This window comes from Larus michahellis, chromosome 8 (assembly GCF_964199755.1).
Source record: "Larus michahellis chromosome 8, bLarMic1.1, whole genome shotgun sequence".
In the NCBI taxonomy this organism is placed as follows: domain Eukaryota; kingdom Metazoa; phylum Chordata; class Aves; order Charadriiformes; family Laridae; genus Larus; species Larus michahellis.
This window is the reverse complement of record NC_133903.1, coordinates 36,786,127-36,851,165: the sequence shown is the minus strand read 5'-3', so window position 1 is coordinate 36,851,165 and position 65,039 is coordinate 36,786,127. Positions and strand designations below refer to the sequence as shown.

At 46.0% G+C, this 65,039-nt stretch overlaps 1 long non-coding RNA gene across 1 annotated transcript; it reads right to left on the bottom strand.

Moving 5' to 3' along the window:
- Nucleotides 1-4,524: 4,524 nt before the first annotated feature.
- Nucleotides 4,525-34,478, bottom strand: LOC141747043 (uncharacterized). Its single transcript, XR_012588577.1, has 3 exons — nucleotides 34,130-34,478; nucleotides 31,436-31,550; nucleotides 4,525-31,299 (listed from the first exon to the last, which is right to left on the bottom strand). It is a non-coding gene; the product is annotated as an uncharacterized LOC141747043 (long non-coding RNA).
- Nucleotides 34,479-65,039: the final 30,561 nt, after the last annotated feature.

Here is a 65,039-nt window from a genome sequence, read left to right as displayed (position 1 = left end):
AGGAATTTAAAGTTGAAGCAAGAACAAGCCGATAGTGCAGTAAGGCAGCGCTGGCACGAACTGTTGACTGGATTTATACTGATGCCTCTATCTTCTTTCCAGTGCTTTGTCAAGAACATGACATGCTAACTTTTTTTTGTTTCTATTATTATTTTATTTTTTTAAATGAACTGGCAAAGTGACAGCATAGCTGCATGCAAGTTCTGGGGTACTGCTGTTCTGTTGGCTGACACAGCAGCACGGAGAGGTGCTCTGGTGCTCAGTTGTCACCTCCTGCAGCTGCCTTCAACATAGTCAATCAAAACGGTTCCTCAGCTACAGATCCTGGGCCCGCTTTTCAGGCTGGGTGCTGATGAGCAGCCGTTTCCATCTCTGGACTCGGTGATTAGTTTTATTCAGCTAAGAGACAAGTTGTTGGACATTTCTCACTGTTTTCTGTGAAAAATGTGGGCATGTTTTCTTGGGCTATCAAATGGGACATATGGGAGCTGGATTCCATCTTTCATTAGGCCTTGGAAATTGTGTCCTCCTGAGGCAATTAATTAGCATGATGTTCTTGGCTGCTAATGTTTGCTTTCAGTGGCAACAGACTTGGCAACATAAATTTTGCAAGGATGGTCTAATGGTTTAGGGTGTTAGCCAAGGCCTCCACACAGCCTTCTTCAACCCCTCAGCTTTTACAGAGCTCCCTTACGTACACAGACAGGTCCTGTGGCTTCTGTCCACGTCTCAGCTCTGCCTTTGAAAAATAAATATAATAGTATGTTGCTGCTTCACGGGACAGATGCATTACAGATTGCACCACAACAGAGGCCAGGCGGCACCACTGCAGTCCTCTGCCTCCCTATCTCCATGATGGAGGATCTATTCTACAAAGCTTTTCTTTGATCCTTCCACAGTTTAAGGCAAAATCGTTTGCATTAGAAATTTGTCAATTGAACACGTTTCTATTTGTTTGCTTTCAGTTTGCCCACTGTAGATGTCTGCAGGCTGTACACACCTTTATCTGTAGAAAGGACATCTGTAGGAAAAGGCGTATTTCCCTATTTAAGTCAGCCATTTGATGTAGGCTCATATTTAAGGTGTTTGCCCCTCAGTTGGTGTTTTCCGCGTGTGATCATTTCCAAACTATATCCTTCTTAAACCAGCATGATGTACAGCAAAACCACATGCTTTTAACCTCTGAACGCAATCCAGAGATATAATCTAGACTGTTTGCTTTGCTTTTATTACCTCAATTATATTTATAATGTTATATAATTATAAAAATTCATGGCTGAAAAATAGTATTAGTTACAATTACGAAAAATGTCATGCTTCACTCGAAGGGAGACACCAGCAAAATATAAAATGTCTAGCCAGTACAGTTATATAGTGAATAACACATCCGCCATGGGGAAGAACACATGTTTTTCTTTGGTATCCACTAAACACTAACATAGGGCTAAATTTTCAAGGGGAGGGAAGAGAGGGAACCTAATTCAGTGCACCAAAATGCTAGTGCCGTTTTATAGACGCATTGGTTAGTACAATTGCAAATAAGTAGTTGTGCATTTAGGAGCTCACTTAAGCGGTCCTTAATGTATGTGATTTGAACTCACAAAAGGCATATTACAAAGCTGTTTGAAACAGATGTGCTCCTACCCTCCATTTAAAACAAAATTAGTCCGTGGTGTTAATTTAGGTAACCTTTGCAGTCACTAATATACAATCACACACTTTTTAAATGTGTATGAAAGGAATTAGTCAGAAGAAGAAAATGAAAATACCACTAAACAGTAGCTCTGGTGTTTGATGCTCCTTCCAGATAGCTCATTCTCATTTAAATGGAATGAGAAAATGCAAAACGTTAAATGTGGGATTGTCTATTTTCACTTGACGTAGCTAGGACTTAAACACTCTGGGACTGAGGTTTGTTTTCATACGCACCAGACAAATCTCCATTAATCAAAAACAACAAAAATGCAAGCAGGAGAGCTGAATAATTGAAGGTGGACTTATCCTATACACCCAGTGTATTCGTGCCTTGCTTTTTTATACTTTGTGCTACTACCCTTTATTAGCCCAAGCTATCTTAATGCACTGCTTCTTCAGCCTCCCTTCTTCCTCCCATCAGTTCAGGCAGAGCGATCCATTCCCACACACCCGGCATTCAACCTCCAGCTCTCTGACTTTCAAACCGTGTCTTTTACAGACCACCAGGAAGGATTTTGCAGAACACTAGCTGAAAGACACGTATTGTGCAACTAATAAGGAAGGTTTAAATACCATTAAAATTCTGACTTGTACTTTAAAATGCCGTGAAATTCAGAGTTAAGGCTCTGCCTTGCATCCCCGGCTTCACAATTGCACCTAAGTACTGCCGACGGTGCAGTAAGATCACAGGCTGCCTGCAGCAGCTGAAACACGCAGGCACTTTGGACCGCAACAGCTTTTTGCTCAGGCTCCTGATGGCTTTCTTGGGAGCCTGGTCATCATTTAGTCTAGCGAGGAAGGCACCGAGTAAGAAGTTTAAGCTCTGAATTACTCTGGTGGTTTTACTTCAGCCTCTCACGTACTGCTGTCTTTGAAGGCGTAGCAGTTCCATGCTCAACTATTTAGTTCAGGCCTCAAAATTACACTTGCCCTTAAATTGTTGTCAGATGATGAAGGAAAAAGTAAAATTATAAAATGTTCACTTTTTAAGCCATCTCTTTTAAAAATTGGGGAGAAAACATACCTAATATTTCGGACGGTTCCTTTGAATCACTGACATGAAACGATTTGGTGAGCAGGTATCATATTTATATGATGGGACCAAGGATTTTCAGTTGATGCATGGCTGGTGTGATGGAATCTTAAAAGCTGCTGTATGGGTGGTAGTATAGGTTTGAAAATTAATATCCAAAAAAAGCTGCATACGAAAAATCCTCATGATTAAAAATTGAAGAGCATTGATCTGCATTATTGACTGACAGTTGTAAACCTTTCATTTTACAGGAGACCTGCTTCCTAATTCATACACAAAAATCTTCAAAACCATTGGCTCTTTTCTTTACAGGCTTTATAAATATGGGATACATATTGTTTAGATGTTGCCTATGGGGCTAGACTAAGCAATACCAGCGGAAGAAAAAAAGGCCAGATATTACAGTGGAATTGGTTACAGAGCCAACAGCCAGCCAGGAGGGAGCTGCTCTCATGGTGAATGTCCATGCATGATGTAAACCTCTTTTTTGCTGATGGTGGTTTAGTAACTTCCATTGCAGGTGGGTATTACATTTTTAATTGATCCCTAGGAGCACAATCTCAATCCTTCACTGATATGTGTCCATTTCACAAGGTTATTGGCTTTTGACACATCTCATTAGATGTTACGACGAGACAGATTTTTTTTTTTTTTGCACAGATTGATGTCTATTGATATTACATTAGTTCATCAAGGTTACAAATGACACTGCATTGCACTACATTTCACATTTGCTGTATCATGACAAGAGGTTTATAATACTCACTCTGGGGCACGTAAAGTGCCTGCTACCCATCCCTTGGATAAATAATTTAAGAAATTGTTGGGAAATCATACCTAATTAGTAAGATCTGCACTCAACAAGTGCCCTTTGATTTAAATTGTATTTGTATTTTGATAGGTATTGATTTTATGAGTAGGAGAGATGAATAATATATTTTGCATTTCTCCACTGTTCACAGCAATAATCTGACAGAAATAACGGAGGAGCGCTCCTGCGATGGAAACTGCTTCTTTGGGGACTTGCCTACCTTTCCCTAGAAAACCCATGGGGCAGTTAAAGGCACTCCTAAACTGCGTGGAGTGGCCTCATCCCTTTTTCTTCCATTGATTTGCTGCATCATCCTGGACAAATCACTCAGCCTCTCAGTCTCTCCTTTTCCATCTGCAAAATGGAAACGGAATGGTTCTTCATCAGTCCGCAAATGGCCTTGAGACATAGGGAGAAAAGGAATAGCTACATCCAAGTGGGTATTATTCAAGTCCTGCCTGGCATTACCACATGGAGCACGGGGCAAAGAAGGGAGCCAGCAAGTGAGTCTTTCTGCAGGCACAGCAGCGTCGTGTTACACATCTAAGGACCCACGGTGACACCATATACCTCTGAGAGCAGAAGGCAGAGGTGGACATCACGCAGCATACTCGAACCCAGACGGGCTGCCTTCTGTCCCTGCTGCCGGCATTAACGTTCTGGTTATTTTAGCTACTCACTTTCCTGTGTGAGTTGATAAAACAAGATTCATTTGTTTTTCCTCTATTGGATGCTAATCCCTTAGAGCGAGAGAGTGAACAAGGTGTAGGTTGTACCTAGCACACAATCCAGGCTGGTATCTTCCCAAAGCAATAGCCACTCGGCATGCACGTATGTGAGCCTGCTCGCATGAGTGGACAGGGTTGAGGAACAGAAGCAGGCAAAAACATCTCTGAGATTAAAAACAAATCAGAGTATATATAGGTATTTACAAACACTGGCTTCCAGCACCCCGGCAGCTATAACAAATGCAGACTCTATGAGATAACCATAATTATAGAAAAGCTTTATTATTTTTTTTTTCACCCAGTATGCCAGCTCTGATTAAATAGGAAAACTATAGGCTCAACTGTGCGACACGGTAAACCATGGCATCGAAGCAAGCATCAAAGTGGCCCCTCAGCTGCCGGCAAACAGTACAGTCATAAGAAAAGAGACAATGAAAATACAATAAGTAGAAATAGCAGGTTTTTCCCCATAATATAAACACCATAGACATTCTTTTAATACAAAGACAAGCAGGATCAACAGTGACAGCTTTAAATTTGCCAAGTATCATGGGAGTACTGTAAAACACATCCTCTCCAAACCAAGCCGAAGGAGCAGAACAAGCCAAGATGTTCTCCTCAGAACAAAGACATCCCTTTTCATAGGTCTTGGACAGTTAGCAGGCTTAATTTATTTTTTTATTATTTTTATCATCATCTCTGCCTCACTGTAGCTTCATCAAGATGTGCTGAAATATCTATTGCTGCCTGTTTGCATAGGTGCAGTCTGCTGCACCAAAAATATAATTTCTGTTTTTTTGAAGTGGTTAAGATGCTTTATTTGAATATGCACCTTAAAAAAAAATTCCCAAGTAGACAACTAGGAGCCGGGACCTTGCAACTCTAAAGAGGAGGGATTGCTGTCACATGGAAATGCAGACGATTCGTATGCGTTTGAGTCCTCAGCCTCTCAGGGGGAAGATTTAAATAATGCATGGTGGGTTTCTTTGTGATGCTTTTCCTTTTTTTTTTTTTTGTTAATATTTTACATTCTTTTAGAAGTATTACCTGTGCGTTAAGGGCTATATTCATATAATCATGAGTGACATGCAACTTCTCTGTCTCGCCTTTCTAGTTCCAGGCAGATTTAGAGAAATTGAGGCCTGGCAACACACAGCTGAGGTGCACGGGAGCACACAGCTGAAAGCATAAGAATGGGGCTGCTTGAACATCTTTTTTTTTTTCCCCCCCTTTTCTCATTAAAGTTTCATCTGAAGAATTTTTGTGGAAGCCTCAGCCAGTAAAACAGCACTCGTCACTTTTAGGTTCCCAAGCAGCAGTGCAACAGTGGCACAGGGGAGAACACGTATCAGATAGACGCAGCCTTTCTTCTTATGCCTGCTGTACCCTCCCAGATGCAATAATTCACCCTCTTCTGTATCTTTTCATAAGACACAAGAAATATTAATTATCCTGAAGAATTTTTTAAGAGGATCACTACTGGAGAAGTTCTTATTTCACAAGATATTCTGCTTTCCAAGTAAAATGCAAAGCGATTGTAATGAGTTTCATTTTAAGGCAATGCCAGATACCTCCTGGGTAACCCATCTAGCAAAGTCCGATTCCCAGTGAAGCCAATATGAGAACCATATACACTTTTATGAATCCTGAAATGGTCCATGAATCTCAAATACTATTGCACCCTCTCTTTTATAAATCTTTTATGTGTTTTTCTTCAATAAATACATACATTTTGCTTTTTGAATCTTGGGGCCCCTTTTGAGCTGCACAGCTCTTAGAATCTTGATAGAAAAGTAGCAACATGAAACCGAAAATAAATGCTTTTAACAAATGGGTAAAGTCTATATTTCACCAAGGAAAGTGTGGTTTAAAATAAAACACAGGCTCCTGCAACATCGAAACCCTGCATATTTTCTGCAGAGCATGCCACAGCTATTGACATGCTGTTGGTTTTATATGTCCCAGGATGCATGAATTATTACTGTCATTCAACATTTTATATTCCTAGTTCCATAGCCTATAGCAACACTTACCGTTAGCTGTGGTAGACTATACCAGACCTCTGGCAATGCTTCTTATTGATCGAGCACTGCTCAATGTTTGCCTGCTCAGTAATGCAAAGACATCCTAATTCTCTAAGACAGAAAACCCACAAGTTACTGCATTTGGGATTTCTAGTCCTTTTAAGAGACTCAAAACACAAAAGACAGATTACAGACACTTTCTGCCCCTCCAGGAGACAAACTGAGAGTTGTCTTATGAGCTTCAGGTACTACAAAAGAAAGCGTGTTGCACAATAATGCTAAAGAGGAGAGCTGGCTGGATGCTAACAAACTGTGCTAATATGCAAACTGGTTATGAAAAGGACCCCGGGAATGGAAGAAATGTTCTACTGAGAGTCAATGGACTTGCCATGACAGGTTTATTAACTTCTTAACAAAGGAGCTAGCCAGAGAGAGTAATATAGAGATCCCAGTAGCAGAAAAACTATGTCAAAGGCGTTTATGCTTATGGATTTGAAGGAGGGTGAACTAGCTTAGTGCTTAGCTGGGTGAAATTCCCTGAAGAAAGCGAGAGCATGAGTTTATGTAAATAATAAAATAGATATTGCAAATCACAGGGCAACAGAGAATACCACGACTGTCTGTAAAAAGACCCAGAGCAGCAGCGACTGGTTTCTGAGCTCAGCGCGCGCACACACAAACATGCTTCAACACCCACTCAAGTCAAAGGGAAGGTGACCTACCCTTGGCATGGGACAAATCCTGTCGGGCACCACAGCTTGTCGCAGCAGCACACCAGCCTCAGCCCCTGCTTCGAGGAGCTGTTTTATCACCTGCTGCCTTCCTCCAAACCATGCTCTTGCCCTCCATTTGGTGCTGCTTCCTCTGATTTCTCTCTCCTCCTTCCAGGGAGCAGCCATGGCCCCAGCAGCCTTCAAAGTGGCCACAGCTTGGCTCCCCGGCAGAGTCCCTCAGGTGGAACAGGTCAGCAGGCAACGGGGAGACAAGAATCACAGCGGGGGAGAACCACACTGCAGGGCGGGGGGAGCGCTAGTACAGAAGCTTCAAGCCCTTCAGACAAAACCAGCTTTATTTCACTTTTTTTAAAATAAAAAAAAAACTCCAGGTGATCACTGCAAATAATGCCATTTTCAATGAGTCTCGTTAGCAGCATGTTTACCTTTATTTGTTACACCTTAATTTTGCAGTTATTTTCTTAAAATTTTCTCGTTCCTTTGCACTGGTGCACCTGAACTGGATTCACCTGATGCAAAGACAAGATGGGCAAACCCTCAGCTGGAGTAAAAGAGCCATTGCAGAGCTTCTGGGGGGAGGGGATGACAACCCCTCGCTGCCCTGCAGTGCTGCTCGTGTGGGCGCAGTCTGGGGCAGGAGGGCAGCTGGTTCCCTGAGCGGAGGAACCGTGCTGCTGCCCATCACTGTGCTGGGGACACCTCCTGAAGGCGTGAGAGCCGGCCAGGAGCCAGCTCTCTGCTTCTGACCCACCTGTCCCAGGCGCTTCCCTCGAAGCCGTGACATGAGCCGAGGGAAGGGTCCCACTTAGCTTGGCTAGCCTGAACCACCAGAGAATTTGGGCAAGGCCAGCTCAGCTTCTCCCCTCAGCCTCGTGGCTGCCCTTCCTCGGGGTGCAGCCCCCAGGGAGCATCCTAGTCTTCTGCCCTGGACCCCCAGCCAGGTTGTGCTTCACACTCAGGGCACCAGTGCTCACATATTCTCAGGGCTGGTTGCACAGGGACTGAAATACTTCAGTAACACCTCATCAGAATTTGCTTGGCCGGCTTTGATGTGTTTGTGTGGTGAACATCCTGCCCAGCGTCCAACAGCACCCTGTCCCAGTGGGTTGTTGCTGCCCGTGTGGGGCGAGGGCCTTCCCCTGCCCTGGGGACCTGCTGGACCCAACTCTCAGGGCAATGCAGATCTCGGATCTGACCCCTGCAGGCTGTACCCATGCTGACTGTCCCTTTGCACCTCACTTTTGCTACAGAGACAGTGGCTGCAGCACCCTCCTGGTGCGCTCCGATGGTCTTCGGGAAGGGGCTCTTCCCCCAGCTATCACTTTTTGTCCCACAGTGCTGTGTGCAAGAGCGAGCCTGAAGCATGGCAAAGGGCTTATCTGCTTGCACTGCACCTTTTTCCTCGCTCTCTGCCATTGTCTGTTTCTCCTGCTTCCCTCGCCTGCCCCTCTCATGTTACTCCCACCCGAGGGGCCCCCAGCGTCTTTGTTTCTCAGCTGCATCTCTTGGGAAGCATCATGAGGTCATGAACCATTTCCTCCCAACACTGACTGCATCTGCTGCCTTAGCCCAATGACAGAGTTGCTTGTACGATCCCAACTTGCTGCAACGAAAAGCTGAGCTCCTTCAATTTGTCCGGTGAGTTTTTATTATCACTTGAAATACAGTGGCACAGCCCTGCGTTTGTAACGTCTTCAGAGTCACTTAACGGCACAGCTACCGAGCGCAATTCCAGTTGAGCTCAGCTGAACACAGAAGGTGACTTCTGTCACCAGAGCACTTTATCATCGGGGTAATGCAGGCTGGTAAGGCAGGCAGCGTTTGACTAGCGAAGCCTCTTTCTTTGACATCCTAAGGGGCAATCATGGCTGCACATGAAATAAACCCTTGCCAGCAAATGAAAATACTTTGCTTTGCCAAAACATTATGATGATGGTTTTGTTCCTGTCTTTGGAAGGGATGGGATTTAATCAACAGAACCATTCAGCTCCTCAGCAAGCTTGAAGAGAGCTGGTTAATGACAAACATCTCTGACATTCACATGGTCCCACCAGCCTCCTTGAATGGATAATACCTCTTTGGTTAACTTCTCCCAGGGAGGAGCCAGGTTCCTGCTTAGCCCCTGGAAACAGCAGAAGGTGCAAACTTCAGGCTAATGGCAGCTCCTCTCTGCTTCACGAGGCTCAGCCCATTGACCTCATGTTCATGTGGTCACATCTGGTAAAGCCGCTCTTCTGGAATGTGCAAACCAGCCCCCAGATTCAGGCAACCGGTCATAACAAGAAAGGAAGGGAGTTTCTGCTGCAGGGTCTGCCAGAACAGTCGGAGAGGCTGCTACAGGCACCAGCGGGATTCGGCGTACTCAAAAATGGCACAGATTGTATGGCCAAAAGCAACCTTTGGCTCTTCATGACACAGTGCAATATGTATATAGTTTTATAAATATATATATACACACACACATTCACATACATGTTCAGGTTCACATCATACTTATGTATAGGCACACACGATGGTAGTCCTAAATTTTCAGTAAAGAAAGAACACATCATGTGTGTCTGTGCAAAATGATCTCAACTCCTACAGATAGTTTATCAGCTGAAATGGGGATTTTACAGCCCTCCAAATCCTTACTTTTGAATCTTTCAGTGGTTTATGCAATTTGAGAAGAGTCTAATTTTGACTTATTGACATCAGTGCAGTTACTGAGGGAGAAGGGCTAACTCCCACCATGGTTTCCTCTGGACCCTCATATGAAGAAACAAAACATATTCCATTTCCACAAACACTGGATGTAGTGTTTTTAATAAAATAAAATTCCTTTAAATGAAATATCACTTAATGATTTATTTGTAGTTCTGCTTCTGAAGATTAAAAACACCTGCTGTCTTCCCATGATCAATCATTGATTTTTTTTTTTAAAGCGCTGTTACTTTCACTATAAACATATAAAACCAATCTAAGCTACTAAGACCCTGGATACAGACACATCATAAAAGCCAAACTACTTAATACCCAGCAGGCAAATAAAGATGTGGACAGATCTCAGATGCTGCAGGCATAAGTATTTTGGACAGACTAAAAAATCCCTGGAAACTGGAGACCATAATCAAGCCCTTAACAGATCATTCAGTAAACCAGAGCCTGAACGACCCTGTGGTGGGTCCCAGTTGTGGAATGGAAAGTTGGAAGGGGGTGAAAGGCAGCACACCCCGTTTGCCCAGGGGGCATTTTCCTGGCGCTATAAATGGGTTACAAAGTCAAAAATGGTTTTGTAGGTGCCCCACAAGCATTCACATCTCCTGCTTGCAAGGTGGTGTGCTTCAGCCGACAGATGAAATTGGAGGAGACACATTGCTCCTTTGCCTGCAGCCGGCTGGGCTTTGTTCCTCTCTTTCTGCCCAGCTCCTTCATCCCTCATCCAAGCTCTCAAAGCTTCCTTTTATTCCAGTCTTTAAATCAATTTGTGTTAAACTATTACTGTTGTAGATGCTCTTTCTGTCTTCCTGCTACTCAGTAGGAAGCAGACTCAGTGGTGCCAGCCTAACTAATGAAGGTTTATTTAAGGGTGGCTCAAACCTGTTAAAAACAAGTGACTTGATCCCGCAGTCCTGTGCTCAAGCCTACAACCCCCGCCCCAGATTGATCACCCTGATATCCAACGAAGTGCTGTTGGCAGAGCTGCCAACACCATCGCAGATGCATCTTTACATATATTAGTTGCATTAAATTATTATTATTACTGCACCAAGCTGCCTTCTGGCCGTGTTACGTGTTAAAATTGCAGGAGCTGCTTGGGACTCAGCACTGCACTCCTGACAATTGTGAAACTCTCCCTGTCATCCACACAGTATCACCCCCAGTCAGCCACTGCAGTCAGGCTCACGCAGCAGCTCATAAGCATAACTGTATTTTTAACATCCCAGAAACCATTACTGCGTCATCTCCCTTTATGGCTTTCCCGGAATATTCTTTATATTCCCCTGTTTGTACAAAATGCTGCATCTACGATGTTAACTCTCTCCGCACAGACTCGATGAGTTATTCCTGCTCAGAGAGGAATGCATCGCCTCCCTCTTAAACATAACATATTGATTTTAAAATTGCTTTGATGACTTGGAAAGCAATGCACAAATTGGAATCAGTGCATTTATCAGAGCTGTAGTCTTTGTGCGAGGGCGGCCAATGTTTCCGATTACCAGAGGACAGTGGACTGGTCTCTCCAAAACACAAGGTAACAATTTTACGGAAGATGTGCTCTTGTCCAGCCCAAGTCCAGAATTCATTCTCAACAGGTTGGAAAGGCTGAGGCAAACTCCTTCAAATCTCATCCTAAACCTGGCATTTTACAGATGCTTATTCTCATCAACTGAGGTCTGCTTTCACTGTCAGCAGTGGGGCAAAACTCCCCAGGTCGCTCTTTCACAAGGATGCTATTAGTTTACTCTGTACTGAAGTTCGTTAGGCTTTGGCTTTTTATAATGTAGGAGCAAGCAATTGCATGGGGATATGTATTTTCATCCTTCCCATCTGTAACTGTAAGAGGGCACAATGAGAGCAGAGAGAGTCTATGAACACCTTAAAAAAATAATCTTTGGGCTTTGATAAGAGTGCATTGATTTGAGTCACCTGGTTATCGCTGAATCTTTATATGAAAGCAGTGAACGTATATTTTATTTTAAACACTTAGCTCCTCTAAATCACAATAACTGATTTTTTTTTCTTTTTGTCAGTAACAAGAGACATCAGATAGCTCTCCTTTTAGAAGAAAGAAGGGGCAGGGGGAGGGGGGGGTAGGGGGGATAGACCTACAGCCCAGTATGTGGCCAGATAGGACATTACTTCATCTTTTGTCATGGCTTTTTAAACGATAAACCTGCTGAGATTTAACCGGGAGATGGTGCTTACTCCTGTTCCTTGTAGACCTCGGGTCGGCTGAAGGTGGATGAACATCAGACAGTGCCCGTGACCAGCAGCGGTTCACGGGGCCAGCCCGAACCACGTCCCATCGGGCACCACGGAGCTGTGGTGCAAGCCCTCGTGCCCCGGCCAAGTTAAAAGGGAGCAAAGCTATTGGAGACAGCGCGGGGCGAGGGCAGGGGGAGGAAGGGTTTTTTTCAAAAAACCCCGCAAACCTCCAAATCACGTTGTGCTCCTGCCTAAGGAGTAAACTGAAAGATTGAGAATTAATTGTTGAGTTTACAGTTGTTTATCCATTCTTCATTTTTATATTTCAACTCCTTTTTTCCTCTCCTCCTTTTCTTTCCCTTGTCTCTACTTATTCTTTTTTTTTTTTCCTGTTTTTTCCTATTTCTTCCCTTCCTCTGCTATTTCCAGTCATTCCCTTCCGTGCTTTTCTTCTTCTACCTTTCCCCTTTGCTCAGGTGCCCTGTCCCTCTCCTCTGCTCCCTCCAGGAGAGGAGCAGTGGGCAGTGCTGTGATTTAGCGGCGATTCCTCACCTAGCCTAGGATGAGCAATAAAAAAATAAATTAAAAAAAAGGGATATGACAAGTATTTTGTTTGAAAAACACCACAGGTCCCCCAATTCAAATCCCTTAAAAAAAAAAAAAATCAATGGCAATTTTTAATATGCGTCTGATCACAACTCAAAGGTACCACTCCTTGAGTACAATAATGAGTCAGACATTTCTAGAAATTGTGGGATATAGGAAACATATTTTTGCCAGTTATTCATCGACAATTCTGCAAAATTAATCACAACTATCATTTAGTAAGCTCTGTCGCATAGACTTCATCTTTATTCAGTCCCCACCTCTTTACATACCTATTCAAACACTGAAAATAAAGACATCTATTTACTCAAACACATCTTTGTGAATATTTTTTAAATGCAATAAACTCTCAGTTTTCCACCTTAAGTCACACCAAGGACAAGGCAATAAGAGTTAACAAGAGCTCTCGCAGAAACATTAGATGTGTTCTAACCATCCACGCTACTATCGCATTTTTAATGCCCGATAGTATTTTACACCTCAGGTTTAATGCACACAGAATAGTTGCAAGTACAATGACATTTGGATATCAACATTTAGAAGCATGAAATTACAAGTGTACTGATGGGTTTTTATGTGCTTCCTTATAGCACAGAAGCTGCTGCTCTTTGTCCCCCACATCCTTTGTGTCAGAAGCAGCACAATGCTAATAAATCTCAAATATAGTTGGAGATTCATAGCAAGGGCTGCAACACCCGGGTGGAATCTATAAACGTGTATTATAATTGTTTCTGTGCGAGGCTGGAGTGTGGAGGCACAAGGAAAGGTCTCTTCTCCCTGTTAGCAGGCATCAGAAATGGAAGTAGCTTCATGCCTCTGCCTGGGATGTGATCCCTGATATCCGCAGTTCTGGATGCAGTTGAAGGGAATCGGGTTTCTCCGCTCTCCGGAGCAGGCCTGGGCAGCACTGCTCACAGCTGGCAGAGATGGGGCAGCCCTGCAACACTGCCCGCTAGCTCGCTCAGAGCGCCAAAGATCTTTTTAGGACACTTGCTCTAAGTATTTATGTAAGGTAGCAGCACAGCTTTAAAATCTGGCAGTGCCTAGACTTCACAGTACTCAAATCTGCTACACAATTAAGAGTTTGGGGTTAGATTTCTTTTTAGGCATTTACATAACCTCAGAAAGTGCTTTGCTCGGAGCTGTCAGTCACAGAGTTTCCAGCGTGGTTACTAAAACATTAGGGAGTTTCACACCCAATGTACAGCAATCTGTTTGGATCTAAAAACTAGACCATGCTGTAGTAAACAGGTTTTTTCCTCATCTCGTTTCATGTAATTGGGCAGGAATACTGAGGTGCTGGAGGCTTGAATCCCGCCTGGAAGCACCATGCTGGGCAGGGAGGGTGGTGCATGGGTTACACCAGGGGATCAGGACAGAGAAAGCATGAATTCCTCAGCTCAGACCAATTCCCTCTACCTTTCTCCACCCACTTGGCAATCTGGTGTCCCCAACTTTTCACTGAGCGGGCGAGTTAACCCAGAGAACCGGACTGAACTGCAGGGATTTAATTAACATGACAAACAGCTTTTGTCTTGTCAGGCTTAAATCACTGTAAGGACACAGCCTCTGGAAATAATACTCAGATTTCCAGATCTTTAGAGTAGCTATTTGGAAATCCATCAGTAGAAATGCTGAGAGTTACTAGAGAGAGATCCTCAGTTGCAGTTACTTTAACCGAGACCCTCCTCTTTTATGATTTCTGGGATTTCCTGCTCTCATATTCTAAACGTAATATTACATTTCTGGGAAAAAATACACTGGATTTTTAAATTATGAATATAAATATTTACCACTGAAAACAATTTGCTGGCTTTCTCAGCTCCCTTCCATTAAAACCCTCTATAACCACATTGTGCTTTATGCACATGCAAGAGAAAAATCGCAGGTCAGAAGCACAGGGGCCCTGCTGATGCTATGGAGCTGCATCCCTTCGGCGGGGAAGGGAGGAGCCGCGCTGCTCCCGGGGAGCCCTGCACAACCTCCCGGCAAGCCCAGCTGCTGCCACACCGCTGCAACGGAGGGCATCGCTGCCCACCCAGGGTGGGCCCTGGCAGAAATACCCCCCACCCACCAAGGAGCAGGAGGGCTGGAGCAGTGACCCTCCCCAAGCACCATGCCACGACGGTTGTGTCTCCACGCAGAAAGCCACGCTGAAGCAAAGCAGCACCGGCCCTCAGCACCGTACCCCAAGGTGGGTTTCTCCCACCCTGCTGCTCCGCAAGTGCCATGGCTTCAGCACAGCGTTAGCCTTCAGGCACGTGGTTATATGCTATTTTTCTGGGGGATTAGGTTGTATCTGTTAATTGCAATAATCCACCACCCCCAGCCACTGAAGCTCCCTGAGCTCCCAGACGTCCCAGCCCCAGGAGACCCCACCTCGCTCTGGGGTTATGATGAAAAAAAGCCACATTAGCCTTCTGTAAACTCCTTCAATTCACCGCATGCACCTTGTGTTCAGCAGCACGCAGAGAGAGGTTGTCCTGCCAAGACCTTTTCCTTCTATGGGAGAGAATTTTTTCCCCCCATCTTTTCCCTACAGTTTATACAAATAAAAGGGCATAAAGGGAAAAAAAAGAGGATTGTGACGTTACGATTTCAACGACAGCAAATTTAGCCAAGAAAACATACCCACCCGGTACCACCCTGTTGCACAGACAGGTACTACGCCCGAGCCTGCAGGGAGCTGATAACACATTCCATACTTCCAGCTTAATTCAGCAGCTGACTCCATGCAATGCTGGACTACTGCAGTATGTGTGCACACATGCACCTGCACACACAGGTACACACACTTGCTGTACAACAGCTGTTATTCCTAAAAACAGGCATGTTCAAATTGCGTAATACTAAGGGAGTGTATTTTTGCTTGAAAAAAAAGCAATATTTTATTTTTATATATTTTATATCCTTTACATTTTATATCCTTTATCAATCACGATGTCTAAAATTGGAGCACCCGGGTAGCACACTCACTGATTTCTCACTCAGCTCCTGCGTTTTTATTTCAACAGTATTTTTCAACCCTGACACTGAACAGATGAGCAAGTTGTGATCTGACATGCTAAAAACAAGAGCAATTGCTCACGTGCCCCGCGCAGCAGAGCTGCCGCCCCCGTGGCGACAGCCCGCAGCCCTCGCGCAGGCAAGGCTCCCACCGAGGGCAGAGGGATCGTGTGCCACTAGCGCTGCCGCACTGGGCTTGCTATTTGGTGACAGACTTTGCTGCAGGGACAGCGTTTGGGTTTCTTCATTGTAAAAGAAGAGGAGAAATGGCTTTATTACTGATCTTCCCCAAAAGCTGTCCTTAATATTATTAAGTCAAATGAATCAGCATATGATTTGGTTTTCTGTATAAGGGTACGTTGAACTATCAAAGGATGTAAATTCCAAGGAGAGGCAGGCAATCACTCTTCCCATACCTCAGGTTAGACGGCAGTATTCATATTCTAATACTTGTGCTACACATGTATATTTTAAAGTCCTTGCAGTGCTGGAATCCAGGCTCTAATGGGGCTGGCCCACCCCTCCAAGCTGTACAGCCAACACTCATGTAACACCAGAAGCTTCAGTGGGGTTGCCCTGCATTTACACTGCTTTAAAAAAAAAAAAAAAAAAAAAAAAAACTCTGGTGCCTCGTCCTTGTGCTGCCCCAGCTTTCCCCCGCCTGCGGCGGTAGCGCAGGGAGCAGGCACAGCACAGGCTGCAGCACCCTCCTCTACTTGCTTACCTGCGCACGAAGCAAGGGTGCGAGTGCCAGGAGCAAGGACCTGCCCTGAAAGAGGTACTGAGTTTGTCACCAGGTATAGGAAGTGGAAGAAATTTTTATTTTTATTTTACCCTGCAAGAGCTCTGAACGAAAATATCTGGAGGAAGTGCAATTTAGATCATCTTTTTCATCATCATTTTTTTTCATCTTCTGAATCCTTGCTTTAGTGGCTTGGAAAGAGCTTCACTGAGAGACAGAAGAGGTTTTGTCACGGGGAGCCACTGCCCAGCAAGGGCAGACCCCCTCCTGCCACCCCCGGGCAGCGGGTCCATGCCATCCTCCATCCTGACTTCCCTTGCCTCTGCGTCCAAAGGATCCGCTCCAAAATGACACAGTACTTTATACGGTCATTAATGTCTGCCTGAACCCAAACACCTAAAAAGCACCAGGAACAGCAAACATTGGAGTGTTTAAACATGTTAACAAATAAAACCATTAATGGCGGTGATGTTCAAATTGAAAGGCAAAACTCCAGGTTGGAGGGGGTTGGCAGCATGGTGGCTCTGTGCACATCGCAGCCTCCACCACACCACTCTCTCCTCAGCCAAGTCCAGGATTTATGTGCCCCCTCCCTTGAGTAGGACCCAGCTGAGAGGGGGCTGGCAGCTGCCCGTGCCCCTCCTGCCGTGTGCTGCCTGCGGGGGCCAGCTCAGACCTGCCCCTGGCAGGAGCGATGCTGCAGCCTGGCCATCCCCCTGCCACCAGGGCAAGCCACCGCTGCCCCGGCCTTCACCAACTGCATTAGTTCCAGCGATTAAAGCACTGCTCTATGGGCTTGGATTTTCCTGTCAGGGTCTAAGTGTAACAGAATAACTACAAACCGGATTATACAGCTGAGACCCTCTTTCCCCACCAGGAAAGAAATAATTTTGATCCCTGCCTGTTTTCTAGCAGTCTTTCCCTACAGGTGAGTGACCTTCAGTGCTCCACCACAATTAACTGTGGCCCTTAGCTTTTGGTAGCAATTTGTTTTCAATTACCTCCTTTGGACAAATCTGACGAATTACCGCCATTTTTCCCCCCCCACCTCTTTCTGATGCCAAGCGCGTATCAAAGTGTTCACAGCGCCTCAACTGTTGACCCTGCAAAACGCCAAAGAAAGCATCGGTTACCCCCGGGGGAAGCCTGGGGTAGTGCAAAGCCCGGGTTGCTTTGCCTGGCAGGGATCTGCGAGCACCGACCGGGATTTCTCCCCGATGGGGAGCGCAGGTCTGAGCGCTGCAGGGCCACCCCGGGACTAGCTCCGCTGTGTCCCAGGGAAGCTCACACCTACTGACAAAACCACTCTTCTCCTGCCCAGGGCTGCAGTGCCGGCAGCAGAGCAACAGCAGCTCCTGTCCCACCTGAGCCCTGCGAGATACCACCTGCTCCCAAAGCAGAGGGTGCCTGCAGGGGCTTGGGGATGCGCCGCCCGCCCTCCCGGGAGCCTCTCCTCCGCTCCAAGACTGACACGGAGCGGGAACCAGGCTCAAGCTGAACCGAACAGCAGCTCTTCCAGAGTAGGGAAATGAAGAAAGGAAGCTGCAACACACTGTGGATCCTAATTGCATTTGCTCTGCAGGCTCTGAAATGTCAGTCAAACAAATACGCCATTGCCTTTACTGCTCTGCAGTTGCCGTTTACTATTTTACTGGGAAATTGTCCAGAAAAGGGATACTACCTAGAAGGGAGCATTATGCCGGCACTGGAAACCAGTAATATTTCTGAACAACCCCATGGGCCCACTGTCTATTCCTACACTGCGGAAAGGCAAGAAAAGCCAGAGTGAGCCAATTCGTGTTTGTGGTAGCAATTGCAGCAGCAGTGGGTATGGAGGCAGCCCAGCACCCAGCAGGCACATCTGAACTGGTGCACGCTCTGGAGCTATGACAATATACACCAGAGAAGAGTATGATTCAGTGAGCGGAGGGAAAAAAAAACATCCTGAACTGAGCTTTTTTATGAGTCTGAGTTTCGTAACGCAGCTCACCAGAGCTCATGAGGACTGGGGTAAGCAACATGAAGAGGCAGAGCATGCCCACTCCCCAGCTCTATCAATCTACAGAGCTGGTAATTTCCAGGAGATGAAGATGCCATGAGGCAGACAGGGTTTCCCTGAAGTGGCAAGGCCCCTTTCCCTGGGAACAGCCCCGCTAAAACCATCTTTTTTCTCTGGCAATGCCTCTTGCCCTGTAGAGAGCTCACTTCCTGCTATAGGCAGCTCTTTAATACTTAATTACCTCTCTGCTAGAGACTCAGAGTAAGCGTTTGAGTTATTTAATATGCAGAATCAGTCTGAATCACCCCATTTTACCACTACTTTATTTTTTTCTCCCAGTCAAAAAAACATAATAAAGGGCACACAGCCCATTTCAGCCTGCTGTAAGTCCCCTCTTTCTCTCCACGAGGAAACACAGATTTACGTGGACCAGATCTCATTGACTTCTAAGCAAAGCCCGGTCTGTCTGCCCTTCCATCTCTTCAGGTAGGAGAGCTAGTCCCAGAGGGCAGTTTCAGACATACTTATAGAGTCAAACTCTGTGGGCAGGGGGAGCCGGGGCTGTGCACAGCACAGGTGAGGAGGGAACCATCCATTGGCGAAAGAGGCGGCTGCCACCCCCTGGAAATCAGCTTAGCCAGGAAAACCTGTGCCCTTCACACCAGCACCTGGCTCCTTGCTTCCAGAAGGTTCAGCAACCATTTTATTTCTGACATTTTTTTGGGTTTTCATCACCTTGTCTCTGGTACTGAAAGCACTCGGTGGAACAATGCTCCGTTCAAGCTCTCGTGTCAGGGCACCCTGTCCCTGTCCCTGGAGCAGCAGTAACGAGGCCACACAGTGCCTGGTGAGCAGGGGACAGGGACAGGGATGGGGACACCATCAGCAGTGCTGTGGTAGCTGCCTGGCACAGGGTCAGCTGTTCGGGGCCAGAGCCTGAGCTGCTGCATCTGGGGGAGCTGCGCTCACTCCATCACAGGGATTTACACCACCAGCATTCTGTCCCTATCTTATTCTTTGCATACTTTGTTGGCTCTAGGTATAGTCCCTGCAGACATACAAGTTGGATGAATATTAATTGTTTTCATTTTAAAGAAAACAAATGCCATGCTTTATCACCCCTTTCTCCCTCTCTCTCTCAGATGGGATTTGTTATATTCACGTGGGTTTCGTATTTTCATAAACCACATTGGCTGGAGTAAGCTGTGTTTGAATCATCGTTTAGAGAAGTGAAGATTTAATTTCATGGTGGAATTAAGGTTGACATTTCCTTTTTATTTACACTACACCAAGGGTTAATAAGGCTACTATAACCTTAATCTTTGATAGCTCAACAATAGAATACGCCGGGATTACTGCAAAAGCTGGATTTTAACTCTTTTAATCCCATTATTGTTGATAACCTTATCAACACTGTGCCCCACCATAGAGGTGGAGCAGGGGAATCTCAGACTTTACGATTCCTTTCCATGGAGCACCACTCATAGTTTGAGCAGAAGAGCCAGAGACAGTTGCTTGGTCGATGCCTACAGTGAAGTTCACAATTTGCAGTAGGGCTGCAACGCTGCTTTCAAACTCCTTGTCAGAGATCTTTGCCAAGAAAAACATTGGTCCAGTGGCATATGTTGGCGGAGCAATGCAAGGTTGCTCTAATTCCCTTACTTTGTTTTTCCCTCCTCCCATGCGACAACTACTCCAAGAATCAAACTGCCAGTCTGGCAAGTTGAGATCCAGAAACTTACTGCTAATTACCATGTTTACAATTCCCAACCTGTCTGTTGGTGCCAACAATCAAACTGCATCCTCTTGAGTGCACCAAAAGACACTTGCTGGCAGTAGCTTCCTAAGGTTCTAGGCTGGCTACATTAATTACTGTTAACTTAATTTTTGTGTATTGAGAAGCAGCTTTAATTAGCAATTCCATGGATTAAAATGATCCTTTTATGAATTTCAAGGAATAGCAGCTTGACTTATGGACTACTTACCAACCTATATGTCTTTTATTTGGAAACATGAGTGGTGGTAAATTTATACATGGTCTGACAAATAAAATAGGCAGAGGTTTAACAAAAATCACACCAGGAAATGAAAGGTTATGCCTTCCCTTTGAAATAAAATAAGCAGCTCTAAAAAGGCAGATGGGATATTTTCAATCACTTCTCAGTAAACATTTGACCGGACAGAATAAACCACGTTCCCATGGTACATCACTAAATCAAAGTATTTAATGAATAATAAAAAAAAAGGCACGTATTTTATGAACTCAGTGAAAGAGAGCCCAAACTCAAATAACTGCAGGGCAGAGCCTGAGCAGAGAGGATCCCGTTTGTGCCCTGCAGGTCCTAGCCCGAGACTCCTGAAGGCCACCTGCCTACCCAGGCAAAACCGACTCAATTGCCATCCCCTCTAACAAACCACGTGCTCCAAACCCAGCAGAACCAGCAGAGAGTCCTGTGCCTGAGCAGTGTCACATCTCAGCAGCCAGGCTGGGCTGGGAGGGCTTGGGGACCCACACGGGCACCCCAGGATCCAGCCAGCGCATGGGGCTGTGCATTACATGGGAACGCGGTACCTGCTGAAGGTCTGTGCCCCTGGAGCTGTGCCTGCAGACCCCACAATTACACCCACAGCGATTCATTTCTAACCTGAATTTTCCATGGCAATGGCATTCACAGCCTCCATGATGCCGGCCTTAAAAAGTTGGTCAAGATTTCATGAGAACTGCACTACACCGCCTCGCTGAAGATGGTGGGGTTTTTTTCTGTTCTCTGGCTGGTGTGGAAGTAAAGGACAGAGAGCAGAGCTATCCCGAGCTCTGCCCCCGACGTGGCTGCATCCCTGCCTGTGCTGTGGCTGCAATCAGTCTCCTCTTATAGGGGCAGTTTGGTTTGTCACAATTGTCTGAAAATTGACATTTTAAGAGGAATCCTGAAGTCAGACTGTGGAGCAGGGCCATGCCCATATCTGCTTATGATAACACTGGTCCTATCTGGCTCACAAAATTGACCCTACTTTGAAATGTGTAAGGATAGATTTAGGGGTCTGATTTTAGGCCCCTTTTTCTTAAAACCTGGCCTAACTGTGCAGTAACAGGGCACGGTGAGGCTGCCTTTTCTGCCCTGTAGCAGATTCTCCACCATCTCAGAGAGTCCCAAGACACCAGCTGGTTCCCTGCTCTCCTGGCAGCGTTTCTCAGGCTGCTGGCCACTGCCGGGGCTCCTGCTTTTACACCACGGTCCTACTCTGCAGGGTGGCACTGGGCTACTAAGGAAAAGATAACCTAGGGCAAAATTCAAGTGTACAAAAACTAATGTGGGATAGGGGAAGTGGAGCCAAAGTAGGGAGTAAGCCAAAGAGACAGACATCAAAATCAACAGGCATTTTGACTTACAGGGGAAGAAGGGAAACAAACTGAATCAGCGCTCCCAGAGGAGACAGTCTGGATCTACCCTGGTCCTAAAGCAAGAGTGGAAACAAGCATTTAAGACCAGTTCATTTATACAAGGCGTAATGAATATGCTGAGCAAACTACCAAAGGAGGCAATAAACCTGCATCTCAGAGAACGGTCTAAAAAGATTTAGATGGGCACTTTAGAGGAAAGAGATATTCCAGGCTGTGAAGGCAAGCAGCAGTATACAGGGACGCGGGGATGCATCTCAAGTGGCCCACACTATTGACCTGTTTTCCCTCCCCAACCCAGCCTGCTCAGCTTGATTACTTACATTTTGTATAACTTATAGACATAGTCTAAGAAGAGTCAGCCAATTTCCACTCAATTTATAATTTAGCAAGCAGAGGAGCTTGATTCTTCTAATTTACATAAAACATACATAAAACTGAAAACAAAATTGCTTTAGAGCATATGGGCAAAGTACACAAGAGCCACAGAGGAGAGGAGGAGTAAAAAAGGACATGGAGCAAAAGCACCGCCTGGATTGTGCTTTGCTAAGGGGTTTTGAGTGCCTTATTTATGCTAAATATCTCATAGACAAGCAAGTTTTCGTTGTCACGGGCATGTGTCAGCGCCGCACCTCAGCCTCGCCACTGGACTATCAGCCATACAGACCTACCTAACCAACATCGTAACGCAGACGGGACTTTTTTACCGCACCTTTTTTTCCTAGGGAAAGAAGAAATATTGAAAACCTTCCACAATGATATGGCAAGAAGGCATCAATGTGTATTAAGCTAGTACTGCGCTCCTCCGATTCCCTCTTGGACATCTCCTTTTCTCACGGAGACAGGCAGGGAGCTCTCACCCTGTGGGTGAACCCAGGTCAGTGTGTCGCTTCCCAGGGAGCAGCAATGGGGCTGCGCTTTTACCCCCTGCATTCATTTCTCCTGCAGGCCTCCTCCGTGGCTGCTGCGTCCTGGCAGAGCCATCGAAGGCATTCTGTGAGAGGAGACACCACCTGCCAAGTGCCAAAACCGATATTCCTCCCCGTGGCGTGGTAGGCTCCAAATCCTGCCTCTCTTCTCCGTTTGCCTGAGGAGTCATCCCGGGTACTAACAATAGACTCCATAGAGGCTGGTGGAGCTCAGGCTGCCCCACCAACTTCTGTCTGAATTCAGTCATTTCCAGCGAGCAATATAGAAATATGTGCTGCCTCATTATTGATGTATATTGTGCAAAGGGTTTAGCTGGGGATGAAGCTCGCCTGCTTTCCTTTTATGGACGAAAAGCGGGATCCCAGAGCCTTTATGTGAGAACTCTGCACGTGTCAATCAAACCACACCAGGATGAAGATTTTGTGCTTTTAGGTCCTTCTTAAATGGCAGCCACACAGCCATGGGAAACGTCCATGGGAATGAAATGTGGCTCTGCAGGTGTGCGTATGTGCGCATAGGCACATTTACACACACGCACACCGAAACCAAAGGAAAACGGAATACTAATGGTCTCAGCCTAATTTTTCTATTCCTTTTCAAATCCCAAGACCAGGCTGTAGTCTGGGCTACTCTGACAGAAATCTCATTTGATGCTATTATAAACCACTGATTTACGCTAACGGAAGAGTTAGCCTCTGATTTAAAAAGCAAACCTTAGCGGCTGGCCTGAGGCCCAAGCCTCTCAGCCCTTCGGTCCTGTAGCTGTAGCGCATTGATACTTGCCAGCTAAATTTGATCATGAACTCTAGCGAAGGCAAGATATCGATACTTTAGAAAGCCATTCCTCACACTTCTGAGCAGCAAACGGCCCATCACTAAGAAGGCCAAACCCTTGTCAGCGTGAGCTGAGTTCTATGAAATGAAATACTGACCTTACTGCTAGCTCCAGAGTTAACCTCAGAAGAGAGATTTTATTAGAGAAAGCAGAGCTATTATTCAGAGCCTCTCTACGGGGCACATATTTAAGTTTTGCATCCAAGAAATGTGGAATACTTTAAATCGAGTGGCATTCAGTAAAAATTAAAACATAAAAGCTCCAGCTAAGTGTTTTGAGGGGGGGGTATTTATTTGGTTTGTTTTCCTTGGATTTCGCATCACGCCCGTTCAGCCTCCTTTCCCTTGTTGGAGTTTTGCCTCCCTCTGTACTGGGGAGGCTGGAGCCGAGCGAGCAGCACTGACTCACTGCAGCTCCAGCAAATGAAAATTAAACATGTCTATTTTCATCTCTAACCAAGGGCCTGGACTGGTCCTGCATTCTGCACCGGTAAGAATTTACATACAGAGAAATGACAGGCACCTAAACAAGGAGAGCAAAAGGCAGCGTGGTTGTTTCTCGCTTCCTAGAGCAGGACTTGCAGATCCTGTTTTCACCAAAGGGCTCTATGAATGGCTGAAGGCAAATGGGTTTATGTCATTGCGTGTACAACAGCCACATGATGTCATAACACAACAAAGGTCAATATGACACGCGCAGTCAAAAAGAAAAGGATTGTACTGAAACCTTGCAAGTAAGTATGTTGTTGTCCTGTGCATAACTCAGAGCCCTGACAAACACGCAGGGAAAAAGGTCTCTTTCTTAAAAAAGGAAAAATCATCACCTCTTAAACTGAGGTCTTAGAAAGTTTCCACTGCTCTCCTCTGTAGTTCAAGACACACAGAAAAAAATTAGGAAATTAAATGATGCTGACATTTCTAAAACAAAACGTGCTGAGAAAGAAAAACCCTTCCGTCCCCTCAAGCCTTTTGCGTGTATACACGTATCATAAACAGGAAGGGGGGCAGCCAGGCAGTGGAGGAAAGAAAGTAAGGGAACAAGAAAGCATTTTTCCTTGTAGTAGTCATTTTTAACAGCCAGAGCATCAAGACTATAATAACTGTTGCTCCAGTAAAACAGCAGGCATTGAACTGTATAATTTTGGATTTCAGAAGAATGTTTATGGCAACTTGACAAAGCGGTAATACTGCTCTACATTGTTTTGGAGTAACCAGGTAAGTTATCTCCTGAAGAATGGTTGGTAAAGGATGAGTTTGCAGATGGTCTGAAGCATTAATGCATCAAGCCTCCCTGCTCTTATTATTTCCCACCTAACTTAAAAAAAAAAATAAATCCTTTATAATGCAGTAATTACAGTGATGCCTTTTTATTTGAATTTTCTATCAACGTCTTGTTAGGAGAATGTGAATACTTGCAAAGCTATTCCTATCAGATAATCTAAAAGAAGTCACATGAAATCTACATTATCTATGTAAATGCCTCCGTAAGATGCAGTGAGATGGTTCTTTTTTTGGTAACAGTCTGCACAATCAAATTCTGTACAGTTCTGGTTCAGATTGTCCCTCTTTCTCCAATTAGAGAAGACCAATCCCATGGTGATCCCTTTGTCATTGATTTTCAGTGATTTAAAAGATAGGTTTGACCTGTGAACCTTAATAAACTTTGTGATATTATCCTGACTTAGTAAGTGAACTGATAATATTCCAAACAAGGTTATGAATCAGCAATTCTTAATATTAAAAGTCAGCTATATTTTTCCAACATTTCATGCCTAATATAATAATGTGAAAGGGGTGTACATTACGTACAATTCAGATGAACTGATACAGAACAATACCATGGTGAAAATTGACCTTGAAACAGATAAAAGATTAAGTCTGACCGAATCCGAAATACACTGAAAGAGCAGCTTGGAAAGTTTAAGTAGCCTCTTATGGGCCTACCTATTTCTTTCTGGTGGTATAAAGTATTGGGGAATTATCAGAGCCCTTTCAGCTCCACGGAGCTGTATCGCAGAAGTCAGAGGCAAGAAGACCTCCCCAGGTGGCTCTCCAGCCCTCATAAGGTGACTGCTACCTGCAGTGCCTTGGCCAAGCTGACTTTATAGCTCCCAGGCAAAGGCCTGGAGATTGCTCCGTCACTTCATATCATCCCTGCTGGCTAGAGAGGTATTGGGTTCACTAAAAGGAAACATTTCCCGATAGCCACGCTGCATTTTCTCCCTACATAGCTCCGAGGTCTATTTGCACACACCAGGATATGTTGCTTTCCTGTGGATGGGAGAAATGCTGGCCCCCACTGAAATCAATGGAAAATTCCCACTGGTTTCTGTAGGAGAATGATTTCAAAAGTAGGATACTCATTTAATTTATCTATATGGGTATTATTATGTAATCTTGCATAGGTATGTATATTCACATATATATATATAAAAAAAAATATATATATATAAAAAAATCCACCTCATTTCAGCTATATATTCAGGGCTCTTATTTTTCCCATCAATCAACCCCTCTAGTTTCTGGAACGTTTCACCTAATTTTCTGTTGGCTGCTTTTAACTAGATACCATTTTTCCAGAAAGCAAACTACCAAATCTGTGTGATGTTCCAGCCCCAGTTTCCACAATTCTGGCACATTCTCCTGGCGCCAGGCTGCGACACCTCCTGGCCTGCCGTCCCTGGCGCCTCTCCTCTCATCTGCCCACCGGCCCCGCAAAGCCATGGCACATCTACCCTCTACCATCACCTCCAGGCCTCTTCTCTTTACCTTCCTTAGGGTCCTGTCTGTCCTTCGATGTCAGACTCTTCCCATCACCTCTATGAATTCTGGATTGGGTTTTCACTTTTAGACTTCTTATTTTTGGCCTGTCATTTAAATTTCTTTTGAGTCATTGTTATTATCGAGCCAACATTTATAAATAGCTCTATGCATTGCAGGTATGTGATAATCAAGTCCTTTGATTTTTGAGCAGTTTGGTTACTTAACGATAGCAATAAAAAGCATGCAAGCATCATGGGCGATAGCCCAGGAAACATTTCCACCATTAAAGCTTTCAGGAGGCAGCTGCTGAATCTGGTAAAAATTTATGGTTATTAATAATGGGTTTTATGATTTACCTTCACAACACTAAATGGTGAGGTGTCATAACAGCTAAGGGTAATACCTATGGGGAGTGCTTTTCAGAAAAATAGTAATCTTTTAAAAGGAAGGAAAGAAAAAGCCTTTTGTGTATGTAAAAACACTGTTTATTTTAAAAAAAAGGCATAAAAATCCAGTTGTATACGTTACTTCTAGTGTGATGTAAAAACCCCGACAAAAAGGCTAGTTACAAGGTTACAAGTTACAAAAGGCTTATTCTTACAGCTGCAAAGTATGTGTATAGCTGTGTGGATGTACAGGTATTACTGTTTTCAGTTTTCTTAAGAAAAACCCATGAACACTAGAAGCCACCTAAACTGACACAAAAGGCAATAACCTGTTATGGGAAGAAAGCTTACACTCCCCTCAAAATCAGATGTTGTCTTGAAAGCGGAAAGCAAGCAGAACTCACCCCAAGGAAAGGCATCTGCATAACTGTACGTATCTACATGTAACAGCGTGTGCATTTATTTTGGGCAAATTTGCAGGCAGCAAGAGAAATCACACCACCGGTCATAAATACGCACTGCAATGGCACAGCCCCTGCTGAGGCGAGGGGGAGTTGTGCCTCTGCCGGGTCTGGGAGAGTGGGGCTTTTCGTATTATGCCGTAACCTCCCTTCAGAGAGATGTGTGTATAGACATGTGCGCGTATAAATATATATAATCATTCCATTCAGACATCTGTGCATGTGTGTGTATATATACATACATACATACATATGAGGGCTATAGGCTTAAATATTTGTGGAAAGAGCACCTGAAATCAAGTGGCAGTCCTCATCACTTAATTTAGGGTATTCCTAAGGAAAGCGATGCTTCCTATTACAGGCAGACCCAGGCAGGGCTCTTCCCCTGCCTGCACAGGGCAATGGGGGCCACAGCTACTCTTCCTTCTCCCACTCCCGCCGAGGGGCACGAGGTGCCCGTGGTGCTTGAGGGCACAGCCTTTTCGGCAGTCCCCCGCTCCGGGAAGGCCTGAGGAGTCGCCGTCTCCTCAGCGCAGAGCGGGTCAGGGAGCAGCCCAGGGAGCAGCCAGCATCACGACGTGGCTGCGCAGGGGGGACCCTGCAGGACCCTGCTTTGTGTCAGGGCGGCTGCCACCCCGGTGTCCTCTCCTCCATCCATCGGCTACGCTGCCGCAGGGCCCTGGCGCGACAAAGACTTACCTACAGGAGCAGCCTTCGAGGCTACTCCAGTGGATAAAATTACCCAGAGATATAAATCTTCTTAGAATTATGGCCTTTAAAAAAAGGCTAAGTTCAAGTAATTATTTTTGGGCTAATTCTTTATTTAATTTTCTACTGGGATGCAGATTACAAAAACAATTTTAAAACAAAAATTTAGTATTTAAATTAATTAAATATGCACTCACCAAAATAGCTGTTAACACACGGTTGGTGCTGCCACAAACCTCATTCTAAAGTGTTGTCTTAGAAAATACTCATACTGGTACAATTAAGCCCCCTTATTTATAAAGTAATTTCTTATTATGTTGCACTATAGCCTTTTAGTATAATCTTTGCTGTTAATAAAATATCATTAGACTATTAGAGGCAGGGGGTTTTTAGACTCATTTTTTAGCACACAGGATTTGCAATTTCTAGAGCAAAAAAATAGGAAGTGTAGTGTTGCAAAAATCCCTTTCACTAGGGATCTAATCTTTCCCGCAGTGAAATCAACTGGGGCTTTGCTACTGCATTAAATGGTAGTATTTGGCCCAAAATATTTTGGATTTAACATGAGCAACCTTGCTCCCCTGAGCAGTCCCGTGGAAGCTACATGCATTCTCAGGATCGGGCCCGCAGTATATATAGTCTCCTCTTAGAGATCTGTTGTTCAGAAACGACTGCTTCTGTCCTTCAACATCCATACGTGACAGATCCCAGGGACTGCTAATGAACGGGGAGAGCCACTCTGAGATTGTGCTATTGGGAAACATCATTCTAAGAGCCCTTACGCTATTGAGCCTTTACACAATATTGTATAATTATTTTGGTGAGCATACCCAGTATTTCTCCGATCGGACCTTATAGTTTCACTCTTTTAACCCACATATCGTAGCAATTCCCAAAAGATTTTAGAGAAAAGAAATCTACAATCATCAAAATGTTAATTTTGACAATGACAAAGAGTACATGCATTAAAAATGCATCAGCCCTGTCATTAAGGCATTATTCAGCAAAACCAGCTCATCATGCTAAACAGAAAGCAACTAGAAGAAACCAGGTATAAAGAAACATTTTGCTAAGCTTGTATTTATGGGTACCGGTCCAATCCATACTGCACAAGATACTCAACCAAGCAAAGAGCAAACAAAACCGCATCCTTTATGTGATGAAATGGGAACTCCTGATAATACTCTAAGTCATGACTCAAGGGAAAATGTCAACTAAAAGCTCAGATCAGAGGAAGGTTTGTAATACAAACCTGGATGTTTAAAATAGTGTTTCCACCACTCTTCCTGCAGCACTTGTGAATGTGGCTGTGTTACGGTGCTGAACTGACTATGATTTAGCAGCTGATCGTGTCTTTTTAGAGCATAATTTAACATTATTTCTGAAGCTGTTGAACATACTAAACTACAAGAAAAAAAATCTGCTTTCAAGTGGTATTAGAGAAACACAAGGATCAGAGTGCTAGCATCAAAGATGTGTCTAAAGAATAACTGATCCACACGTCTGCGTAACAACAAGCGCTCCACTCGCTACTGAAAGCAACAGAGTAAGATTCCTTTGGCAGTTGTTGGAAATAATTAAGCAGAACATAGATGGCCTTTCAGTTGCTAAGCAAGAGACAGAGAGAAAAACATTCTCCATCATCCCGCCTCACACTCACAAGGTAACGATCACTCCACCTCTAGCTCATCCATGTTAAAAATCGTTCTTAGCCTCATCGTAGCTAAGCTTAGGGAAGGACGCATTCAAAAAGGCTATCTCATCACAGTACTCTTGGTCTTGCTTTAAAATGGCTTCTGATCTAATTCACTTAAGGCTGAAATCTGGTCTCACAATTGTGACTACATGGCAACAAGACCTGGGATCATCTGGGCTTGTGGAGAGATCTCTAATGGGGAAACGTAGGCATGATCACACCCTGTTCCATGTCTCTGCCAGTCTTGGGGGCAGAGGAGCAGGGGAAAAAAGACTGGAAGTACGAATGCTATGACTGGATTTTCTTAAGCACAGCATCCGAAAGGCTGACCATGCTTTTAACCAAAGCCCTTGCCCTGCTCCTGAGATTGGAGAGAGGGACGGTGCATCTCTTCTTCTGTGTTAAAGACATGGGGCATGGCTTGGCCAGAAACAGAAATCGACACTCCCTTGGTTGTCTTTCCCACCTGTCCACCTGCAAGTAGCACTTGGAGAGTCCTGAGCCCTTTAGTGGCAGGAAAGAACCCACCGCCTGAGCTCCAGGGGGTGAAACAAGCCCTCAGCCCCAGCCCTGAAGATGTAGCTCAACCCGGGGCCTCGGGGTCTGACGAGCTCTGCATTCGGCTGGTGCTTCCTGACCTGTTGAGCTGGGGCTGCTGTGAAGGTGGGCTTTTAATCCTACCCTCACCAGCTCGCTACTGTGGGGCCAGGATAAGGGGGTAAAGGGGGGTGTCACCCCCTCGAAGCAGTTGGCCACAACCAGCTCTCCAGTGGCCACCCCGCTGGAAGGCCAGACCCCTTTGGCAGCCAGGGAACGGGGGCTCCCCAGAGCGACGGTGTGGAAGACACAGCCATGGCCTCTTGCCTGGCTATCACGGATGCTCGGCACCTCCCCGCCCGCGGGCAGCCCCCCAGCCCCGCACGACCCGGCTGCTGTGGGCGCGGGGGCCGCGGCCGCGGAGGGGGGCGGCATCCCGGGCTCCGCCGGCGGGGGCGGGCGGAGCCGGGGCCGCCCCGGCCCTGCGGGCAACCCGTGTCCCGGGGGTGGGGAGCCCCCCCGGCAGGCGGGGCCGACCGCCCCGGTCCCCCCATCCCCGCCCCGCGCTCCCCGCCGCAGAGGGGCGAGGGGCGGCGGGCGCCGGGGGCTGCCGGCCGTGTGCCGGGGCACCGGGGCTTCCCGGAGGGGGCGAGCACCTTCCCCCCAGTCTCGGCGCAGCCTGGCCGAGCGCTGCCCGCGGAGGCGCACCCCGCGGCGGCGCCGGCTCCCCCGGTCACCCCCTGTCCGCAGCCCCCGGCGGGCCGGGGCCGGCCGCGGCGTGGTCCTGCGAGGCTTGGCAAGCCGTTCCCCGGCCCCCCCCCGGCCCTGTGCTTGCTCCCACGCACACACACACACACACACAGGCGCGGGTACCCCCCGCTCCACAGGGGGCAGGGCGCCCGAGCTCCCCCCGCCCGGACAGAGACACAGACAGAGTGAAACATTGCAAAGCGCAGGAAAAAATGGAAAAGGTGCTACCTTGGCAACTAGAGGAGGTTAGGAGCCAGCTGGTGGGCTGGGGGCGGTCGCGCTGCCTGCCTGCCTGCCCGCCGCCGGTACTCTCCTCGACTACGCGTATTCTTAAGCAATAACAACGTAATCCGTATTATCCACCCAAGAATACCCGTCACCGAAGAGAGTCAGAAAGCTGCTGCTGTTGCTGGTGGTGGTGGTGGTGGTGGAAGTGCTGCACCGGGACAATAAATCCATAACTATAATTCCCCTCTAGAAGAAGGAGAATCCACAAGGGTTGCCGAGTGATCTTGTCCCATATCCAATGGACGCTGAACCTTCCCATCCTGCAGAGGCAAACGAGAGGAGCGGGCGTTTAATACACACGCTTACAGTCCCTCTGCTCTCCTGCTGCCTTACTGGAGCGGGCAAGGTCTTGCAGGCGAGGTGAAAGGAAATAAATCAAAGTAAGGTTGAGTTTACCTGGTGATTGCCCGGCTTCTTCCTCTGTGCTTCTCTGGCATCCTATTCCCTAGCTGTATGCTCCATCAATTCTCTCTGGGAGCTTGCAAGAGATGTCACACGCAGCAACAGATTCCTGTAAAAGAGATGCACGGTTAAGCACACAAATATTACAAATCTGTTTGCATAGGTGGGCTTGGGAGAGCTCCGATAAAGCAGCAGCCACGCCTGAGAGACTTTTCATCTGGGCTTTGGAAATGCATTTTACAAGTCCTGACTCACACTGACTCGATGTGCTACCAAGAGGAGGGAGGGCGGAAAGGAACGCGATGAAGAGAAAGAAAAATCAAAGAAAGAAATAGCAAAGGCTCCGCGCTCAGCAGAGGCATTCCTCTGCCAGGCCTCCCTAGTGCCATAAAAATCTAAGGCGAAAAAGGCTTCAAAGTACAAATTCACCGCACTTCGCTCCCCGCGTGTGCCCGAACGGCAGAGCCCGGTGGCTGCCAGGCGCCGACCGGGCAGGCGGCTCCGCGGCGGCGGGCGGGGGCAGCAGCAGCGCACCTCCGCACTGACACCTGCCGCCTCCCCGCAAGTGTTTGCAAAAGGCGAACCGCGGAAAAAAAAAATAATAATAAAAGAAGTTATTTCCAAATGGCGCCTGCGGCTCTGCCTGTCACCCGGAGCAGTTCCCTTATCAGCAGCGCTCGTACTTGGGGGAGGCGGGAGGGGGAAGCTTTGTCTGATGATCTGCCGCGGTGATAATAAACGTTTATTGTTCGCCAACTAAATAGAAAGGATCTCTGCAACGTCATGGCACAGCACACTTCGCCTGGCGATTAGGAACTTCTCCGGGTTATTTCACCCCGGCTCTTGATGCTAAGGACAGGTTCTGTGTGAGTGACGCGGAGGGGGGAATGAAACTAGCAATGCACGGCCAAAACCCGCAGATAGCAGGGGTACTCCGCACTTCTTCAGCCATGAGTAATTATGCAGCACGCACAGCTCTCATTATCCACTGCACTCGGTAACTGACCAGCTTGTTGATTAGATTCCAACTGAAATTAATACAAGATGCTTGCTTTTTTCTACAGATTCCTTCCTTAACCTGAGCCCTTGCCTTCCTTGACAGATTACCACTATGCTTCCTACGAAAACATACGAGAAGACAGCATTTGTTTTGTAACACAGACTCTTGTCTGAATTTGAAAGAAAAGAGAAAAACAGAGAAAGAAAAAAAATACTTTGACAGCCACATTACCTTAAATTAAAAAAATAAATATTTCCAACTCACTCTCCTCTATTTTAATCACACTTTCGGTGTGATTTTCTGTATTCCTCTAAACACAGCAAGCTTTCAAGTTGCATTTTAAATGGCAGGTAGAAAGTAAATAACAAACAGTGTAATTTTTCCCCGCTGTGAAATTGAAGGCTGTAACCCCATTAGCTGGCGTTGGAACTGAAATAACCGATGCAGTGCGTTTCCTTCAACTTGAACAAAAGCCGTTTGAAAAAAGTAAAATGCACCAAGTCGTGGCGAAAACACTCTACAGTCATACACCTAGACCGATATTCTCCGAAATTTGGAGGCGCTCCACAAAGGCATCGAGAATTAAGCAGAAATCCAAACTTTGGAGTGGTTTGGTTTTTTTAAAAAATAAAATAAAAATGTGAAAGCATGCGAATCTCGGGGAAAAGAGGACCCGCGCGGCGCCAGCCTTATTCTCGCCGTGTCCATCTGACACTGCCCTTCCCCTCCCTGAGAAGCGTCCCCCACACACACACTCCCCCCGCCAACACAGCGCCTTCCCAAACTTCCCCTGCCTGCCCAGCCCCGCGCCACCCCGCACCGGCCCGGCCCGCCGCACCCACCGCCCGCCGGGGCCCTTCAGCACCCGCCGCGACGGACAGCGCCGAGCACCGCCCGCCGCCGCGCCGCTCCCCGCCGCCTCCCGCCGGCCGCCCGCTCCCCCGCGCCGCCTCCCGCCGCCGGGTCCCTGCCCGCCCCCGCGCCCCTGCCCGCCCCGGCACCGGGCGCACACACAGCCCCCCACCCCTGCACCGGGCACACCGAGCACCGGGGGGAGCGAAACCCCCGGCGCGCTGCCCGCCTCGCACCTTCTCCGCCGCATGCGGGAGGTGCCCGTGGCGGCGCGCCTCGGCATTAAATACCTTTGTTCACCGGTCTGCGGAAAGCCATGTTTTATCGGCGCTGCCGCCCCGCTCCCCCGCCGAAAGAGCCCGGGTGCCGGAGCCCCAGCCCGGCGGGGCCGGGGAAGGGCCCTGGGGGGCACCTCCGCCGCCTCTGCCGTGCCCGGGGGGGTGGGGTGGGGGATGAGACAGAAGGGAGGGGAACGGCTGGAGGGAATTAAACAATTAAGCTATCAGGAGCGGAGCTCTGAGCAGAGCTCGGGTTCGCCACGAAAAGCAAATTTCAGAGGGGGAATATCGATCCCATCCGTCAATAGAGAGGCGCGATGTCTTTCCGTGCGAGAAATTGTTGTGAATTAGGGGGCTCGCCGGTGAAAGGGGCGCGGAAAAAAAAAAAAAAAAAAAAAAAAAAAAAAAGGAGAAAAAAAAGAGAGAGAAAAACCAGAGGAAGGAAGAAAATATTCATTCCCGCTCAAAGGCAGCCTCTTTTTAAAATCGCTGGGAGCTCGCTCCTTTCGCCACCTACCCGAGTAACCACCAGAAATCCACCTCTATTGAAGCGCTTACCCTTTAAATCCAGGTTTCGAGCAGAACTCCAACTGTGTGTAAAACCAGGGAGTCATCTGATGTGTGATGGGGAATGGGCTCTGGGCAGCAGAAAGCAGCTTTCTCTCCTGGTGCCGGATTACCATGTTAACAGACCCCGGGAAGGGACCCCGGCGCCTCTGGCTGGCCATGTCTCGTTGCTTTCACACATCGGCGGCTGCTCTTGCTTCCCATGTCCCCGGCGATCGCCTCTCAGATGAATGTGGGCTTCCAGAAAAGGAGTCGGGGGGGAGAGGAGGAAAAAAAAATCGCCTAATGCAATCAAATCGATCTGATCTACACCATCTGTCGCCTGCCACTACACACAAGCGTTAAAATAGGAAAACGGGAGACACTGACAGCTCAGGAAGGTTGTTCTGCAGAGTTCATTTTTAGCAGAGCATAATTGGGTATGGACAGCATACAGTTACCAAAGCTGCTGTTAACCATCCAGTAGAGGATCCCAAACATGCTAATGGTGGATTAATTGAGGAAGATCTGACGTGCAAGCTTCATAGTCTCTTATTCATGACTTCCCAACGGGAAAGGACCAATGCCGTGTGGGACTATGGTAACACAGAGTCAAAGAGCTGCTAAGAAAATGGCTCTGTGTTCATAGCACCTCTCTCTGATAACAAACATATGTCGACCAGAACCGTTTAGCAGGATGGGGGAAATGAAATTTTCTTAGCCGAGGTTAGCAATTCCCATTGCTTGCACTTAAAGACAAGTAAAAAATGGACTGCGGGTCTAAAGCGCTTCTGAGTGCCGGTCTCGGTATTCGCAGCTAGTGAAAGCAGACGGCTCCTGCTCAGATGGGGGGGTTAAACCCCAAATCTCTTACTTCTTACTGTGACCAAAGTGCATCCATAGCAAAGCTCTAAACATGCAGCGCTGCTAATTTCATCAGGAATGACGCAAGGTCGTTTTAATGCCAGGAACCCTTTTGACTTTTTCCAGCGGGAATGGCTTTTGGGCAAGACATTTCCGATCACTGAAATTTGACATAATCTCAGATAAATATGATTTGGGGAGGGGGAGAGGAAGGGGGCGGCGAGTTGGGAAGAGACGGAGTGCGCATCCAGACCTGCAATCACCCCTGCTGCCAACACTCCAATTTGCTCGCGTTTTTTAGTCTTTCCTGAATAATGAGGTTATAGAGACGTATATGTAATTATTAAAGCGGTATATGTACACAAGCCGCAGACGGCTATGGCAGCCGCGTCTCCACACACAGACGGGGAGACAGAGCGCTCCCGTCGGGGTGCTCTTTCCCACCCCCTAATAAATCCATCACCAGGCGGGGGAAAGCGCTGCTAGAACGAATGGGAGGCGATTTCCCCCCCGGCCCCCCCCGCCCCGCCCCGGCCGAAGCCGGGCCGGACCGGGGGCGGCGGGGAGCGGGGCCGGGCGCTGTCCGTCCGCCCGGTGCTGAACGGCAGCGGCCCGGCCCCGCAGACAATGGCCGGGCGCAACGCGCCCCTCACCGCCGCGCAGGGCGCCGGGCCGCCGCCGCCTCCTCCAAAGTCTGCGCGGACGCCCTGTCAATCCGCTGCAACAATTAAGAAAAAGCTCCCGTTCGTTTCCACCTCGCCTATCTGATTAGCAGAGAATAATAATGCTAATAATACGAATCTAAGCGGGTGGATGTAAATGTTCCGGTAAACAATTAGTGTTTAGGGTAATTCTGGAGTTAACTGCATGCCTCTCCTGGAAGTTTGTGTTAATCTCTTTAGAATAAGTCTAACAGTTATGAATTAGATTAGCCCTGAAAACATAGCCTAAAGACAAATCAAACAATTTACCCGATCTTTTGTTTCAATATACATTAATTAAGCACTGCTGCCTACCTACACAGCATTCTTGGGTCCCGGCCACAGTGCCGAGCCAACAAGCCTCGCCGCCTTTGTTAGCATTTGCGTCCAACTATTGCCCTCTGCAGGTCAAGTCCCAGCCGCGGCGAGCGCTCCGCCGCTGCCGAGCGGGCGGCAAGCAGGAGCCGCCGGGCTCGGCGCCCCCCAGGCCCCCTGTTCGAAAAAGATCCAACTTTTGTTGGTTTTGATTCTTCACCACGAGGGCTCGGAGGTGTTTCTTTAGGAGGGGCTACGAGTGGGGGAGAGCCGGCACCAGGCAGGGCACGCAGCACCGCTCCGGCTGTCCCCAGCCCCTCTTCCGACCCTGGCCAGGAGGGCAGAAGACAGAACAAGGCGAGGTGCCACACTGAAGACATGTTGTTTTCTTTCTCCCCTTCTCTCCATGCGACTACGGGAAGCTTCCTAGGCAAAGCCTGCCCTTTCTCCGGGTTTGCCGAGGAACAAGGCAAGAACCCAACATCGAACAGGGCCAGGTGGGTCCCGGCGTTCAGGATCCCGCCCGACACCCCCAGCCGGGCAACTTTTCCCTGGGCACAACTCGAGTTTGCCCCTCTCGCTCCCAGTGCCAAGGAAACCTCCCGGGTAACCAGGCAGCCCCGCCCTTCTCTCTCCCTCCTCACCGCCCCAGCCCCACGCCCGCTACCCCAAAGGGATGCTTTCTGCTCCTGCGGCGACAGCGGGAACTTTGGGCACCGCCCGGTGCCCCTCCCGCAGCCACGCTCTGCCGTGCCCCCGCATGCCTCGGCACCACTTACACGATAACGCACAAAACGCTGTAGCAGAGCAAAAGAAAAACACCAATGTTAAAGCGATCTAGTTATTGTTACTTATAATTCGGGAGCTTCAGTGCCCAATAAAGGTGGCCGCTCCCTTTTTTTTCCCCACCACGCCTGAACACCGGTTTGTAAGGACTCGCTTTATTCCCTTTCTCCGCTTTCTCCCTGGGGCTAACAGAGTTCGCGCGCGCCTCGGCAGCCGCTCCGGAGACCGGTACCGGCGCCGCCCGCTCTCACGGGCTGCCTGCGCCCCGCTGCCCTGGGCACGCATGGCCGCCTATTACCGCTACTAACAAGACGGTCTTTTCTCAGGAGCTCGGAGCTCCACGCCGCAGCGAGGCGGGGGAGAGAGGCTGGGCTGCGGCCAGGGCGGCGGACCCCGTCCCTGCCGCAGGCTGCCCGAGGAGGGGGAGCGGCCGCGCACCCCGCGCTGCCGCAGAGGCGGACGCACGGCGGCCTTTTGTCTCCCGGCAGCCACCGCCTCGCCCGGCCGGGGGCGGCCGCTCCACCGGCCCCGCTCCCGCACCCCCGGGCCGCGCCGGGCGGAAGCGGAGCGGTGCGGGAAGGCTCCGGGGCTGACGCGGCCCGGCCCGCACCCGCGGAGCTCCGGCGGGGGGCTGCGGAAAGGCGCCGGCCAGCACCGCCTGAGGGCTGGGGGGGCGGGAGGGGGTGAAGGCTCGGAGGGCGGCCGGGGCTTCCCGGGCCGTAGCGGGAGGGCCCCCCGCGGCCCCATCCCGCCTGCGCGGCGCGCAACGGCGCGGAGCGGCGGCGCCCCCTGCTGGCCGCGCGCGGCAGCAAAGAACAGCGCGGAGCCGGGGCGGGGGGGGCTGCGGCGGGTGTGCGACAGCGGCTGCCGTCCGGGGGGCTTCCAGGAGAGCAGGCTCTGGGCGCAGGCGGGCCGGGGAAGGGAGGCGAGCGGGGTCACCCACCCCTTCCTTCCCCAAGGCAGGGTGGGAGGGCGTGCGGGGCTGCCCCAGCGCCCCCGTGTTGTGGCAGCAGGACAGGTTGCCGGCCCTCGGAAATAACTGCACTGGGGAGACACCGCCAGCAGGCCCCTGGCAGGGTCCCCCCTCCCTGGGGGCTGCGCAGGTGGGGCGCAGGGTCTAGCCTCTGAACACAGGGTCTTCAGCCATGTGAGAAGAAAGCAAGCCACACATGGTGCCCAGCTACCTGCCCCTGCTCACGTCCATCCCTCCTCTCCCACCCTCGACAGCAAGCACAAAGAGTTCCACATTCAACACTACCTTGAGCTGTTTTCAGCTCTATTCCTACTTTGGCATTTAAGAGCAGGAAAGGATTACCTGAAAATGTTGAAGAACATCTCAAGTGCTAGATTGGTGGGATAATCAGGGAATTGAAGAAGCTCTCTAAATGTAGGAGACTAAACCCCAAAATACACGTGATCCATCATGAGACACAATGTGGCTGACTACTACTTTATCCAGAATATCACCAAGACGTTCTAGCTTGGTGATGTTCTGGCTGTTACCTGGGAACGTTGGACTTGTGTGGCCCGAGAATCTAGCTCTCTGGTTGTCTGTGGCATGATACCCAGTTCATAAACTGATCGAGATCCGTTTAAAAAGCACTTACTTTCTCTGGCCCTACTATTCCCCTTGGAAAGCTGTTCCAGAATCTCATAACTCAGCTTCTTAAGATTTCCAGCCTACATTTATTAGGGGCCCGTTTATATCCATTTGTTCAGATGCCAATTTTGTCCTTGAACTTAATTAGTTCTGATATTTACTCCCCTCACAGTGTACTAATATTCATTCTCATAATTTCTTTTGTTTAAATCAAGCTTTTCGGTCTTGTCTCATAAGATAGAATCTTCATTTTCCTGATTATCTCCATATCCTAGCAACTTATGAAAACTGGGTCGTGACCAACACCCAGAAATTATGGTTTTCAAAAAGGTTCATTATTCTATCCATTTTCAGTTTGACCAAGACACAAGTAGGGAGAATGATTAGCATAAGGTCAGACAAACCACAATTCTCCTGACTTCAAGTTCTTTCGCAATCTATCAGGGACATGAGTTCTGAAAGGCTTGTGGTTTATAACTTGGCATTACATCAATGCACATTTATATACCTATATATCATCTTCTCGAGGGGAAGAATGGCCTTGTAGTTAAGAGGGTACATTAGAAATCTGGAGATTTCACTTTGAACACCAGGTCTGCCATAGGCAACAGAAGTAACTTTGGTGAGTCCTTTTGTCTTTTGCCACATTTCACCAATTTTAAAACAGTAATACTCCTCACCTCATTTTTCTTCCCATATAACCGCTTGCATCTTATGCTCTCAGACCAAGCGCCTCCTTCCTGGGTACTCCTAGTGCCTGGCACTCTGAAGTCCAAATGCATCTGGGACTCTTAGGCTGACAGTCAAAAATAGCCCCTACTCTTACAAAATCTACTTTAAGGATCTATCCTAAAAGCTGTTAGTCAGTAAGCACAGCAGGAACAGGAATTCCTGAGACCTGCAGCCCATTGATTATGTTAGAAACATTCTCTGTTACTAAACTAAACCCAGGGGCCAGCAGTAAAGTCGGAGACATTTAACAGAAAAGCTGCATCCTGACTTCTGGTTTTCAAGTCTTTGTCTGGTTGAAGACCAAGTCAAAGCTTTATTATTCAAACACGTGCACAGTTTAGCACCTTTTCCTTGCCAGTTTTCACTTCAGACAGCAATTTTTGATCAGCTAATACAGCACAGAAACTGGACAAAAACTGGAAGGCCCGACAGCCCAATAGCTGGAGTGGTCCTGGTAATAACAAATACTATCATCGTCCTTTCTCGGCAATCTGAGCGCAGAGGGTTGGGACTGAGCACAGAAATAGAGAGCACTCTGTTGAGCTGAGGTGAAGCAACGATATTTATGGGAGTAATTATCACAGAGAAAAACTGGAAAAATATGATTACAGCAAATTGTAACTCTCTCAGATATGTTCTTCGTTGTTAGAAATAGCTCAGCTGAGACCGAACCAATATGAACAACAGACTGGGAGTGTCAGACATGGATTCTCTGGAGGCTGATATCATCAAACCCTCTGAGCAGAACAGGATCCAACTTCAGCATATGAGAGAGCTGGGTGTCAGCAGCCTGCGCCTCTTCCTAGCCATTCTTCTTGTGTAAAAACAACCTAATAAAATGAGAGGTGCTGGGCTCCCCATTTGAAAAGCTGACCTGGAGACGTTGCCTCTGAAGACCGCTGGTAGAGAGGTAGCTGTCTCAGAGCCAGGCAGTTCCCCTACACTTTTCCATCAGCAGTGGTAGCCAATAAGTGCAGCTAAGCAGCTGGCAGAAGATACTCTAGTTTCAGAGCACGCCTGTGTAGACGCAGTAGCGTGACATGACCACGCACAACACCCATCACTGCACTGCTGCTGCCTTTCCACTTGATGCTGTTGTTCCTCTCTTAGCTTCAGCTGCTCTGTTTGCCAAACGTGTGATGCCTCCAGAGAGCTCCTGCCACAGGCACAGCCGTGGACTCAGCTCAGCCTCTGGGGAGTGAGGAGAAGCCTGGTCAGACGGCGGGTTCTGCTGAAGGAACCACAGCAGCCCAAAGCAGAGCATAGGGCCGTAAGCTATAATGGAGTGTTGAGTCTCAGGACCTTAAAGGAAGCAAAAAGGAACGGTAAACTCTGCAAGATTGGGGGGGTGTATGGAAGGAGAGGATATAGCTAGGAAAAGCAAGCCTCAAAGGCACGATTGCTTCGGTAGCAGTTCTGTTTTCCCTGTCTGGTCTGAGCAGGACTTGTGCAGACAGGTTTTATGCCTTTATATTTATGTGATGTCTTGGCTTGATGCAAGTCTTCTGCACCAGGGTGAGTGTTGGCAATTATATTTGAGGAGGGATTTTCACCACACTTCCACATCAGAATATTTTACCTGCTTCATGCAGCTAACATCTTGCAACCGATGTTTAGAAATTTTTAGAAGGAACAACCAGTATCATGTAAAACTAAAAAATATCACTTAATAAAGTAGTGAACAGTTCTTATTTAAATATACCTACCCCGTGGATCAGATGCATCAAAGAAGTTCTTCAGGCGGCTTGAGAGCTCTGTAGGTGTTGTTGCTGCTCTCAGTCTGTGAGAAGAATTATAAATGGTGTTTACCTTTTAATTAAACAAAACATCTTGCAAATTAAACACATGCTCTTGCACATTGAAATTTAGTTAGCATCCATTTTTATTGTGCATCCTATGGCTCTCTGACAACCTATTGAGTACACAGCCAACTCTGAACACATATTGCTGATTCCCTTTTCCCCATACATTTTGGGCATTGTGTGTTAGGTTTTATCACATCCGAGGGGAAAAAAAAGCATTCTGTAATTGACTGCTAATACTTAAGCAGATTTCCTGCTTAATATTCTTGTTACTTTAAAAAAACAAAACAAAACAAAACAAAACAAACAAAAAAAAACCAAAAACCAAACCCAAAATACATTGGTGTGTCCTGGCAATGGCAGAGAAGCAGTTTTGGACATTTGTGTGACATACGTCTTATTATCTTACGTAGAAAATTTGACAGTGAATGACAGAACACCTTAGAGGGATTTAAGAAGATGAGAAAGGCAACAGCTTTCACATGAATACAGAGTCTAGTTCCTAACAGTTACAAGCTTTTTTTACATGCATCCTTGTAATTTGACATTTATAATTCATTGTAGTGCTGAATCTCTGTCATTTTCTCACTGTCAGGTTCTCTATACGTGGATGTACATGTCCTTTCTAATTAATATATGTATTTGAACATTTAATCTCATCTTTTATCCACCTTATTATGCAGTTACACATCGATCTGTTCTGTATCAACAAATGCGTTTTGTAAAACATAGTTCTATGTGACTCCTCTCTCTAAACAGGTGCCTATATCTTCTTTTTTTTTTTTTTGCTGTAAAACCATTTTAACCTAAACAAAAGCATTAATTCACAAGGCATTTAATAACAGGTAAAAATAAATATCCTGCAAAGAAACATTAACCCTTGAGATTATATTTTTTTAATATACAGACACACACTGTGCATATTTCATGGTGCATGGCATCTTTCTCATAGGGAATGCCGAAGACCTTTTCAGAGGTATTGATGCCTTTGCAAGACTGATAAACATTAGACCTATTTTATCCTTGAAGGAATAGTGCAGAAACATTGCAGAACTTGCTCAAGGTAAGCTAAGAAAACAGCGAGACGGCTGCAGACAGAGCGAGCCCCGAGGTCTCAGCACCTGACCCGAAGCCCACTGAAAAACACAATCAATATGAAAAGCAAGTTGCATTTGCAGGCCCCAGTTCCAGGGCTGACCTTTCGCTGCTCGCTCATCATTTTGCATTAGCAGCTGGGGTGGTGCCATGCCATCACCTGGTATTCCTGTTTATTAGTTAACTTAGTTGAGATTTAATTCAATTGTAATGAAGGCCTTTCAGTATAATGTTGAAACAGGCAATGAAGGACACACCTTTTAGTAACTTTCATACTGATACTGAAGTCAAATAAAGTATTTAGTCAAAATGTTTTAAATATTATGGCTTCATATTTGACGTAGGAGATATTGAAGGGGTTCTGCTGCTTAAAGCACTGAATAAAAAAAATAAAGCGGCTGCTATTTGTGTGGTAAAATTAAAACGTCCCCTCTACTGGTATTTAAAAAAAAAAAAAAGGTCTCTTAGGGAGGAATTCAAAGCAAACTTTTCACAGCTTTCATCTGATCAGGATAAACGTATTAATACAAATACTGACAGCCGTTTTAAATACTCATAATGTAACCTGTGGTTTTGACAGATACCGGGTTTACTTTGAGAAGAAAACAAAACCCGGTAGCAGTACAGAGAAAAAAACTTACCCATACAGTTTATAAGAGTGTACAACGGTGATAAAGACCATTTTAAAGAAAAAAAGAACATGCACACAGATGTCAGTCTGTTGTTCATACTGTTCAGTGGAAGAGCGGGATTGTTACAAGCAGCTACCTCTGTGCTGGTGGCCTCAGACTCTGGGAACACGGGCCAGATCCCGCACTGCCTCTAAAGGTTTCCAGCATTGGTCACACAGCGTTTTCAATGGGGACGAAAAACTGCTCAGGCCAACAACTTTCACAGATATTGATCTTTACTTCTCATGATTTGTAAAGAAGACCTGGGCAACAGAACGGGCTTTGCTCAGTTTTTTTTTCTTTTTTTTCCTTGGGTCTGAATATTAATCTGCAAAGTTCCACTTGGTTTACACAAGATTGATGCAAGAAATGGAAGAAACCAAGTTTGTTTGCAGAGATCTCTAGTCTGAAAAACATTCTCAAATTATCTTGATGGTGCTGGTTGGAGGTTTACCTCTTTATATTGCTTCAAATGTCTTCTAAAGTGTGGTCATAGTAGAATCACAGAATGGTTCAGGTTGGAAGGGACCTTAAAGGTCATCTAGTTCCAACCCCCCTGCCATGGGCAGGGACACCTTCCACTAGACCAGGCTGCTCAAAGCCCCATCCAGCCTGGCCTTGAACACTTCCAGGGATGGGGCATCCACAGCTTCTTTGGGGAACCTGTTCCAGTGTCTCACCGCCCTCACAGTAATGAATTTCTTCCTAGTATGTGATTTAAATCTCCTCTCTTTCAGTTTAAAACTGTTACCTCTTATCCTATCACTACAATCCCTGATAAAGAGTCCTTCCCCATCTTTCCTATAGGCTCCCTAGAAGGGAGCAATAAGGTCTCCCCAGAGCCTTCTCTTCTCCAGGCTGAACAGCCCCAACTCTCTCAGCCTGTCTTCAAAGGAGAGGTGCTCCAGCCCTCTGGTCATCCTCGTGGCCCTCCTCTGGACTCATTCCAACAGGTCCACGTCCTTCTTACGTTAGGTCTCCAGCGCTATTCACCTGAATAGGTGCTATAACACCTATTAAGAAAAATAATCTGATGAAGAGCTGCCCTGGAAAATGCAAATAGCATCAAATGGCACCCAAATGTTCCTAAATATAAAATGGAAGGCAAGAGACTCATTTACACATTTTAAAGTAAAAAAAAAAATAAATATAAGCATTGCATTTTATATTTATAGTCTCACTATACTTTTTTGTTAATCTTCAAGAACCACAATAGAAATCCCTTTTCTCTTAATTTCTGACTTGGGAAAAATTCCTATTCAGTCAGTGAGGATTTTCAGTAAGTGGAAAATGATTAAGGATTTTAGAATACATTGCCTGGGTCAGAGGTGTCTTTGGAAACAAGACAAGTCCCTGAATTTTCAATATTTTTTCCTTGGCAGTTGAATACAAGTTGGAGGGTTTCCAAACCCAAGAAGAACAATGCATTGCCACAGCCGTACTCACACAAAGCCATGGCATGGCCTTGAGGAAATGGACAGAAGGGCTACAGCTTCATCGTAAAAGTTTGGGTAGTGTAACAAGTAGGGTAAAAAGCTCTTTCACGAATTAATGTGAAATACAGTTTTTCTTTGAAGATAATCTGGGTTTTTGGGGTTTTTTTTTGTTGTTTTTTTTTTTAATTAAGAGTTCACTCTATCCGAAGTCCCTGTTTTGATGGTTTTTTTTTTTTGCTTGGATCTGGGAGTGTGAATCTCCACTTCCAGCATTCTTAAATGCCAAGTTCTTCCAGCATTTAGTAAACCTCAGTCAGACCACGCAACAAAATTACCTCTCACGTTCTGTTTTATGGCAGCGGATCTGTGCTTTGCCCGAAGGCAGGCAGGCTGCCCCCCGGGGATCAAACAGGCTTCTTGGAGCGGGTGTCTTAGTTTAGGTCTGCAGTAAAATGAAATGCACTTTGTACTTGCGAACATTTACATACAGTATACGAGGAGTGCTGCAAGAAAAGTTCACTAGTGTGAGCATATGTATCATTCTCTTTGATATATTTCTCCTATTTTCTGATCCCATTACTTCAGATCAGCTCTAAGTCTTATACCTAAACAGTCAGTCCAAAGGGAAAGTCCCTATTTACAGGCTGGATTAAGAGCTTTAACAAAAGGCAAGGCAGAAAGCCATTCATTTACTATATAAGAAAAAGAACTTCTTTGTATTTTATCGCTTGCCAGCATCTTCCAAATCTTTCTCTTTACTTTTCTTCCCTTCCAAACAGAAAGTAGAATGGGAAGTTCCCATTTCACAGCATGGATCAAGAAAAGAAAAAAAAAAAGCATATTGTTCAACTTTCCCTTTTTGCCTCTAATGGGTTTACTTTTGCTTCACCCCTCAGGGCTCCTGGAAGCGTATGTGTTCAGCTGAAATGCTGCGCTGATGCCTTGTTAGACCTTTTCCCAAGATTTTTCTTAAGAAGCACGTATTTGGAGGAGAACAAGACTGGAAGGCGAGGGAAGGGCTGGGGTGGAGTTGCCTTCAGCCAAGGCAAGGAGCAGTCCCTCTCCACAGCACAGGCGGAGGGAGGAGACGCACCAGCCATCAGTGGAGAGGGCAGGCAGCGGGCAGAGAAACAGTTTGCACAGCAGGAGCTGCGGCAAGGGAGAACCAAGCAGAGGAGTCCAGAAGGATCAATAATACAACACATGGAGTGAACGTGGCGGGGACGGGGAGAGCCTTTCTCTCAGGCAGGCTCCACACAGGACATCCCGGCAGGGCCTCCCTGAAACAAGCACCGCAAAGGCTCAGCAAGAGAGGGGTGAAAAAGGATTGCTCCGTCTTGGAGTATTTATTTTGGGGGGCAGAGCAGACATTGAACATTGACAATTAAGGGTTGGTTAAGGGTAACCAAAACTTTCCATTTTTAAGATACCAGAATGTTTGCTTTAATTTTTTTTCCCCCCCAATCTATTTGTTTACTATAGGACTTTTTGAAACAAAATCCTTCATTTCAAAATGGCTGAAAGGGAGCATTTTGACAATTTATAGTTATTCATAATAATAAAAAAGCTACTTTTTTAAAAATAAGGGGAAAGCAGGAGTAACCCTTCTCCTACAAAAGTTATGCTAAAAAATTAGTAGTAAGCAGAGATGAACTTTTACCAGAAGTTTCCCAATGATACACCTGAATGAGGGGAGACAGGAGGCAGGCAGAAGAGAATGGAGGCAGAGGCAAAGTGTTACTTTGCAAATCTTTACTCAGGTTAACTCCCAGTCTGGCTCAGATTGGCAGGTTTTGGCCCAGGTAAGCTTATAAAATTAAAATTCTCATTAAGCTTTACTCATTTCAATTTGCCACAAGCCAGCAGGCAGCTTGGTGAGCCCTTGTCTACACTGGGGACTCCAGCTTCAGGTCTGAGGCACGTCATGGGCATCACACCCTTTTGCTGGCACAGCCCCAGCTGGGCCCACAGCCCCCAACTTTTGCACATACTTGCTGCATCTCCTTACAGCTCAGCTTCATGGCTCTTCTCATCAACCCTGGCACTTTTTTTTTTTCTCCTTCTGGTAAAATTCCTCTGCTCCAAACTCCACCTTGGCAGGCAAGCTTGGTCTGAGTCATTTCCTGGCCTAATGGCCTCTTTAGTATGTATATTAACCCAAATCACCTGTGTAGGAGCCACCCAGGGTGAACGATCCCTCATTACCTCTGGTCTGGGAGATGGATAACACCATCCTGACAGCTCAGGGTGGGTTTCATCTATACAGACACTTTCATGATAAAACAATTAATCATGTCAACCAGCATTTTTCATTAGTACATCCGTGTGGGCAGGATATTTTTAATAGCATTCATTTCTCATGGGTGCCTGTTTGGTTCATCCTACTTACGTTCTCACGATTAACTGAATTACCAGTTTCAGAGACTGAAGGGAATTTCTTCCACATTTTTATCATTCTTCCTCAATTCATCACAACATTGGCAGGGATTCTTGAGGCATTTCGTTCTTATCTGTAATGTGGTGCTCCAGCAAATTTTATTTAAGAGAATCCCTGCCCTAAAGGGAGCCTAGCACATGGATACCGACCTTGTTGCCACCTAATCTCTTTTAATGGCTCATTACTGTTGTGGCATTTGGTCTCTTGCTCTTTGTCTCATTAGCTATAAGGCTCTGAGATACGTTGGAAGGCCCATGGTATGCGATGTTGTGCACAGCAGATATTTGGTAGACAAACACTCTTGACTGCAGCGGCAGGGAATTGGCTTTGATGGTTCAGCTGGTCTCTTCCCATGTGAGGTCCCCAAGGACCTCTCCCATCTTCCAGTAGAGCTAACGCAACACCTTTTGCTTGTTCCAGTAGGAGCTATACCAGTCCAAATGAAAGCATCTCTTCCCTTCTGCTTTCCTCCATTCAAGCATGAAGAGCTGCATGACCAATGCTAGCTCCTGCCCCAGAAACAGTAACAGAAATCTTTCATTTTATTGTACTCCCCCCCCCCCCAATGCAAGTTCCACTAATATGTCACATTGCTTCTCTTTTGCCTTTCTTAACGGTCTCTCGCCTTTTTGCAAAACAAGAGGACTCATCAGTGATTTTAAGTGGTCATAGGTACTGCAAAACAAGGTAGTGCATTCCACATTAAATCAACATTATAGTGAGAGATGAATACAATCTACCCAACAGATATTTTATCGTGAAAATTATTAAAATTCATAGCTTAGAGGTGTGAATGCTTCTTTAAGAAAGGTACTTATGTTATCCCCAAAATAGCACCAGTACCATGTGATGTTCCAGTTGCTATGGTTACCACAAATTTGTTATTTAATAGCAAAGAAAATAGATGCACAAAACATGCTAATTATAACTGGTACAAATTTTTCTAAATGTTTTATATGAATATGCATGCATGTTTTATGCATAAGGAATAGGAATGCCCTTTTTCAAATAATTCTTCAAGTTTTTAGAAGCATTTTAGTAAGTGTTGGGGAAGTACATTGTGTGGCTCCCAGTAACAGAGGGAAAGGAGAGCGAAAGATTGAAAATGGGCACTTTGTCTAAAACAATGCAGTTTTCTATTCAAATAGCACAAGAATCCTGAAAACCCAAAATGTTTAAATTTGTCAAACCCTTGTACTTTCCTGACTGCATTTGCTTTGTTTCTTCTTCTCCTCCTTGCTCTGTTGAAAGGGTTCCCTCTCCGGATTGAAGTCTCTGAGAAACAATTGCAGGACTGTTTGAAGTGAAGTTGCCTGTTATGAAATTGTAATGTTAATATAACCCAAATACAGAAACTGAGGTGCTCCAGTCACTGCCAGACTCGATGCTGCTTGAGACAACTACAGCCGCCCTCTGGCCAGAGCCCCCAGGGCTCCGGCGTGCGTGGGGTGGTGTGTCCGCTCAGCAGGATGGTCCTGGATGCTCCTGCTTCCACCGTCTCACCGCCGGCTGCATTTTGGGGGTGCAGCTGGAGGCCTCTGCATGCCCCACTGGTGCTTTGGGAAAAGCACCCTCTCCTGCTGCAAGGTCTCGGGGGCCTCCGCAGGCTGGGAGCTCAGGTAGCCCTTGGCAGAAGCAGAGCCCATCGTGGAAAGGAGCTGCTGTCGGACTTGTGCGTATTCCAAGGAGAAATATGTAGGGCTGGCTCTGGACATGCAGAGGAGGGATGCATTCCCACTGGAAGGGATATAGATGAGAACAGTTCTCTTATAACTCCCCTTTCCTTTCTGTTCTCCATCAGATGTTCCCAGAGATAAGTCTGGGAGACACAGTGTGTGCAGTACTTCAAGTGCTGGAGCCGTAAACCTCGGCAGGGTCCTGGGGAGGAGCAGGAGAAATTTCATCCCTTTCCTCAGCCTGTCTGCGGCCACTGTGAAAAGACTCTTAAGCCTAAATTAAACAAAGAAATGATGGCAAGTTGTGGGAAGAGACACGGCGTGCGGAGCCAGCCTTGGTTTGGAGCACAGACAGGTTGGTGCCTCACCGCCTGGTGCCGGGCAGCCCCGGCTGCTCCCAGCTACTGATCCGGATTCCCGCCTCTCCCAGGCGAGAGGAGGACGACGCACGTGCCTCTGGGGCAGCAGTATCATATGGTGGACTCTGCCACACTCAGGGGTCATTGCTGAAAATGTCACCACTGTCACTTGAAATCAAGCCCTCTCTCCTCGTTGAGGCTTTTATCTCTTCCCTTACGAGGATGCAACAGCCGCAGGCAGAATTAAAGCTGCGTGCACGTGTTTTGCTGCCAAATGGCCGTACTTAATGACATGGATACCGAAGGCACTTACTTATGCTGCTGGTTTTTCCCTTTCACACCCAAAGCACATGCTAGCCGGCTGCTGTATTTCAGATGTTGCAGCGTGTCAGTGATACCAACTGAAAAAAAACCTTCTCTGTAGCTTGCTGTCACGCCGTGATTGATATCAGCTGTAACAAGATAAAATGTTATGGCACCGTAATTCTGCTTGATGCAAGGTAGTCTTTGATCTTTACCATTTTGCAAAGATTATAATATACACTTAGTTTGATAAATAATACCCTTTCACCAGAGTCATGGAAAGTGGAAGGAAAATTGGCAACTAAACTTTTGAAACTTCTCTGGTGAAGATGTTGACTTTTTAAAGCAAAAGGCTAAACAATAGGAAAAAAGTCCCACTCACTTACTTATAAGTTGATATAAATAATAAAAAATTACTAGATCACCAGCCGTTTTTGGCTGGTTTCTGTGTGTCTGTGTGCATCACACCAGCAGCAAGGCACTCGGCTCCTGGCGGAGCACCGCAGCCATGAGAGCAGTGAGGGAGCCGGGCGTGCTGGGGAAGCCGTAACCCCCAGCCTCACACAGAAATGGCGAGGAATTTACTCTGGCTTCTCCTACCTCTCTAAAGCAGACGGTTGTAGAGAAACTCACTCAGAGAAATTCAGAACTATGGAAGACACACATGGACAGGGAAAGGGATGGAGGCTCGGCTCTTCCAGCCCCCCAGGACAAACAACAGCATATGACAACCCCAACACATTTTCTTCAACTTACTATTTGAGATGAGCTGGGATTTAAGTTCCCAGGTGCCTTTCTAAAGGTGCCGAGAAAGATCTAAAATAGCCTTTTTATTGGTTCTGTTCTGCTTTTTAATTTGAATGGTTATTCGAATAGTGGCAAAAATGAGCAAACCCCACCACCATCGCCATGAGAAAGTGTTTTCATCAGGTAATCATTTATTAAAACATTTTAGCCAGCTGGTATAAATATGATTGTCATCAGAAAATGACAGGCAAATATGTGCTCCCATCTGCACTATTGAGTCAGGAAAGAGTCTACTTCGGGAGTTTTTCTTTATTATTATTATTATTATTGCTGCGCTTCCATCCACAGTGAAGTGCACCTGAGCGCAGCCCACCTCCCTTGGTGTGGCTGGGGATGGGAACAGCACGCGACGTGGGGGGGCACAGCTCTGCTCTCCTTTGCTGTGGGGCTTTGTGGAGCTCCGGGCTGCTCAGCACAGACCACGACTCTCTCCCGCAGCTTGGGAAGCACTGCAGTTTTAATTTCACCCGAAGCTGGACGGCCTGTTTACAGCTGAGCTCAGGTTTCCAGCAGGGGTTTGCCAGTGCCGTCTCGAGGGGATGGCCACATTGGCAGCGGGGTTTAGCTTCCGAGGGTACTCTGCCAAATCCGTGAAAGATTTTGCATGGCAAGAACGGGGTGTAACTCCAAGGCCGTGATTGTTTTCCATGTAAATGTCTGTTTTGGTTTGTGCTTAAATGATTATCTGTCATTGATTTGTGTGCCTAACTACAACCGCTTCAAGCTGTTTTCAATTATTCTGTTCTCAATACGATGCGATCCCAAGGATTAGCCATACCGAGTGCCACAAACCACCTTGCAGCAACAGAGTCATAAACTGAAGAGGATAGAAAGGATTTTAATGGGAGATTAAAGGGAAGAAGTGACTCACTGGATGAGAGAAAAGAGGGAGTGCGCAGGCTTTGACTGCAGGAGAGCTGCTTCGTGATGCCTCCGAGTGCACTGAAGACCCCAGGTTAATATAATAATTCTTCTTTCCTTATCATGCAGGTTTCTAGTAATGATTTCATAATTAGGGGTGTATTTAAAAATGGGCTTGAAATGAAGCATATGTTCTGGCTTTGCACTAAGAGGAGGTGGCTAGTCGCAGTGTAACGGTGCACGGGGCTTGTTTCCTTGCCTGCTGAATTCTCTTTGTAAGTTTTACGTGGTTTCTCTTTCTGTATTTTTAACTGAAAACGTGCACCTTTGGAGAGAAGATGTATTTCTCTTTAGCAGTCCTCCCCTTCACCAGGACTGATATTTTAAGAGTAAACAATGTTCATCTACACCACATCCCGTGTCCTGTGCCGGGGGGGTAACCTGAACTCTCCCAGACCTTGCGCCTAGGTGATACGCAATACTGCTTCTCATCAGGTACTGTAAGGTTTATCAGCTGGGATGGCTAGCACGCTCCTTCAGCAATCAGGAGCTGAAAGGGCTCCAGAGCTTCTCTTTACACATACTAGTAAAAGTCTTCATGCACTTGGACTAAGATCCTAACTGTTGCAAAGTAATTAACTATGTACACTTCTGCAGTAGCCATTTGTGACGGTATCCATCAACTGGGAAAATGTAACTGCTATTGAATTTCTAAGAACAGCCATTACTATTCTGACTTTAAACCAATTTAAATATTTGAACTTTCTGAGTGCACAGTTGAGATGAATAACATGGAGAAGCACACTCGGATGGATTAAATCCTCTATGGATTTTATCAATATGGAGAGTAGGAAGAAAGATAAGTTATTTGTCTGACATATATATTTATATATATATTTGTAGCGGATAAAATCAAATGTGTTATCACTATCTGCACTCTGCTATGTATATTTTAAAACATTATGAGTGGATAGGTACATACACAGCACTAGTTTACAAGAGATACCATCATTAATTTCCACATAGCTATATGTTTCCATGGGCTTTTTAACCTTTTAATATTAAGTAAAATAGCAACTACAGCACTCTTCTGTATCCTTGGGAGTATCACAGTTTTGAAAGATTTCTGTTAAAAACGCAGGAAATGCTGGATTTGCTACTGCATTAAAGGTTGGGGAAGAGAGGTACACAGCGTAGGAGGTTGGGGTTGGATTCCCGGCTCAGCTCCAGGAGCTGAACTAAGCGAAGCCCCAGTGGAGAGGTATGGGGAAGTATAGGGAGGTATAGAGAGGTACTGGCAGATACAGGGTGGTATAGGGAGGTACTGGGAGATACAGGGAGGTACAGGGCTGGCTCCGCCGCTGTCTGACAGGAGACTTTGGGCTGGGCAGGTCTCGGCCCCATCAGGCCAAACCTCTTTGGCTGCACATGGTACTTGTGGCTGCTCCTGCCCACGGCGGAGTGGGAATGTTTCTGCCTGCCCTGGCAGAGGTTTTCTGTCTAATCGGAGTTTCTGGGCATCAGGAAATCTAGTGACAGTGTAGAGTGATAACTCTTCTTCTGGAGACAGCTGGCTCACCTTATATGAGAAAGCTTTTTCTTTCTTTTTCTAGGCTAGCATTCAAAAATCTGTCAGATCACTTTAGTCTGTTGAATTTCGAGCAAATTCAAGTAAAATAAGCAAGTCTCCAAAGCAAAGCTAAACTCTAAATGCCCCAGTACTGAATCTATAAGATCAATAAAAACAACAGGGATATCTGCAGTAGCTTTTGCAAAACACAAAGTAGTTGAGTCTCAGGCAAAGCTTTTATATAACTAGGCTTTTCCCATGGTACACCATATCCTTGTAATCAGTCTCCAATCTGTTCTCTAACTTTCAATAATAATAAGCTGCAATGAAGCTCACCCAAATGAAAAAAGTAAAAAAGGACGTATGCACAAAGGACCAAGCGTCCTCATGGGACAGTGGTAGAAAACAGTGTGGGACAGGATTTCTAATCTGACACTCTCCTATTGCCAAGTCATAGGAGGAGTCGACAATTATTTTCCAAAAAAGAAAGACGGCTACCCCTGGTTGCATCTCAGTTATCCTGGTTAGGCTCAACATATTGCTGTTTTAAAACTGAAATAGAAATGGTCTGAATTATAGAAATAGTTAGTTGATGGGACATGGTCAAATAGCTCAGGTAGATGTTGTAACTCCATCTGCAAAAGTATTTTATAACCTGTTGAGCAATGCTCTCTGAGCTTCCATGAAGTAGGATTGGAACTTCTGTGTTTCAAATCCCCCACTCCCAGTTACCATTTAAAAGAAATAGCCTTGTTTTCACGCTGTCTAAAATGTACATTGGCAAAGCAGAATTTCCTGAATGCAGATAAATAATCCCAGAGTTGTTTTGACGTGACTGAAAAGGCTGGTACAGATGTAACAAAATAAGCTGAAGAGATTTATCTTAGCCCGTGACTCGTACTTGCTTATGAAGAAGCACAGCAGAAAACCCCAGAGGCAGTAGGGTCGCGGGGGGGGGAGGCAGCAGCAGGGGGAAAAATGCACCCTCATGGAGAGGGGACGAGAAACACCGCCTTGAGGACTCAAAGAGCGTGCATGTGCAGCTCTCGAAGCAAACCTCTGAGTACCCAGCTCACATCTGCACTGCGATAAAGCTGCTGACACCAAAGAGTGACTAAACGCTGAAAGAGATGACAGACAGCAGGAAGGAACAGAAAGGGACGGGAAGGGACACTCCCGCCGGCGGGGGCCGTCCCAGCCGCGTCAGCTGTGGTTCTTGCTTATGCCAAGCTTGCAAGATGTGGATGTAGAGGCTGGTGGGAAGACGGAGAGAAGCGTGGCTGATTCCTAGAGCACTTGAAGTGCACGGGTACTTACATTAATGCAGAAATAGGGCCCAGCCTGCAGTTTGACAACCCGAAGAAATACCACTATGAAGAGACAGCAAAAAGGAATTGCCAAAGTAGCATCCCTTGTCCACGTTCTCCACATCGATGCCAACGTTTTGAGTACTGCCAGGTTCAGAACAGTAGATGCCACTCACACACACGAGGCAGCAAGCCGTGGCGCCGTGGCAGGGCCATCTCCTGCCCTCCTCGGTGGTTGCACTGAGCCAGCAGCCCTCTGCAGTGCCCGGGTACATCTTCCTTAAACAACACGGCTTTATAGTGCTTTGAATTGTCATAAATACACCAGGAATGTCTCAGACTAATGCCTAAGAATATGTATTTCACGAGAATCGGGCTGTTTGCTCTTAGACGTATTTGTAGAAGAGTATCTGTTTGAGAAAACTCTTGAACTGAACGAACAATTTCTAAAGCAAGACCTTCTCTTTGTTTCACTGAGTGCCTTGTCATTGGAAAGCAATAGAGAGCCCTCACCTTATCACAGAGCTCCCCTTCAGTCGCAGCACTGGAGCTGCTAGATAGCTCTTTCCTGTGATATACTTTAATGGGTGTCATTCTTTTTTAATAAGTCCAAACAAAACAGTTAATAAATCCTAAGGGCTTCCTATCACTATATCTATAATTCTTGGCTTTCACTTCAGCAGTGTTGATCTTCTTGAAACTCATGGCATTCTCATAACTCTCTTTAAATCATGATCCGTGTTTCAGGCTTTGATTCAGCGCTGATGTGAGTTTTCTGCACGTTTGGCTGTGCAGCGTCTGCCGATGAGTCACATTTGATTTACACCCAGATAAACTACACCCTCCGGGGTAGCCTGGAACTCCGAGAGCAGCACCCCACTAATCCACATTGCCAACAGGATTTTCTATCGCTACCTGGTTGGAGGACGCCACCCCAGTTTTGGTCTCCATGGAGATTGTTATGAGATGTGTTAATCCATCATCTCTCGGTTACCAAAAGGATCTTGGGGAGTTCAGCCCCTCCGTGCAGCTCACGGGCCCTGAAAGAGGAGAGCACTCCAGATTTCTCAGCAGGAAAAGGGAGGGCTCTTTAAGAAATGGTCACCTTTGCCATGGCTTAGGGGAAATCTCTGGATGAAGACAGCTCTCACACGTGCGTACGGTGAATAAATCTTTCACAGTAATTTTTCCTTTTTCTCTTTGGCAATTTTTAGCACTTTTCTCCTGCTGCATTCTGGTGACACTGCAAAACATCCCCACTGAAATGCATTCTTTTAGCAAAGTGAAGCAGCAAAATGGTGTGTTTTAAGTGGAAATCTAAATGATATACTTGCCAGAGCTGGTCAAAACTTAGAACCTGAACAACTATTCATGGGAAAGGCGGCTGTTTCACACCTGCTGTAAATGAGAGCTTCAAGCTGCATTTCAAAACGTGCCAGAATAGAAGGAATCTCTAAAAATTAACTTTGAACTGACTGTTTTATTAACAGTGCAGGCTTGTAGTCACCCTTTGCGCAGCGGGACCACCACCACCTCGAGCTGTGGCATGGGCCTGACCGAACCTTTCCTCATAGCGAGCTCCCGGCCATGTCCTCTCAGCTTTAAACTCAATTTTTGTTAGAGTAGGACTGTTTGCTTACTGAATACTGAAAATCCCAGCAGCTGGGGGGGGCAGGGAGCCTTCTGACACACCTCGTAATGAATGAGCCTCCCCAACATATTCCGTAGATTATGCAATACGATAGATGAACTTTTCTGTGATTTCGCTTTATAGTTACAATGCATTTTATTGCACTAGATCTTATCTTTAAGACAAAAAATTAATATTTAAAATCCTATTCTCTAGATCAAAGCATCTCTTGCTTGTTTGTAATGAAACACTTTGACTCTTACCTAAGTTTCATGTTCAGACTGTCCAAGAATTCAAGTGTTTCATTATAACAGAAGCAGGAGATGCTTTGATCTAGAAAATAAGAGGCTTCAAATCTGTACTTAATAGCTGGCAAAGTCAATTATTCAAATAACAATAATAATATAAAAGTCAAGGACAATAAAATATTAGAATATTAAATGAATCATAAAAAGGCGTGAGTCAATATATGCCATACCATATTTTCATACTAATAATATTAATAAAGAATAACTGTTTACATTACTATAATGTTTATGTACATGTGTATGAGTATAATGGACTTATGCCCCACGAGAGCTGATTGTGGGCTAAACCTCAAAGTATTAGGCAACATAGAAAGACAGTACCTGCTCCTAAAGCCTTACAACGTAAGAATGAGGCAAGAGACAAAAGTGGGACATGGAAAAACAGATGATGGCATACAGGGGAACGGAGGATGAAACTGAGCAACAGGCAGCAAACGAAGAGCCTAAGGGAAAGAGGGCACGGAGAGTTTCCCTGTGGAATGGGGAGGAGGATGCAAGGCAGCTTGCAGCTGCCTGCAGGATGGTCGTCTCAGAGGTTGGAGGCAGCAGGGAGGAGCTGGGGGTGCAGGTTTGGGCACCCAGCACTTGAGTGATAGCAGCCGGCATGAGGGTTGGCCCAGCTGGCAGTACTAAGTAGCAGTTGCTAACTGAAAGTGGAAGTGGACTGTGACAGAACATGAAAATTAGGACAAACCGGTAACATTTGCTGCAATAGAGAAAGAGGAGATAGAGGAGGGATGGACAGAAAAGGGGAGATTGATGGGCTAAGAAAAGAGTATTTCCAGTATGATTTTAAGTGGATACCAAAAAGGCAATGTTGCATTTGTCAAGGCCTGATAAAAAAAAACATTGCCCTAATTGAGACATAGAAGAGGCTAGACAAGGGTCTTAGCCATGGGGATGGACAGGAAAGGTGACATCTTAGAGATGCTAAGCAGGAGCAGTCAGTGGGATTATGCCATCGCCTGGATGCGAGGACCTGAGAAAGGGTCTGAGTCAAAGATGACACACAAATTACGGGCCTGAGTGACAGGTAGGGTGGTGAAGTTGTCCACAGTGATCAAAGAGGGGACTAGCAGGGAAGACACGAATTGGGGAAGATTAAAAGTTCTGTCTCATTCACATTGAGTTGAGTTGACAGACGGCCGTCTACATGAAATGACAGGGAAGCAAGCCCAGAGATGAAGTTGGCCAGAGGAGACAGGTCGTGAGCGCACAGGTAGATCTGCGAGGCGCCCGCGCAGAGACCATAGCTGATTGCGTGTTTGCAGATGAAATTGCACAGATATGCAGAAAGGTGCAGAGAGAGAAGGCAAAGAGTGCTCGGTTCTGTAAAAACACCACAGAAAATAATACTCCCGGTGACATAACATAAAGTGAGGTTAAAACAATAAATACACATGAAGAATTTAATTTCAAAAGTGCTTTTAGTTTCTGATTTTATCTCATTTTCCCAAACAGAATTTTCCAGAGGATCATTTGAAAAATATTCTCCTTTTTTTTTTTCAGAAAAATGTCATCAAAATTAATGTAATTCCATGAATATGTCAATTTTGACAAAAATTGTATTTCGCAGTGGAAAAATGTTTCGACGACAAAACCAAAAAATCAGAGTGGTTTGCTTTTAGCTCTAAACGTAGATCTTGCTACTGTCAAGTAACATCTTTCATTATCTTCTTTATGTCTCAAACCGCATTAAAAAGAGTCTAGAGGTTTTGCTGATTCTGTTGTAATCAATCCTGTCAGAGATGTTATTGGATTTATCTTGGAATCTGAACACCGACATTTTTCATTGTTGTTTTAGATTTTCTTCATGATTGTACATCTAACAGAGTTAAAAGTATAAGAAAATCTAAAATATGCTAAGTTGAACAAATAAAATTATTAAATGACTGTAAAATTATCCATGAAGCTTTCTTGGCTCTGAATAAACATCAGTGACTTTTATTTAGCGGACTTTAATGAAATGCAGGTCTATCCAGGTATGAATTAATTTTAAAATTATGTCAGAGTAAAGCAGTCTCATATTTACCTGGCTTCATTTGGTATAGAAGTGTTTAAACATTTATCAAAATAAAAGCATGCAAGCATGGCAGAGCCGAATGACACCGTGAATGAAATCAGGCAAGATTCAAACGCTGCAGCAAAACCCACCCAAAGCCAAGCACCACACGTGCCCCAGCCTTCCACAGCCCTGTATAAAACCGCTCAGCTGACGCACAGCACTGTTTATAAATCATGCATACGTCTTGTAGGCTTCAGTGCAGTATGGACAATAAAAGGGAATTAAGATGCTTAATGAGGTGAGATGCCTCCTACAAACCGGCGTCTGTCTTTCCTTCTTTCTCACACTCTTTGGGATATAATTTTCTTTCGTTTTCTCCTATCTTTCATCATTTCTCTTGCTAACAAGGAGCCCAGCTTTTCCTACTGAAGAATGCGATTATCTACAGCATTAAGCACGTGCAAGTCATCCATCTTCCCACTTCTAGTATGCGTATGTGCCCTTCGTAACATTACCACCTTCACTGTTACATATGTTACACAGGTTTGCACAGGCTATCTCTGCCATTGCTGTGATATTCCCCCAAAGCATACGCAGTTAGATAAAATTCCCTAACTAAAGTTGCCCTCCCTGCCCGCAGGGGACAGAAGCCGATCTGCCCACCATTGCCGTGGGCTCGCTGTCCCCTCATTGCCTATGCGTGCCATTAGACAGCATCACATATAATATCATGTAACTTGCATCATTAATAAAATGACAAAATAAAACTTGAATTACCACTCTCAGATGTGGTTTACTGGAGCATTAATACATTTCTTGGGCTATTGAAGTCATTCAGCCTTTGCAGTCATGGCTCACAACGCACCCGATGTATTATTGATGTCCCAGTAAAGCACACCCTGTTGTGTCTTAATGCTATGGCATAAGATGCCTGAAAAAGTAAACAGCTATGTAAAGCAGAGAGTGGTGGCTGTTAGAGAGATGAATGGGGGGACATTACGGTTTCGCTCACCGAGCCTGTGGCTCCGGCAGTCTCAGGGATGCCTCCGTAACGTTTGGCTGTGTATATTCTGCAGAGGATTTTTTTTTTTTCCTTGAGTGTTTCTAAACATCTATTATTTATAAACCACCACGTCTCTGCGTGATGCTTCATGGGTAAGTAAAGGAAACGTTTCCTGCCCTGAGGAGCTTGCACTGGCTGCTCCCCGTGTGGTGAGGCCAGCCGGCTGGGCAGAGGTGCGGGGGTCTGTCCCCAGCCCCACTGTGCCCACCTGCCCGCGCACAGCCCACAGCAGCCCCAGCAGGGAAAGGCCCAAACCAACCATCCCAGCGGCATTCACGCTGGGCTGCCGTCATTTCCATACTGCTTATACAGAGTCTACATCTTAGATAAGCTGTACCTCTCCGAAACAAGTGCTCAGATAATCTGTATCTTCATGTAATTCGCTGCTACGACTGCTGCCGCAGCTGCTGCTACACGGTTTTCTCCCTCCCAAAACAGCTGCGGATCCAGTGAATTCCTTCAGTGTTGGAAGACGGAGCCAGCGGGTGGGAGGGAGGGAGCCGGGAGGCAGAGATGAAGGGGACAGCTGAGGCGCTGAGCCGGGGACAGGAGCGGAGAGCAGAGAAGAGGAGGGAGCTGCTGCAGGGAGGGCACTGCGTGCGCTACCTGCCACGCATACAACCCACATGCTGCCTGGATCAAAGCGTCTTTTATAAATAACCCCTGGGAAGAAGGTCTCCACAATGACAGCTGAAAAGATCCAAAGCAAAACATACACGGGCAAGGCAGTTCTGTTCCTGAATATGAGCATTTCCTTGACTTGCTTGATGACGGGTCACAGATGTCCCCGAATGACTCAGAGAAGCCTTTTGGAGAAGTCTGAGACCCCAGAGTCAGGAATTCATGAAAAAGGTGGACAGCCACCACCTCCGAGGTTACTGATTCCTGGAGCAGGAGGGAGATCGCGTCCCCCTACACGCAGTGTAGGATCATACCTTTGAGAAAAGCAAAGCCGTTGAGAGACTGCTGATATCTCTTCTCACAATTATTATTTTTTTTATATTAGTGATTTTGGCCCAGTTTTTGAGTTAATGCACAGTTCTTGATAAGGAGACTAACTTTCATCGGAAGGAGCTGATCTTCTAAGAAAAAGGCAAAACGCAGGGAAGGAGCAGAGACAGATGACTAAAGTTTAGGGGTCAGGCTGCAAAAGAAACAGCCAGTCTGTACATTCAGTACAGTTGGTGCATGTCACCAGTGGCTCACTGGGTGGAGCTGGGAAAAGAACACAACCTTGAGCTCTGCAGCTGAAAAAGCCCATGGGGTAAAAACATTTCAGATCAGTCAGATCCTGTCATTCAACCCAAGACAAAACATTGCTTCAAGTTTGGGGTTATTTTAATCCTTTTCCACAACTTTTTTTCCCCTCTTTCAGTTCAGTTTGAAATTGAGAAATGCATTTTAAAGCAAAGAGTCAACAGGCTTGTTTTCTTGAAATGTCAGAGTGAATTGTCTCAAGGTTTTCAAAATCTCTTGCCACCTGCCACTTCCCAGATATTTTTTCCTTGGCTGAAAATTTATTGAGTCTGACCCTAATTTGTTAACAGTTTCGATTCCCCTGAAATGCTGTTTTCCGGAAAATTTACCATTTATCACAAAACAACGTCAATTCGCCCCCTCTCCCCCCATTCCTGTGGGCAGCTGGGTGCAGTGCCTCCGTGCTCGACTGCCCCCCGTCGTGCCACTCGGCCTCCCCGCTGGCCAGCTGGTGCTCCAGCCCTCCCAAAAGCCAAGCAAAGATTTGGAGAAGTGTAAGACTAGCAGATTTGGGTATCTGCCCAGAAAGCTTTTTTTTGTGGTGTGTATATTGGGGTAGGAATGTTGTGGCCAAGTGTAAACAGCGATGGGGTGATCCCTAAGTCTGGGTGCTAGTGGGCAGAAGCCTCCATGGGGAACAAGGTCAAGCTGGTGGCCAGCTCATGAGGACAAGGAGGCAAGGGGCGTTGGAGGCTGATGGTAGAATACGCTTCAGAGGGATGACTGCGACAGCCACGAAAGGAAAGAGATGGCAGTAGTTGAGCCAGGAGAGGATGAGAACCTTGGTAAGAGCTTTGATGGTCTGGAGAGGGAAAAGCCCAGAACAAAGAGGGGTTATAAAGGAAAATACAGTAAAGGCATGACCAGCTCAGTGAATAAAGTGTGTGGCAAGTAGATAGCCCACGCTCCATACTGTAAAAAAAGTCATAAAGGAACTGCTGAAAGAATACAATGATTAAATCAATATATTCTTCTCCTATTTCTAAAGCCTTTGCTTCCAGTAGTTTTCTAGTTCAATAATGTATGTGCTGTGACAGATACAGAACAGTCAAAATTAACAGCCCCCCTCCAGCTGCAGTTAAATTTATTTAAAAATCTCCACATTTTCGTATGTGAAGTAGATTTTTAAAATCGATCAGAGTGTTCAACATATTTATATTAAAACAGATCCTGTTTTATCAGGTGGTTGTAACTGTTCCGATAGTTAGAGCCATGTACTTTAGCTAGCAATAGAATTGTCCTTTGCCAGGTAACCGATTGCCATGTATGCAGATTCTGCATGCAAAAATAAAGACCTTCTTCCATGGATGTCCGCATTCTTTTTAGCTACTCCTGCACGAGAAGCAGCTCAAAGAGCTTCTTTTCTTCTCACAAAACAAAATGGCATAGTGCATCATTAGAAAGGGTGTATCAGTACCTGGCATCCCTCCCTGTCCTCCTGTTGTGCTGGTCCATTCTCATCCTGTCCCTTTAATAAAAACCTGCTTCCAAACAGAAAGGTGGAGACTAAGTGAGTGACACGTGTTAACCTTTGTAGCATGTTTGTGTGCTGTCATAGCCTAATCTCTATGAAAATCAAAATGGTGTCATTTTTTTCCTTTTCAAGTAGCAATTTGGCAGGCCCTTACCCACCACTTAACTCTTCTCTCTGTGCTGCCTGCCCAGGGCAAGATTTCAGTGCTGTCCAGGAAATCTCAGTCTGCTACTGCAGACGATGGGTAACCAGCTGCCTGCAACTTCCAAGTTGCCAGGACAAGTTGCAAAGATCACTAAACTCTCAGAGTGACAGGTGATCGATATGCTGAACAATTAGTATCAAATATACAGTAAATGATGCATAATATCATTGGTGAAAAATGTTCTATTTAGGCAGAATGTAGATTGATGTCAGAAAATGCTCTTTAGTGTGTGGAATAATCAAGTCAACTGCTTGATGGATGTACTATATAGTCTATTTACATAGCTTGGATTCAATACACTTACACGATATTTGCATCAGAAACATATCTATAGTCAACCAATGGGAAAGAATACATGATTTTACCAACATGCTTATACATTAATAATATTACTTGGCAATCTGATGTTTCAAGACCCAGGGTGAATTACTTATTAAAAACCCATATACAGCTATCTGTCTTTATCTTTCTTTCTGTGTGAGCCGTAATGGCCCTGATTGTTTTCAAAATTACATTTGGCCAGGATATGACTGTTACATGAAACCTCTTAAACCAATATCATTTCCCTCACTGATAAAATACATTATACTGCTGGGTGCATTGAGCCAAGCCATTAACGAAGGAAGCTTAACCTAACCTTTGTGCTTCTGACCAGCCGTTCAAGCAAACTAACATTTCAGAAATTGTTTAAAAAGTGGAATTGACATGATTATGAATATTTATATTAAGTTCACTCATTTCTTGGAGCTTCTTCTATCACCCTCACTTTTAATGGTTTGAATTTTGCAGGAGACTTAGTTACTTGGGAAGATACAAGGAAATGTACTCCATTTAACATTGTTTGGAAACGCAGGCCAGCAATAAATTAGCCAGATAAGGTCAAATTAAGCAAGGCCAATTTTAAAACTTGAATTCAGGATGTACAAGAAAAATCAAATACATGTATTCAGTACAAATTTGAAAAAAGAGACGTGAGAGAATCATGGAAAAACCTCAAGTCAAATTCTTCCTAATAATTGTGGCACTATTTTAATAAACCGTCTCAAGCTACGACTGGCTCTAAGAAGAGGCAAGGCTCCCCGGACATCCAGGCCAAGACAATAGAGCTTGTCTGATAGGAAGCAAGGGATGTAACGTCAGTGAGAAACACTGGTCTCACAAGGAGCTAATGAAACCATTTTCTGAAGTTAAGAATCAACTAGATCCCAATGCTCCTTCCTCTTTCCTCAGGTGTCCACCATGACTCCTCCTCACAACAGAAAGGAGGCTGATCATCATTTTCTTGCTCAAAAAGATCAACTGTAGAGCAAAAGTAAAGGAAGGGCAAAACTTACCTGTTAGCACAAACAATGCATAGCTTCTGCATAGCACTTTTTCTCTTTAGACGTCCGGTGGCTTTACAGAGTAGGTCATGGCCTATAAGACCTTGGGGTAATGGCTTGTTCATGAAGTATAGCAGCAGCAGAGGTACAAATGGACCATCTCAGGATCACTAAGCATGAGAAGACAGAACTGGGGATCCTGGAAGAAACGCTGTGCAGTTCATTGTATATGCAAACTGGCAGGCACTGAGGAGTAACGCAGTCTCGCCACAGGCGTCTCAGCCCACCAGTCTGAACAATTTCCAGAGGAAAACCATTTCAGAGGCTTGCTTCTCTTAGCGTTTTTCTTCCCTTGTTTCTCCTATTCATCTACTTGTTTGTCATTTCTGAAAACACTGAAAGCACCAAGCATACTCCTGATGTCGGCAGATGTGAAACAAAATGATGCGCTGCTAATTGTAGGGCACGAAAGGTACATAGCAGCTTCTGTGCTTGCCAGGACAGAACTAATTTTAGTCTGTACAGCCACAATTTTATCAGTGTAGATACCCAGTCTGCAGCAAGTAAAGCACTGTGGTTCTGCCTTACTTCCTTACTCCCTGCAAAGGAAGTGTGTTTGAACTCAGTAACCTGCGTGTTAGCATTTACCCTGTGGTTTAGGATTTATTATCTGTGAGACACCTGGTCTCAAGATTTTGGGATGGCTGCAGCAGGATGGCTCTGCAAGTGTGATGGGAGGGGAAGCCATAGGAATGAGCTAAAGGACAGCAGCGTCATACAAATACACAGCTTTAGCATGGCTGCGGATGCTCAGTAAATAAAACAGTAGAAGAAGAGATCATCACCTCTCCAGCAGGAGACATCCCTGCTCCTAAAGAAGAGTTCTTAATTGGTACAGCCACCATTTGTTCTGTTTTATGCTGCATCAGCCATCTTTGAAACTGGAGGAAAGAGGAAGGGGAGAGCGGTCTTCACTTCAGAGAGCTGCAGGAGTCCCTCCCCTCCCCTGTATAACCCCACAGGCACCGCGACACAGCTCGGGCAACGGTGCATGGCTGTGTCCATGAGCCCAGCCATCAGCCCTGCATGGCGGCATGCCGGGACAGACAGGCCCGGGATCAGGGAGGTGGCAGGAGGCAGCAGCAAGGAAGGAGCAGGCACCCGGGGGAGCGGCGGGGTCTCCACACAGCCAGGGCATCGCAAGCAGCTGCCTGGCAGGCTGGAAACCAGAGGCACTCTCCATGTCATATTTCCTCCCACGTTCAGAAGAATTCATCATCTTACACTGTATCATAGCAGCACCTGATCCCCTCCCTGATCTCTTCTCCTGCCTGGAAATAATGGTCCGCACCCGAAATCTGGCTAAAGGCTCCTGCTGAAATGGAGTGATGCTCTTAGTGCTCTAGTTAGTGCTGTCAAGCAATCTGAAATGGAAGCTGGCAGTTGTCCTTCCAAATGGCTATTGCTACTTGTAGCCCAGAAGTGGTAAGCTAAAAAATCTTTTTGTATTTGAACTTCTTCCAATTTCATTCAGCAGGATACTGGCAGGCCACTTTCTGTGTTAATTATTTCTATCCTGATTGCCTGGCCACACAGAGCACTGGATCGACAGTATCACACTTCACCATTTGTTAATGCTCTCAGCACAACGCAGAAAGAAATTGAAATAAAGAAATTTCACCTGGAGACAAATCTCTGAAAGTCAGGGAGAGAAGGTGCCAGTGGAGTCAGAAGAGCCATGTATCTCCCAAATCTGCATCAATCCTTCCATGATTTTAGAAATCCTTAGGAGCAGAAGAATGACGCAGTATATTACTCACTGGAAAACACTTAATGGGTCTGATCCTGAAATGAACTACACTGTCTTAAATCTGGAATGGCTCCAACAAAGTCAGAGATTAATCAAGAAGAACTTTTAAGGCCTGATTAGGAAAGACTGCCCCTGCATTGCTGGCAGGTACAAATGAGAGGACCTAGGCATAAAATTACCTCATTGCTCCCACAAATCAGTGAGCTAAATGGCTACATCTTGACATTCACACCGGCAGTAAATTACAGTCAGGCGCAAAAATCTGGGAACAATTAAATGTGGGTGCAAAACTGAGACTAAAAGCCGGAGGGTATTTGAATCCTGTTGACACAAATATTACCTTCTAATGCTCTTCACAGCATCATGCCATTGGAAGAGCACAAGGGAATACAAGGGACAATGCTGTCCAAAAAAACACACTGGAAAACCGCTTAATAGAATTCGCACCAGGACTTTCCCGTCCTTGGCTTCTCAAGCAGTTGTGGACTACTGCGGTATTCCCAGCAAGGGAGAAGAAAACTGGAAA